The sequence below is a fragment of the Malus sylvestris genome, chromosome 15 (assembly GCF_916048215.2).
Source record: "Malus sylvestris chromosome 15, drMalSylv7.2, whole genome shotgun sequence".
In the NCBI taxonomy this organism is placed as follows: domain Eukaryota; kingdom Viridiplantae; phylum Streptophyta; class Magnoliopsida; order Rosales; family Rosaceae; genus Malus; species Malus sylvestris.
In genome coordinates, this window is record NC_062274.1 from 50836 (window position 1) to 119265 (window position 68430).

Genomic DNA, 68430 nt, shown 5'->3' on the forward strand with positions numbered 1-68430 from the left:
AGTTGCGAGGTGGGTCTGATGTAGAAGGAGCAGAGGTGGGTCCGATGTAGGAGTAGGATGTGCTTCTCGAGCAGAATGTGCTTCTCGAGCAGGATGTGCTTCTTCTTCTGGGCGGCGAGGATTGCCCACTTGATGTGGAGGCTGGTGGGGAGCGATACCGGATCTTTGGATGGAGAATGAAGGAGACGCAGTGATGGTGGCGGTTCTAAAGAGTTTGGTGGAAGATGAGCCGTTCTGCTCTTCCACTATGATCTCTGCTGATGCAACATTGTTCATGGAAGTTGCTGACGTGACAGAGGAATCGGAAATGGCGGTGAGTGTGATAGAGAAAAGACGTCACAGAGGATCGCATTCACTGCCCCTTATGGTCTAAATTCACACGTGTCATTTTGAAAGTGTCACGGTCAGTGTGACCGTTGAGGCTGTGACGTTGCAAGTACTCCACGTGAGCATTGTGGATGAGGATTTCAGCGAGGACTTGTTTTTGAACCTCGGCGGGTTTTTTTTTGTGACTTCTTCAATGAAGTGAAGGATCTTGTTGTTTTTTGTCTTTGAGGTTATAGTCCTCTGTGGGATTCAGAAATTTCTTTGGTGCTTCAGGCATGGCGTTTGTGTGTAGTTTGGAGAGAGAGAATGATGAACTTGGTGTCTCTGTGTGGGTTTTGCAGATTCATGGTGGTGTGTGGTGAGGTCTCAAGGTGGTGAGATGAAAAAATGAAAGAGAACCGACATAACTTTTCGTGTCGTTTCCCACAGACGGCGCCAAATGTTGATGCACAAAACAGAAGGTCTTGGAACAACGTAGATCCGACCATGAATCTGCATGAAATGTAAATGACACAAGATGTATCGTGGTTCATCCCAAAATTTGGGCTACGTTCACATTGATTATATTTCTGAGGGAGAGAGAGCTCTGAATGAGAGTGAGAGCTTTGAGAGGGGGTGAGGAGCCTTAGGAATTGGCCTCTCCTAATTGTGAGGGTGAGGAATCGTTTTATAGAATAAGGGCTCCTCACTTATTACATATTTGCCCCTTCCTTTATTACATAATTACATTTGAGTTCCCTGAGTATTTGTACGAGATCTAAATACGAGACCGTAAATATGGTATAAACAAATTACATAAAAAAAAGTTATAATACACATAGTTATATTTAATTGGTTCCAATTATTAAAAAAAAAATTATACTACACCCAACCAAATAACATTTCTCTGACTTGTAGGTAAATTATTTTTCATGTATTGTTAAATATGTTAGGCCATGTATTGTTAGATATGTTAAGCACATTTTATTGTTGTATATACATAGGTGTAACATAATATTTTTAAAATTATGCATTAGACTACATTTCTTCTTAATATAGGTAAATTATTTTGTCATATGTTAGGCATGTTTTGTTGTTAATACATACAATATGAATCATTGTAACAAAGAGATATTATATTACACCAATGGTAAATTGTTATAGGTAAATTAATGTGCATTAGATAATGACATACAGTGTTCTAATATATTAATAAAAAAAGGATAAAGTCAAAAGTATTCAAGAGTAAGGGAAAAAAACTGAATCGAATTCTAGTTTTATGACAATTCAAAGCCTTTGTTTTAAATTAATATGCAATGAATTTTTAATATTAATGTGTTTTTTTTACGGCAAAATCACCAACGCTCTCCGTACAGTTAATTGTGTACGTCAAATATGTAATAAGGGTATTTTAGACGTGTGAAAATTATAAAAGCTGTAAATAATATGAAATTAATGAATTCGCTTATGTAGATCTTAATCACTGAGTTTTTTTTAAGTAAAAAAACTTTATCTGAATTTTTTATAAAAGAAAATTTTAGTTCAAAGGATTAAAGTCATATTTTCTGTAAAATAAACCGCGTTGATTAATACATTATGACATGAGCAAGTTACAATATAAATCTATTGATCACAGGAGGAAGTTATGGTGCAGAACTTAGAAGCCGAGAGAATAGGCCAAGCACTAAGGCCCAATAAGCCAAATCCGTATTTTGGGTCAAGAGAATGGGCTGATAGAATGGCGAAATGTATTTCAAGTTTCTATCCACCGATGGCGATTGGCGGTACCAAAAGCATAAACAGTCTAAAGGAAGAAAACCCAGAATCTAATTCTACTAGAGGAAGAAATAAAGAGAGTTGAGATAGAATGCCGAATAGTATTTCAAGTTTCCATCCACCGATGGCAATTGGTGGTAACAAAAGCATCAACAGTCTAAAGGAAGAAAACCCATAATCTAATTCTACTAGAGGAAGAAATAAAGAGAGTAAGAAATGAGAAGAGGAAGGAGGGATGGAAGGTGAAGAGGAAGGATGGATAATGCTGAGCAAGAGATTTTCAGACAAAGGAGGCGGAGGAGGAGAGGAGTTGGGGAGGTTGATTACAAGAATAAGTCAGGCACGGCGTGGAGCCACTCATAACTGAATCATAAGCCATGGCACCTTCTCTCTTACCCCAATCAGTGTCGCAAGTGGATCGCAGAGCAGATCCAGGCGCAGCGTCAGCGTCGTACCGAGGAGGTCTCCCACGAGGCACGTACTGCACTACCCCGACCCCCACTACCAACCTTTTGATTTATGCCCAAGAGCAGGAATTCTTTCTGCAGGCCACTCTCGTCTCCAAGAAAGACAAGGAAAAGGTTCTCTTTTCTTTCCTTTATAAGAAAGAAGCTTGTATTATTTCCTTCTTAATGAATAACGAATTACAACTCAGTATATATACACTTTCCAAATAAAGCTTAAAAACTAATTAAGCCTAATTAACTCATTAAACTAGGACTAGTTACAAAACACTTATAATAACAACCTTATAGCTATACAAGCTAACTAGTAACACCTAAGTATGAGTTGTCCCTTTACTCTTCTCTTTGTGTTTTCTCTTTTAACAACCGAACAAAATTCAAATACCTTCCCAAAGCAAGGCAAAGGGAGAGTAAGTGACATTTTTTAAGCTGATGGATGTTTTGCATTGTTGTAGATTGAGATTATGAAAGCTGTTAGCTTTATGTATGTTCGGCTGCCTGGTTACAATGCCGAAAGTGCCAAAGCTGCAGAGATTGCTGATGAGAGTGCAAAAGAGCACCCACAAACACAAACACAAACTCTAACAGATGCTACTGCTACTTCCACTTCAAGGTACCATTTGCATTATATTCTGCCTTCCTCTTTGATTGCATTATGTATATTCTTTCAATTCATCTTTGTTTGGCCTAATTTTCTATTTTCTCGTTAGCCAACGCCCACCCGAGTCTATGCCTCCAAGCGCTGAACATGCCAAGAAATCACGGCCCAAAAATGTGTTTGGTTGTCCTTTACCAACCGAACAAGAATTTGAAGTTTTGAAAATTGCTCCAAGGTGTGCCTGTTGCTGCCTTTTCAGTAAGATGCAATGTTTTTTTCTTACTTTATAGTTTCTTAATTGACGTGCATTAAGATAATAACATGTTTGATAACTTGATAACGAGATCCATAGGTTGTTTCTTCAGTGCAGCAGACATTTTCATTTTTTGAGAAACTGCAGACATTTTCAGAGTTTTACACACTTTCTTTCTGGACAGTTTAAACCTATAGAGTCAATGGATTGTTATCCCGGAAATGCATATGTTGAGCAAAATTTGTACAAAGATTGTAAACAAATAATTCACTTGACACAATTTCATCCTTATTCATTTTTCGAAGAGGGTTTTATTAATTTGAGTTCATCCCATTTTAGACTAAGCGTCTATTAATTACAATCCTTTGTTAAAAAGGAAAAACTCTTTGATTCCAATATGAATAAATTGTAACTTGGGGATTTGGGTGTTTATTTGATTTTGCGACTACACATAAGTCAAGCCCTAGATTGCCTACGTACCCTGTTGAGGGATCAAGTCACTCGTACTTCCTTATGTATTTGTTGGGATTTGATGCCTTGTGTAGTTTCAGCTAGTGCAGACAAAGAACATTTGATGCCTTGTGCAATTTAGGCTCTTGCAGGCGAGGACTTTGAGCTATTGGAGCAGAACGCATCTTTGTGCCATTTGAGACTTGTCGCGACTTCGTGCCATTTGATATTTGATACGGATTCGTGCCATTTGGGATTCGATACGGCTTCGTACCATTTGAGATTTGATAGAGCTTCATGCCATTTTAATTTTGATACAGCTTCGTGTCATTGGATATTTGATACGGCTTCGTGTCATTGGATATTTGATACGGCTTCGTGCCATTTGGGATTTGATAGGGCTTCATGCCATTTGAGACTTTTCTTCGGCTAAGCGCATCCCCTCCCTTTAGTGTAGATAATATAGTTTGTTACATAAAAAAAAAAAAAACAATCATTTGAGAATTTATCTAATCACATTATTATACGCGTGTGAAATACCTTTTTTATATCACGTGGGCACCATCAACTTTGTCATTTGTTTATTATTTTCTCTTTTCCCTTTCATTTTTTTATTCTTTACACATGAGACAAAAATTTTGGTGTCACCCACTTTGACAAAAAGAATTGGACCAAACTGCCACTCAGCCAAAAAAAATCAAAACCTGCCCAAAATCATATTTCAAATTATGCAAGGGTAATTTGGTAATTTGGCCATCAAAAATCTGATCTCCACTGTGATGCACTGTTCATCGCACCTCCGGCTTTATATATAATAGATTTATACAAACAAAAAAACACATAACATTTTGGGTAAATGACAAAAAACTATCTCAACTATTGGTGTCACGATACTTTTGTTGATGCACAAAACCAGAGGTCTTAGAACAACGTAAATTCGACCGTAAATCTGCAAGAAATGTAAATAACACAAGATGTATCGTGGTTCATGATAGGAGTATATCTATGCGACTTAGTTAGCTTGTTCTTGTGCATTTGTGTTGTTATTTCTTAGTTAATTATGTATTTTAAGCTATTTTCGTCTGTTTATAGGTCATAATAACAAAGTTGGCAAGAAAGTGCATTTTGGAGCATTTTTGAGCATTTTTGAGCCAAGATTGGATAGTGCAAGCATGGAGACATGAGGATTGACGTTTTTTAAGATTTAAGGGCTAGAAATCAACATGTGTGTGTGCAAGTGTGTTGACCTACAACTCCAAACATCCATCCACTACACCCATTACATCCACTCATTACCAAACATCCACCCACTACACCCATTACATCCACTCATTACCAAACACTCATCCACTACACCTATTACATCCACTCATTACCAAACATTCATCCACTACACCCATTACATCCACTCATTACCAAACATCCACTCACTACACGCATTACATCCACTCATTACCACAACACTCACCCACTACACCCATTACATCCACTCATTACAACTCCATACACTCATCTCCCTAGCCTATAAATACATCCACCCTTCACCATAATTGAGAGGCCATCATCCAAAGACACCACATCATCTACACAATTCTCCACCCTTCACCATAACTCACCTATATCCATCCACCACCACAAGAGACCATCCATTCACCACTCACACCTTGGTGCCACATATTTGCAAGAAAGGAGGATTGCTTGGAGTTGTGCTAGTCATTCAATTTGGATTGCTGGAGCATTCTAGGTGTATTCTACTTTGGTTTTCAATGTTTAATTTCAATTGTTTCTGTTTAATTGCAAGTATGAGGAACTAAACCTCTTTTGGCTAGAGGAGAATTCGAAACCATGAATATATTTGCAATATGAATTGATTTCTTCCAATTGTGATTTGATAAGTTGTGATTGCAATTCAATTATCTATTTTATTCATAACGGATTTATGTATGTTTATTAAGGATGCATACTTAGTTTTCATGCATGAATTTGATGCTAGGATATAAATAAGTTTCACCTAATCGTTACAAGTTTATATTCATGAGTAGTGAAGGTTGCTTGTCACAATTGCGTTAATTGAATTCTTGGCAAACGTATCATGCATTCATAGTTACAATTGCCTCGTCAACGCTTATGATTTTCATGGAACGTAATGATCTTTAATTGTATCTCTATTATGCATTCATATAGGGGACTTTTAGAGAATGATTTGGGTTGTCGCATGCATTCATCCAATTCAATGAGTAAAGGAAAATCTGAGGGTTAATTTGTGCATCACGGTTAATCTGGGGTGTTGAGCATCATAGTTTATTGAAAAGCAATTGGAGATTGATTTGTATGCAAATGTGTCATATGTGGAGAAAGACCTTCTAGCTAGCCCATCATCCATCTAAAACAACCAATTTCGTGCAAATCTGTTTAGTTCTAGTTTCTGTTTTGTTTTACTTTATTTTCGTCCAAAACCCAATCCCCCTTTACTTTAGTGTGTCTAATTAGTTAGAATCTATTTTAGTTTGTGTTTTTAAGTGTTTTGAGTCTATAGAGTCTAGTTAAGTGTTTTTAAGTTTCTTTTTATAAGTCAGTTTAGTTTAGATTAGCAATCCCTCCTAATCCCCGGTCCAGAACGATCCCTAATTATACATATACTACAATTGTCAAAAGAGGGTTTAATTTGAGTGCTTAACTTTCATCGCATCAGTTCACCCCAAGGTTTTGGCTACATCCACATTGATATTGTATTTATCTGAGAGGTGAGGGAGAGAACCTCTGAATATGAGAGGGGATGTGAGAGGGGTGAGAAGGCTTAAGAAATGGCATCTCCCAATTGTGAGGGTGAGGAGTCCTTTTATAGAATAAGGGCTCCTCACTTATTACATATTTGCCCCTTCCTTTATTACATAATTACATTTAAATCCCCCGAGTATTTGTACGAGATCTAAATACGGAGGCCCTAAATATGGTATAAACAGTAGTCCCCTAAGTCTTTAGTCAAGAGAGTCTTTTGGCTGGAGACTTGGAATTCAGTCCAAGTAACTAGATGTTGTCTTGAACTGATACTCGATAGGAGGCGGTGCTCAATTTGAAATGATGATATACTAGAAGTAGCACATGCTGCGAGGCTGCTTGGCTCGTGGCTTATGTTGCCTCGGTTGGCTCGGCTTGTGGCATTGAAGGTGAGGGAGTCCCTTTTATAAAATAAGGGTTCGCTCCTCAATACATGAATGATAGGCTAGAGTTGATGCTCTTTAATGATGGTGAGGGAGTTCCTTTTATAAAATAAGGGATCGCTCCTCAGTACATGAATAATGGGTTAGGAGTGATGCTCGCGGCAATGCGGTTGCTCAGCTGGCGGCGATGCTGTCTAATGAAGGTGAAAGAGTCACTTTTATAGAATAATGGCTCGCTCCTCAATACATAAGTGATGGGTGCTTTCTAATGAAAGTGAGGGAGTCTCTTTTATAGAATAAGGGATTACTCCTCAGTACATAAATAATGGGCTAGAGTTGATGCTCTCTAATGATGGTGAGGGATTCCCTTTTATAGAATAAGGGCTCTTCACTTATTACATAAATAATAGGCTAAATCCCCCAAGTATTTTTCATGAGGCCCAGTTGAGGCCCAATATAGAGTACATAATGTAGTCCCCTAAGTCTTCGGTCAATAGAGTCTGTTGGCTGGAGACTTCAAATTGAATCCATGTATGGGCCGAAGTGGTGGTTGTTCGGAGGCGGTATTTCTATACCTTGCACTGAAGCTTTGTAGGTGAAGTTTTGCAAGTGAAGCTTTTGAAGCTAAAGCTCTGTAAATGAAGCTTTTGAAGCTAAAACTCTGTAAATGAAGCTTTCGAAGCTGGAGCTTTTGTAAATGAAGCTTTTGAAGCTAGAGCTCTGTAAATGAAGCTTTTGAAGCTAGAGCTTTTGTAAATGAAGCTTTTGAAGCTAGAGCTCTGTAAATGAAGCTTTTGAAGCTAATTGGCGTGAGTGATGCTCATGGATGTTTATGTTGATTGACATGAGTGATGCTCATGGATGTTGACATGAGTGATGCTCATGAATGTTGACATGAGTGATGCTCATGAATGTTGACATGAGTGATGCTCATGAATGTTGACATAAATGATGGTCATGAATGTTTATGTATGATTGTCATGAGTGATGCTCATGAATGTTTATGTATGAATGACATAAGTGATGCTCATGTATAATTTTGGAGTACTGGGCATATTTTTTATCACCTAGTGGGTGATAATAACGGCAGGCTGCCGAATAATTTTGGAGTACTGGACGTACTTTTGATCACATGGTTGGTGGTAATAGCAGTAGGCTGCCGAATAAATTTGGAAGTACTGGGCGTACTTTTGAGCACCTGGTTGGTGATAATAGAGGCGGGGTGCCGAATAATGTTTTGTAGTACTGGACGTACTTTTGATCACCTGGTTGGTGCTATTTTGGGCTTATGGGTCTTCGCTCTCCACACAACATTGCAGCCCATTATTTTGGGCTTTGCCTTTTTTTTTTTTTTTTTTACCTTCTGATGAGGTTATACATGGGGTTATACAGATATCTCCGAAATATAAGAAGAATAAATTACATCATTCAAAAATAAATAAAGCAGTCGTTGGTGCATTGCTTTTGCTTTTGTTTTTATTTTCTGCTTTGCTTTTGCTTTTGCTTTCTTCTTTTGCTTTCTTTTTTCCCTTTCTTTGCGCTTCTCCGAAAACTAAACCAAGGATGCTTTGTGAGCCTGTGGAATAGCAAAAGCAGATTTGCTTTTGTTTTGCTTTGCTTTTACTTTTTTTTTTCTGCTTTTGCATGTGGGTGGTCGACAGCGCGCCCTCCTCCTCATCAGTACCTCCAACACCAACTTAGCATCTTATATACTTTGGAGAACCATCAGAGTATTCAGTGGTGGTGGTGGGGTTGTTCTGTGTCTATGTGCCTCAAATCCCCTTTAACGACAGAATCTGGGTGCCCGAACCTGAAGATTTTTGTCCGCTATAATTGTTTTTGGGTGAACCGAAACAGATACGACTAGGCACCTCATCCACGAGAACAGATACCCCCACCACCTTCGTGAATGGCTTCCTCCCACATTCCTCTGGCGATAAACTCGTCGACAACGCGCTTCTTGAAAAAGTGATAGAGTTGCCATGACTGAGCACACTGGTGAGGAATTGCTGCCTAGCCCAGTTTGGCGGAACACACTGGTCATCCCAGTCAATTCTCATTCTCGATGTCCTGGTAGTTGGGGAGCTTAATGGAGGGGTAACATGGGCACTAATAGAGCCGCCATGGATGTAGAGGTTCGGTAGTTTGGAAGAGGAGGCCGAAAATGATGCAGATGAGAGATTTTTGAGCCATGGGATAAGGGACCATTTCAAACAGAAAACCCTAAATTCCCCCCCAAACCCTAACCCTAAATTTCAAATCTCCATGCCAATTTCAAACAGAAAACCTCAATTCCAGGTCCTCTTCTTGGGGCAATTTCAAATCTCCATAGTTGAGGCAATGTTGCAAACAGACTTGCAGCCATTGCAGGTCTTCTTCTTAAGGCTCTCATTGGCACCGCTAGCAGGGGATTGACCGCCTCCATTAGAATAAGCATCGGCGGCCTTGCTGTTGTCCTCCCACGCATTGAGGAAATCAAAAACCCTCTAAACGGGCCCGATGTTGCCAACTAGAGACTTGCGGGCCTCCATGAAGGTGAGCTTCCGAGAAGTTTTGACGACCCTGGATTCGGCGACGATGGTGTTACGGTAATAGTTGTAGAGGCTAAGGTTTTTCGAATGGGATCAAGAATCGAAGAACTCGGGGAGGAATTGACCTCACAGTGGTGGATGTGGTCCGGTAAGAACCAGTTAGAATAGCTGAGGAAGTGGATGACGTCGGCGTCAGAGGTGGGATGCGGTTGAGGATGGCGGGGAGCGACAGTGGTCGAAGTCTTGGGATTGGCGAGGATCGGAAGAGGAGTGGGTGGGGGTTTGGATAGGGTGTCGAAGAAGGATAGGTCTTAGGCCTTTGTTTGGGTTGAAGATCTTCGAAGGGACAAAGGTAAGAGACGGGAAAAGGTGAGGGATGAGGGTGGGTCCCACATTTTCTTAATAATTTTTTTAAATGATTTTCTATATTTATTAGTTTTTTTGTTGAAATATATTTATTAGTATTTATTTAATTTTTTTTAATTTAGTTAGGTAAGGATGTGGTTCCCACACCTGCCAGCTCATAACTTAACGATCAAACTTAACTGAAAACTGACAGAGGTGTGACATTGGCAAAAATTCATAAGATGAGTGACATTGTCAATTTTAAAAGATAAGGTATGTAAGTGTCGTGACACTAATAGTTGATGCGATTTTTTGTAATTTACTCTAACATTTTTTAATTGGGCCGAACAAAAAATTGAGTCTGAGTAGTCATACCCAATTATTATCCTCGTCAATCCCCCATTTTCTCAAAAATTACAACCTAGTAGTAGTTTGAAAAAGCAGGAGCAGCAGCGGTTTGGAACTTCAGATCGATAGAGTGAGTTTAGATGGCGGGTGGTAGCGGTGCCGCTAGGGCAAGCCGGTCACTGATGGCGGGTGGCGGTTTCTCAGAGGCGAAAGTAATAGCGGCGAAGGTGAAGACGAAAACTTCAAAGTCAGATTTGTGTAAGTTTCTCGGGATCCCAGAACGCTCTCGCTCTCCCACCGCACTCTTAATTTCTAAGTTCATTGGCCTTTACAACCACCAGGTATTCAGGTTAGGCTAGGGCTTACTAGTGATTTCATTTCGATTCCCCGTTTTTATTTATCCTATAAAATGGAATTCTCTATCGATTTATATTTTTAGGGTTCATTTGGTTTTGGTTTTTTCCCCTATTTATTTTTGTTTGTGCGATATTCCTTTATATATCTTGCAATCATAGCATTATCATAATACAATTGTTTGTTTGTTTGTCCGATTTTTAAGTGTTGTTATTTCACTTGCACCACGAGTACCAGTACCCCTAATGTATATGTTATATGGGTTTCTAAACCCTAGGCATCGATGATTTTCCTTTGTTCTTCATTTTCAACTTTGATAATCTCCACTTCAGTCATATGCTTCCGAATGGGTGATTGAATTTGATTTTGGATGTTGACGCTGAATGGTGCAGAGTCCCGGTATAAAGGACTGTAATTGGGAGGAGAACTTGAAGACGTTATTACATGGAAAATCGAGGGTTGGGGTCGCTGAAATCACTCGATTGCTCTCCCAAGAATTCACCTATTCTCGCATTAAAAGCACTGCCACATCCGCTGCCGCCCCCACGCATCTGGCTGACCAGAAACTACAAGATTCCAATAAATCCAAGAAGACCAAAGGCAAGGCCTCCAAAAACAAGTAATAACAAGATTCTACATTGCTCGTCTATTGCAGCGTATTCCAAGTACTTTTGATTCTTCAGGTTCTACCTCTGTTTATCGATTCCCTCCCTCCTTAAACAGATTTGGCACATCCACTCAACTTTTTCCTTCACTTGGAATAAATGTCACTATGTTTTCTTAAGACAAAGAGACAATCCATGTTTAGTTTTAAGACCATGCATTTTACTTGAAAGCTCGAATTTCATGACCAATTCAACTTACTTGCATCCGTCAAAGAGTTCGTTTTTCCTTTTCTATCCCTAATTCGTCTGAATGCAATATTATTTAAGTGAGATTCAATGATTAATCTTTCTTGATTGTGTCATGTATCTCTTGGATTAAGGTTTTATACTTCTATTGTCTACCTTCAGTTTTATGTAAGATGTTACGACAGTTTTTTAATTCTCTTTAGATGATGTTCATGTTTACTACAACAACAACAACAACAACAAAGCCTTTTCCCACTAAGTGGGGTCGGCTATATGAATCCTAGAACGCCATTGCGCTCGGTTTTGTGTCATGTCCTCCGTTAGATCCAAGTACTCAAGTCTTTTCTTAGGGTCTCTTCCAAAGTTTTCCTAGGTCTTCCTCTACCCCTTCGGCCCTGAACCTCTGTCCCGTAGTCACATTTTCGAACCGGAGCGTCAGTAGGCCTTCTTTGCACATGTCCGAACCACCGGAACCGATTTTCTCTCATATTTCCTTCAATTTTGGCTACTCCTACTTTACCTCGGATATCCTCATTCCCAATCTTATCCTTTCTCGTGGGCCCATACATCCCACGAAGCATCCTCATCTCCGCTACACCCATTTTGTGTACGTGTTGATGCTTCACCGCCCAACATTCTGTGCCATACAACATCGATGGCTTTATTGCCGTCCTATAAAATTTTCCCTTGAGCTTCAGTGGCCTACGACGGTCACACAAAACGCCGGATGCACTCTTACACCTCATCCATCCAGCTTGTATTCTATGGTTGAGATCTCCATCTAATTCTCCGTTCTCTTGCAAGATAGATCCTAGGTAGCGAAAACGGTCACTTTTTGTGATCTTCGCTAGATTGCTCCGGTCATTAGTGTGGATAAGTATATAAATGGAGGAAAAGTGATCCTTGCTCCGGTCATTCATGTTTACTAAACGATTGAATTATTGAAGAAAAGATCACATGAAAATGAGGAAAAGTGAAGTTTTTTTCCCCAATACAAGTACGATCCGGTTGTAGAACTTGCTGGGCACATGCAGGGAGAGAGTTTAACCAAATGCAACCTGAGGTCTTTTGATGATCCAAATTAACTAAAGGCAACCGCAGCAAAATTAGCCCTCCTCACAATATGATTAAAATAGAATACATGAAGGGAATTGGCTACATTGATAAAGAGGAGAGAAATCACCCTCCATCAAAATCTCCTGAAAACCTGCACGCTTGGCATGGGACAACCCCACTTGAGCGCGGCAGCTTCGGCTTCCAGTAAAAAGCCCATCCTGATTTCTAATGATAAAACCAGCGGCTGCTGAGCAGGTGGCGGTTCCCGACAAATCAAAATGCGCAGGGGACTGCTTACTTGAAATATTTTCAGCTCTCCTTGAGGAACGATGCTGCTGTCCATGAGACCAGAAGAAGGTCGCCGTTTTGACATTTTTTCATTCAAATAAAAAGTTTTGACATTGTTTTTTTTTTTTTTAACAAACAATATTATCTACACTAAGATCATCTCTAATCGACTTGGCCGAAGGGTCATAGGTCAAAATATAGTCCGTTTTGACACGAAAATCATATCCAACCGAGAGTTAGGCCGAAGGGCTTGTGGGTCCTTCCGGGCCATAATTCATCCACCAGGCCAATGGGCTAGCCAAAAGGAGCCAGCCAACCAACTCGTTTGCACCAGTCCAAACTCATGCTAGTTGACGTCAGGTTACTGTTTGGATTTGAATTTTTTTATTTTTTTTAGACAAATTTTTTTAAAATAAAAATTCTAATTTTTTTCCTATAAATACCTAAGTCATTTCTACACCATTTCTCATCTCATTTTCACCATTCTATACTATCTTACCTCATTTTATTTCAATTCTTCACCAATTTTTCACATCATTTTCATTGAATAAAGATAAGAAATCCAAAGGCTTATCATTTAGTGACAAGTGGCACTCAAAATATGATCGAAAATCTTATTTTAATATGGTAGTTTAATTCAATTAACCATATTAATTCAATTAAAATAATAAATTGTTAAGGAGGCTAAAAATTAGGCCCCCTTATGTTGGAGATAGGTTTTTTTGTCAAACGTGCAATATTTTGGCTTATGGTCCTTTGGCCCTCTCAGTTGGAGAGGGTATAAATATGGTATGATACTATTCATTAAAAATTAATTTCTTTTAGGGTTAAACATGGCTCTTTGGTCCCCTTTCGGTTGGAGATGAGTCATCTTCAATGAAGAGGGTTAAAGGGTCAAAGGGCCAAAATATGGTCTGATTTGGACAAAACTCATCTCCAGCCGAAGTCCAGACTAAAAATTAGGCCATCTCCAAACAAAGGCTGGCCAGAATGTTCATTTTAGCTCTTTGACCCTCCAAGAAATTAATATTTTAATGAACAGTACAGGGCCATATTTGCCTCCATCTCCAACCGAGAGCCAAAGGGCCATAGGGCTCATTTTAGCCCTGTCACAAAAAATCGCCTCCAACCAAGGGCCAAAGGGTTATAGGGCCAAACATAATTTATTATTTAAAAACTACAACTTAAATTCAAATCCAACGGCTAAGTGACGTCAGCTAGCCATTGGATTTGAATTTTTTTTTTTGCTATAAATAGGGTGGATATTGGGCTATAATTCAAACAACTTTGAATTCAATCTATTTCAATTCAATCTCTTTCAATTTAAGTTTGCAATGAATTCCAACTTTGGATCCTCTTCGGATTCCAAATGGGGGTCCTCATCCAATTCCAAATTGGAAGAAAAATGGGCGCAAATGAGACGAGAAGATGAGGAGTCTGATAAAGAAGTTCAAGTAAGGCACAACAAACAAAATAGAGTAGCAGCCATGTTGTGTCAGCTAACTGAGGAACAACCTCAATAGGGTGGCTCTGTTGCTGGTCACTCTTACAAACCACGAAACAGAGCGATGACGCATGCCAACCTGATGAACAACTACTTCAACCCCAAAATAGCATGGAGTAGGCGCTTAGGTTTTATGTTGGTTAATGTTATTTAATGTTGTTTCATATTGTTTAATGTTGTTTCATGTTACTTAATTTAATTTAATGTTGTATAATGGCTTAGGAAGTTATAGGAAAAAATATAATTTAAAAAATATAAAAAACAAATTTTGTAAAATAGAAGTTATAGGAAAAAAATAGAATTTAAAAAATATAAAAAACAAATTTTGTAAAATAGAAGTTATAGGAAAAAAAATATAATTTAGAAAAATAGAAAATAAATTTTGTAAAATATAAGTTATTAGAAAGTTATAGAAAAAAATAGAAGTTATTTGAAAAAAAATGTGTAAAAAATAAATAAATAAAACTGTAAAAAAAAAATAACGGCTAACTAACGTCAAATATATTCATGTCGGTTATATCCGACATGAATGCTAGAATTTCTAGCCCAGCCTGGGGCTGGCTGGCTGGATTGGGCCAACCAATTGGCCATTTGACCCTTTCAAATTTCGTGGAGCCCACGAGCCCTCGGTTGAAGACAGTTTTTGGTCTATTTTCGACCATCTGAACCCTTTGGTTGGAGATGGTCTTATTGGGACCCATCCGGCCAAAATATGACCAAAGGGCTACCGGGCTAGCCAATCTTAGCCTGATGCCCAGCCCGTTTGGTGAGTCCGTTTGCTCTTTAGCCTGAGAGAGAAAGAAATGGGTCTTCTTCTCTACTACAATCCTCTGCCTCTCACCGCCGCTTTTTCCTTTCTTTTACGCCATCTCCAACTTCATCACCTTCAAACTATCTCCAACCGAATGGTCTAAAGGGCCGAAAAACATCCAAAAACCATCTCTAACCAAAGACTAGGCGAGAGGGCTCGTGGACCCCACAGAATCTGAAATGGCCAAAGGGCCAAAAGGCTAGCCCAAATGAGCCAACCAGCCATGGGCTGTGCCAGAAAACTCACCAATTTTGTCGGATATAACCGACAGGAATATATTTATATCCAACAGGAATTCTAGGCCAAAATTCAAATGCAACGACTAGTTGACGTTAGCTAGCCGTTATTTTTTATTTTATTGTTTTTTTTTATGTTTTTTTTTTTTTACAAATTTTTTTCCTATAACTTCATTTTTTTAATTCTATTTTTTTCTATAATTTATATTTCACAACATTTGTTTCATATTTTTTTTTAAATTCTATTTTTTTTCCTATAACTTCCTAAGTCATTATACAACATTAAATTAAATTAAGTAACATGAAACAATATTAAACAATATGAAACAACATTAAATAACATTAACCAACATAAAAATTATACAACATAAAAAAAAATTTAACAACATTTTTAAAAACTTTTAACAACATAAAACTTAAACGCCTACTCCATGCTCCTTTTGGACCAAAGATGTGCAACAAGATCATGTTGTAGGTACTTGTTTGTGGCACTGGAACGTATCACCCTATAGTGCCTCGTGTACTCATTTATAGAGATACTACTAGTTCTTAGATTGAAAGGCAAATTAGGCCCATCATATATTTTTGCACGAGCCCTTCTTGACCTATTTGGATCCTTTTGGTAGTCATCGGACTCTCCATCAATATACCCATCTCGCTCATCCTCTACAATCATGTTGTGTAATATGATGTAAGACATCATGATGGAGTCCAAATTTTCTCGACTCCACCCTTTTGCCGGTTCTTTGATGATCTTCCACCGTGCTTATAGAACACCAATAGATTGAATTCAAAGGTGTGTCAATTATAGCCCAATATCCAACCTATTTATAGCAAAAAAAAATTCAAATCCAACGGTTAGCTAACATCAACTAGTTGTTGGATTTGAATTTGAATTTTTTTAGGCCAAAATTTGTAAAAAAATGTTAAAAAATTCTCATTTTTTTCCTACAAATTTAAGTTGTTGTAGTTTTTAAATTTAAGTTATAGTTTTTAAACATAAGTTTGTAGTTTTTAAATTTAAGTTGTTGTAGTTTTTAAATCTAAATAATAAATTATGTTTGACCCTCGGTTGGAGACAATTTTTTGTGGCAAGGCAAAAACGAGCCATATGGCCCTCGGTTGGAGATTGAGGCAAATATGGCAATGTACTGTTCATTAAAATATTAATATCTTCGAGTGCCAGATGGCTAAAACGAGTCATCTGGCCCTCGTTCGGTTGGAGATTGTCTCATCTTTCTATACAACTAGTCAGGTATCTAGAAGCCTATAACTCTCGTTCGGTTGGAGATGGTCTCATCTTTCTATACAACTAGTCAGGTGTGTGTGTGTGTATATATATATATAGGAATTGCTTAAGGGGAGGGATCCCCATTTTTTCAAAAAAATGGGGACACGCTCCCCACCGTTGGATTTGAATTAAATGAAATCCTGTGGTTGAGATTCTATGGCCTGTGTTTTAATCTCAACCACACAATTTCATTAAAGTCAATCTAACGGTGGGGAGCGTGTCCCCATTTTTTTTGAAAAAATGGGAATCCCTCCCCTTAAGCTCCCTGTATATATATATATATATATCTCTCTCTCCTCCTTCCTTTCCACATCAAACACAAACCCATAGTCGCCCATCCTCTCTCTCTCTCTCTCTCTCCTCCTTCCTTTCCACATCAAACACAAACCCATAGTCGCCCATCCACTCTTCCTACCGTGTTCGAGCTCAAATCTCATTTCCACATCAAACACAAACCCATAGTCGCCCATCCTCTCTCTCTCTCTCTCTCTCTCTCTCTCCTCCTTCCTTTCCACATCAAACACAAACCCATAGTCGCCCATCCACTCTTCCTACCGTGTTCGAGCTCAAATCTCCACCACCATCCTCCATGGCACAATCTAACTCATCATTTAGATTGGAGATGGTGTGGGTACTGGGCAGGGGGATGATGCCGATGAGGATTTGATCGGGAAGGACCCACAACTTCATGACGACGACATTTCGAGTTAGCCCCGAGGGTGTGGTACTTGCCACATGGGTAAATTATGGAAGTGAATCACTTGTTTTTATTTTTAATTAGGATTAGGATTTTTATGGATGGGGCTTTGTGAGAATGACTTGATTTCGTTGAACCCATTTGACGATGATAGCTGAATAGTTGATAAATTTACCGAGTTGGTGAATTAAGTTAGTAATGAATTTAATAATAATAAATTACTAAAGAGTTATATTTATCCTCTCATGACATATGAATATGACATAACAGGGTTATAATTCTGAATGACGTTATATTTAACCTTTTTGGTTGAAGATGATCTAAAAGGGAGGGGATTAGCCTTTGTAATTTATCTTTAATGAAAATCAAATTTAAAATATTTCACTTATATATGAAGATGAATATTACTAATACTAAGTGGCAAACTGGAATTGAACCAAAGTTTAAAGATTGAATGCTATCTCCACCTTTTTTTGTTTTTTTTTCTCGGAGTCGAAATCGAAGCAAAACACATCCACAAACGAATATGCTTTTCTCTTTGTAATTTATTTTTGCTTTAAGAAAAATCTCAATGCCATTTATATTTTTGTACAATATTTTATAATACTAGCACAAAAATTAATTTTAAATTAAAAAACGACTAAGACAAGAGTCTACGGAAAATTACGTTATGGCCTTAGCATTTGGTTTCTTTTTTTTTTTTTTTTTAACAAGCATTTGGTTTCCAACTAACGAAAGAGTTGCAACAACGAGGTAACAAGGGGAAGAAAAAAAAGGCAAAGGTGAAAGAAAAAAAATGTTAGAGTACATTGTAGCAATGGACCTTTAATTTTAATTCAACTAGAGCAATGATTTCTCAACTAAAAATTCATTACTATTGGTCCATCAACTCATCAAAACGTTCAGCTATGATTTCTCAACTAAAAATTCATTACCATTGGTCCCTCAACTTTAATCTAAATGGAGAAATAGTTCCTTAACTCTAATCTAATTGGAGCAATGGTTCCTCAACTGTAACCCAATTGTAGCAATGATCTTTCCAACATAACTCATTTTGACAAAATTCTGACAAAGTTAACGAAAATGACCATAGCTACACGTTTTAATGAGTTGAGAGATCTCAATTGTAGTAATGGTTATTTCAACATAACTTATTTTGATAAAATTCTCATGAAGTTGACGAAAATCTATAACTACACATTTTAATGAGTTGAATGATCAATAATAATGAATTTTTAGCTGATGATCATTAATTCAATTTAATTAAAGTTGAGGAACTTTACTGCAATTTACTAAAAAACTTACCCCTTTTTCTCCGTGATCCCCTTCCTTCTTTCTCCCCTCGCATCCCACCTCTAACCTTCTCCTCCATCGGACACTAGCAAATTAGCGATAGCCTAGCATCGAGGATCATCTCGAACCGCACACCTTATCTCAGCCACAACCAGCAACCAAAAAACGTTTGATAATCTGCAAGCTTTCAATCTCTCAAAGCCGATTTTTCTGCTTCCGCCAGAAATTGTCCGTTGAAATTGCCCCCTTCCCTGGTCTCCTTCCGCCGGCAACATGACTATATCAGAGGATGAGGACGAGAGTTTGGCTCATTTCCTTGAATCGGAGGTGCTCTCCGAGGTTTCAGAAGACAAGGTTTGTCTTATTCTTCTGTCTTTCTTCCGTTTCGGTTTGATCCATTTCTGTCTTTCTTCCGATTCGGTTTGATCCATTTCTGTCTTTCTTCCGATTCGGTTTGATCCATTTCTGTCTTTAAACAGTTTTATTAATATGACAAAGCTTTCCCTCATTTCAAAATTTGATCTCTGCTTGATGAGGCTTACTTTCAATTTTGCGGAATTAGGTTTTTTTTTTTTTTTTTTTTGGGAAAGGGGGTAGTTTGTTCTATAATCATATCATATAGTAAGTACACTGGCATGAACGAATAAGTGACTGATATTGTTGTTGGGCGTTTGATTGCATGGTAGGAGGAGGAGGAGGAGGAGGATGAGGTAACAGAGGCCCCCAAAGCAAAGAAAATGCGACTAGTGGAGGATACGGCTGAGAAAGACCCTCAATTTCAGAAAAGCGCATCTTCTTCCGGGTTTGTTCAGTCAAAAAGCGCCATCGGCTGCAGTAGCAATAGCGGGAACACGCCCGTGAGGATTGAAACTGGCATTTTCAGCAAAATCCCTCCTGAACTCTTCCCTCACATCCTCAAGTTCCTCTCTTCTGAAGATCTATTTGCTTGCTCTCTCGTCTGTAGATTTCTAAGTCATGTCGCATCCGATGAATCCTTATGGCGCCGCCTGTAAGTAACTCTTACAAGTCTTTGTATAACTAGTTGTGCAATTTTCAGTCTTTCTGACGCCAAAGCTTTTTTATTTTCCTATGTTATCTTCCCAAATCAATTAATTTACCGGAATGCAATAAATGTCTGATCTATTGGCAACACCTGTTCGCAATTTTAAGAGCTTTATGTAACTCCTATTTAACAAATTCCCTCCCTAGTATGGATTTGTTGATTCTTTAATGATGATAAATGCACTGTGTTTACTTCATCCTCTTGCGAGTAATGTGTTTGTGCGGCTATGTGCAGGTACTGTATGCGATGGGGTCATTTGCCCCCTAGTAGAAAGCTGCGTGAATGTCCATGGAAAAAACTTTATATTCAGGTACTTCTATCTATCTTTTTATTTACTATTATTTTAGTCAGCCATAATAATTAGGTCTCAAACTAGCCATCCCTGTGAGTGGAACATGATACCTCCCACTTACACGTCTGGAGGAATACCACCAAACCTCAGTGATAGTGGCTTTTTATTTTCGATTTTAATTTGTAGTAGTTGCTGCTGCAGTCATCATGGGCATTCACAAAAAGTACTTAATTTGTAGTTTGGACTTGAAAAACTGAATTTTTCATATTGTATGCGCTTACATGAAACCTGAAGCTGCTTTGCAGCAGCAACCTAGATAAGTGATATTAGCCTAAACAAATTCTTTCTCTTTCCCAGCGTGATGAGGAGGATACGGTAGAACTTGTTAGGAATTGCACACTTGAGTTCAAGGAATATTTTATTCAAATGCAAGCTGCGAAAAGAAGCCAAGCACCTCTTCCTTCACAGGTAACTGATGCTACCTTTGCCTTAACCTGTGTGGTGTCGTTTTGTGTGAGATTATACGAAGAGCTTGCCCTTATGCCTTGACCTGTGTGGTGCCTTGACCGCTATGCTTCTTGAAACCTTATGCATAATTGTTTTCTCTTGTGTTAACTTGAGATCCTTCATGGGAGACTTACTATATGAGACATTGGGTCTTAAAATATTCTGCGTTTTGCTTTCTCTTGGGATAACTTCAAGATCTTTCTTATTATTTTCTCAGTAGTTTTCTAGTCCTGAATATGTCACACTCAACCTTCTTTTAACCTTTACATTTAGTTGTAACATGTGGGACTCTCCCTCTCCCTCTCCCTCTCCCTCTTCCTCTACTTACATATATATATATATATATATATATGTATATAAGTATGTATGTACACACACACAATTATACCTTTATCGGTTGAACTTTCATATTTGAATGTGAAGGTGAATGATGACGGGATAATTCTTGACACAACAGTAGCTGATCAAGTGTCTATATGGAAAAGTAGTAGAGGCCTAACTGATAAGGCGGAAGCTGATCATGCTTGTTCAGGTGAAAAGTGCACTTACTACCAAATTGGAGATGTATTTGTCTGTGAGAACACTGGCCAGGTTCATGGTAGGTATCAATGAGTTTCATGTACTTTGTGTGTTAGTGCGTGAATCTTTTGCAGGACTTAAGTCTCATCCAATTATTTTTCATGTTTCCTTCTGCAGTATGTGATGATAATTGCAGAGAAGTTGTTATGGATCCGACCAATGAGCTTTGGGTCTGCACAATATCTGGGCACTGTTTCGATAGGCTCCTATCACCAGAAGAAACGGAGTCAGATGCTGTGAGTGAACATCTCCCCTGCCTTGCAATTTGTTGTCATTATACAACAATATGTCATCAAGTTGCCCCTCATTCTTCCTCATGAGATATTTTCTGGTTGATATAAATAGTCGAAATTTATTTGTGTCAGGCTTAATTATTGATAATTTGATATGCCCCTTGAAACTCACTTTTAGTCTCACTTTGCCACCTTATTCTGAAAATGTGCTACTTAACCCCTCAAACATCAACTAAGTGTCTCAATTCCGTTTTCTCATTTCTTGTAAATTTTTCAAACGCCTTATTTGATTTGGTTAGTTGTTAGCCATGTAGAGAACAATTTGTCTCAATTGTTTTGTATGGTTGCTAATGCTTGGTCATTTCCTTTAATTCAGGAGCAGCAGCAAGGAGCTGTGACAGACGAGGCAGAACCATTCATGGGATCTGGGCGCTTTGGTAATTAAGTTGCCTTTTTGTTTTTGTTTTTTGTTTTGGTTTTAGAGAAGTGTAAGTTAATTATGTGCGACCTTATTTTTCCGTTTTTGATGCAGCAAGAGCTTATATGATGGGATATAATTGTGTTGATGAGAAGGAGCTAGAGGATGCTTTGAGATTTGTCTGAACAGAATACCACAGGTTCATCTAGGTGGGAGTGAAATTCTCGGGTCAGGTACACGTCACTCATGCGGCTGGCGCACACAGAAAAAACGAGCAGGCCCCTTGCATTTGGCCCCGCCCACCCCAAGACTGGAGTCACTTGGCTGAGTGGGAAGCCAGCCGCACCTCGTAATCCTAGGTGGGTTGTCTTAATTCTCATGTATCAAAAAAAAAAAAAAAAAAAGAGCTTAATCCTCAACTTTGTGTATGCATATTACATTAGGTATACTGTTGTTGTATTATTATTTTATTATTATTAAATACAGATAGAGATACAGAGTGGTTGATGTTGCTGTCTATTAGGGAATTGCAGCTAAATTTGCTTTGCTTTGCTATGCTTTGCTTTGCTTTTCTTTTCTTTTGGGGTGTGATTCCATTCCGTACACACTGACATACACCACCAGAGCAAGAATCATTTTGATGAAATGATAATGGGAGGGAGGGAATCCAATTCCTTTGGACTTCCGTCTTATCTGATGGGCAGATATTTCCTCTTTCCTCTTTATGCAATTATCATTTTTACTAAAACATGGGCATTTTTACTAATATATTGAATCATGAAGAAATTATCATCAAATCCTTGTTGGTTAATCAGCCCTCACTTTAAGCCTAAAAAATGAATGATTAATTTGGTTCTATAATGTAGTAGACATTTCCTCATCGGCAATTCCAGATCCATGAAAATAGTCAAGAGTTTTTCGAGTTCACCCTTCTCAATCCAAACGCCATCTACTTTACATGGTAGTCAGCTGTCCATAAACTTCCCAATTAATCCCCAACTTGTAAGAAAAAATGGATAAAACCAACTAGATTGAATTGTCACAAGCAAATCAGTCATTGGATTCAATCATGTCGATTTTTTTTTAAATGCAATCCAAGTTACCCAAATTATGCAAAGATGATCAAAATTGAATTTAATCTGTTTGTATAAAGGATTGAATTTGTTGAGCACTTGATTGAAATGTACTTCATTTTCATATGTCGAATTTCAAACTTATACCAAACCACTGTACTAGTTGGTAAATTGTTGTAATAACATCTTTATCATCCTTTCCTTGCAAAAGGGTTTTGTTTTAAAAAATAAAAATAAATTTCCTAATAAAAAAACATATAGGAAGTGTCTATATCTATATAATAATCACCAACCTTTTGCTTTTAGGTTTATTTTTTACTAAGTATTTGTAACTCGATTTAATTTCATCTTATTCTCTGTAACTCAAAAGTTGTCACTTTACTTCTTGAACCTCAAAATTCGTTTCACTTGCCACCTGAGCATAATGAAAATATACAATTAAATTTATTGCATATGTGACATAATCTTATCAGATGTTGGGTCCCACATATGTTTGAGGAAGCAACCTATAAGGTCATCTCCAATGGAGATGGCTATAGTGCTATAGGTCAAAATGGAAAAGGATCTTAGGGGTTCCGTGATCGTGACCGTTCATCATACACCGTGCGGTCAAAAATGGTTAGGTACTATTTATATTTAATTTTAAATTTTAAATTTTGAAATAATTTATGACCGTACGATGTACAATGAACAGTCATGATCATGGGATCCCTAGGAACCCCAGGATAAGGATCAGGATCCTTTTCAAACCAAAATCTAGCCCGAAATGATCCAAAACCCAACTCCAATGGAGGGCTAGGCCAAAAAAAAATAGGGGACCCACCAGACCAAGTTTCAGCCCTTTGGCCATAGGGTTGGCCATTCTTAGCCAGCTAGATAGCCCGTTTGAGGGGATTTTTTATTTTTAGGCCGAAATTTAAAAAAGAAAATTAAAATTTTCTAATTGTGTCCGTATAAATACCTAAATCATTTCTATATCATTTCTCACATCTTTTCAATTTTTTTTTTTTGCTAGGCTCACATCCTTTTCATAAACACCACTCCCTCACCTCTTCCAATAATCTAAATTTAAAATTTTCAATTTTTTTTCAAATAGCCACATCTTCAACCAAATGATAAGAAATCTAAATGTTTATTCATTTAGCGACAAGTGACACTCAAAATATGTCCGAAAATCTTATTTTAATATGATAGTTTAATTCAATTAACCAATAAAATTAAAGAACAAACTTATAATAATAAACTATTGAGGGGTTTAAAAAATAGCCCTAATTCACTTGGAGATGATATATAAATATGGTCTAACACTGTTCATTAAAAAAAATAATTTCTTGCATGGCTATAATTTGGACGGGAGATAAACATAGCCTCTTCGGTTCGAGATGACCTAACTTTGGATTGTGAACCCACAAGTTGAATTGTGAGTTTCAAAGAATAAAATTATGACTTTTGAGTTACATTGAGACAAAATGAAATTAAAATAGAGTTACATGGACTTGGCTAAAATAGAAGCCTTACTTTTACTTCCAACGATTTTTTACGTAGGGTTTAGGGATTGTTGCAATAATACTACTGTAACGCGCAGCTTCTGCCCATACAACCCGAGAAATTTGGAAAAAATAACCAAATTTCAAATCCTAAATAGAATTCTAACCACCATTTTAAAGTTATAATAATTATAACTAAAAGTTGATAGGAAAATACTAATACACCTTTAAAATAAAGTTTTCTAGAAAAGAAAACTACAAACCAAAAGGCTTGGCTGTCTTTTACCGTCATCTATGTCCTTTCTATAGTATAGATTATATTTCAAAACCACAGAAACCCAACCCATCACATCTCAACCCAAGCACAGCCAACCATGGTGTGCAGCACGATCCCTCTCTCTTCCTCCTCCTCTTCCTCTTTTATACTCTCACACACAACCTTCGTTTATTTTCGAACCCCTAAAAATTTTTCGACCTCCTTCACATGAAGATGACTCTCACTCTCAGTCTCGGTCAGCTTCCTCCTCTGCTTTCCAATTTCTGATTTTCAACTACGACGATGTAATCCTTGAATTCGAGCACTTGCACCACCAAGCTTACAATGAGGCCTTCGCTCACTTCAGTGTCCGCTACTCTTCCTCAACATCTCAACCCCTCAATTGGAACCTCCACTTCTAGGATCAGCTCTAGAACCAAATCGTTGGTGAAAAGCCCAAAATGCAAGGGTCCCTATCTCCTTTTCTCTCATTTTCTCCAAAGGTTGAACTTTGGATTTTGTTTTCTTCTATGATTGAATTGGGGTTTTGGGTTGGTTAAGGAACTTCAAGGATTACGGGTGGCTTTGAACTTATTCAATTCTACTTCGAATCTTCTTATCTTAATTGAATCTTGTTTTGTTTGATTTCCATGGGTGACATTTTTTTTTTTGGTTTTTTTGAAAAAACTTTATTTGAAGGGTGTATTAGTGTTTTCATATTAATATTTGGTTATAATTATGATAAATTTAAAAAGGTAGCTAGAATTCTATTTAAGGTAAAAAATTTGGTTAGTTTTCCAAATTTTGAAAACCCTAACATTTATCACAGAGAGAGGACAAAGAGACAGCTCTCCCCTCCCCTGGTACGCCACACGCCACACCACCTCCCCGACCCTCCCTATACTTAGCAGTCAGTCTGCCTTCCGTCGCCACCGCCGTCATCTGCTTCGTTTTCTTCGTAAGTATTTAGTGTATTTTCTTCCTGTATATCTGGGTGCCGGATAACAAAGATTAAGCGAGAATTGTTTGATTATTATTTGAAAATCAATAAGCATATTATTTTTCTCTGATTGTTAGTACTAATTGAAATTTGACAAAGTAATTAGCTGGTGTGTTGGGCGATTTGGATACAGTTTTAGCTAATGACTCTTCTCTTGAAGCCTTTTAATGAAATTGACCAAGTCCTCCGCCTACATCAAATGTTTACAGATGTATATTTCAATCCAATCCTTTGTTTGATCATGCGCACAGTATGTTTAACCAAATATAGACAAAGAAGGTGGCCATATGTCTCTAACCTCTCTCTGTGTTTGTGTGCGGCATAATCTGATTTTGTTGATTTATTGTGGATAGAATAAGATTAGGAGAGGAGATGGCAGACCGGTTGACCCGTATTGCAATCGTGAGCTCCGACAGATGCAAGCCAAAGAAGTGCCGCCAGGAATGCAAGAAGAGCTGCCCTGTTGTCAAGACTGGTATATTATAGTATCCCTTCTTAATTTTATCATTTTCATTGTTTCTGTTAGTAAAGGAAATAGCATATCAGGATTGGTCGAATCACTCAAGATAATGGTTTCTTTTGTTTTCACAAAACGTGCAAATATTTTCCTGTTTCTTGAATTATGAGCTTGCTTTATGTTTCGTGAGGGTATTGGGATGCACAATTCTTGATTACTTAGATTCAGTAGCTGATTGTGTAGCACGTGAACTGTTATTTCTCATGAAACTTATTGTTTGTGTTCAATTATTTGATAATTACAAGGAAATTAAGGAAATGGATTGCCTCTTGCAAGTAGATTTACCCATAAACTTTACTAAGCTCTAAATACATGGTATATAAAAGCAAGGAAAGATTCTACTAAAAATAAAGGCATGAGCTCTCGTATATAGTGTGGAGGTTCCAAATAATTATTTAATATTTCAGTATTGGCAGAATTCCTGTAATGCATTAGGCTAGGTTTCTTCTTTGTACAAAGCTGATTTTCTTGCCTTGAACCCGATTTTATTAATATACCGTTGTCCTAGAGTGCTACAAATATACACCGCCTTTACCTAACTAATCAATCTACAGGTAAACTATGTATTGAGGTTACCCCTGCAGCCAAGATTGCTTTTATCTCGGAAGAATTGTGCATTGGGTGCGGTATCTGTGTTAAGGTCTGTAAACATTGTGGTTACTGTTCTTTTTTTGTTCCCTATCTTAGTTGGTTCTAAAGACATTCTTTGGACTCTGTTCCATCTCATGATGCAGAAATGCCCATTTGAAGCAATTCAAATCATCAACTTACCGAAGGATTTAAACAAAGATACGACCCATCGTTATGGTCCTAACACTTTCAAACTACACAGGTTAGCTCCTTACCACATTATTGGGAAGTGATCACTGATCATGCTAGCACTTATGTGGCTAACAGAAATTCAAAATTTCAGGTTACCAGTCCCAAGGCCAGGTCAAGTTCTAGGTTTGGTTGGAACTAATGGCATTGGGAAGTCGACTGCCCTCAAAGTTTTGGCTGGAAAGTTGAAACCAAATTTAGGCCGTTTCAAGGTAATACTCCTTACAAAATTCACCTTCTCTGATAAGTATAAAATATTATTCAAACTCTTTTTGCTGTATTCTTTGATTAACTTATCTTGAAGTTTTTTTTTCTTTTCAGAATCCTCCAGATTGGCAGGAAATCTTGACCTACTTCCGGGGATCTGAGCTGCAGAATTATTTTACCCGTATTCTGGAAGATAATTTGAAGGTGCCTTTTATGCTCATAACTTTTATAAGTGTATTTCCAAGGTATTTTCTTATAGTTAGGTTAGTTTTCGGACCTAGTGCTTGCTATCCAAGCAGAGCCTTCATATGCCGATTCTGGTACTAGGTGGGTGCTCTTATTGTCATAAATTGGATGGTCAAGATACCTTTTTACCGTCTTCAATGTATTCTGATGAATTCCAAGTTTAGTTTTTCTTCTGGCCCAGTCTGTGGAAACAAAATGCATGCATTTCGATTTTGTTTGTTTTTATGTAATAAATTTTTTGCTTCGTGCTGATTGCATAATTATAATTTTCTTTTCATTAACAGGCCATTATAAAGCCCCAGTATGTTGATCACATTCCAAAAGCAGTTCAAGGAAATGTTGGGGAGGTGCTCAACCAGAAAGATGAGAGGGATATGAAGGAAGAACTGTGTGCTGACCTTGAGCTGAACCAGGTTATAGAACGTAATGTAGGGGATTTATCAGGTGGGGAGCTTCAAAGATTTGCCATTGCTGTCGTCGCCATACAGAATGCAGAGATATATATGTTTGACGAACCTTCAAGTTATCTTGATGTGAAACAAAGGCTTAAAGCTGCCCAAGTTGTCCGATCTTTACTCAGGCCTAATAGGTCTTTTTTTCGTATATTTCTCTACTCTCAAATTTTCATTGCATGTATTTGTTGGATTCTTTTTCTTGATTGTCTTCTTTCATGTTTAGCTGATCGGTATGTTCCCTTGTGTTTTCAGCTATGTAATTGTTGTGGAGCATGATCTTAGTGTCTTGGATTACTTGTCAGACTTCATTTGCTGTTTATATGGGAAACCTGGTGCATATGGAGTTGTGACTCTTCCATTCTCAGTTAGAGAAGGAATCAACATCTTCCTGGCCGGATTTGTTCCTACAGAAAATCTTAGGTTCCGAGATGAATCTCTGACATTTAAGGCAAGATTATAAATTTTGTCCATGAATTGGTCTTCTGACTTATCAGTACTTTTTGATTTACTTTGTTGCCTGTATTAGGTTGCTGAGACACCACAGGAAAGTGCTGAGGAAATTGAGACATATGCACGATATAGATACCCATCAATGAGTAAAACTCAGGGAAATTTCAGGCTTCGTGTGGTTGAGGGTGAATTTACAGATTCTCAAATTATTGTGATGCTGGGTGAGAACGGAACAGGGAAGACTACATTTATTCGTATGCTGGTATTTTTAGTTTCTTTTTCCATTTTCTTTTTCTTCATTAACTATAGCTTATCTGTTTCAGATGTTGAGTTAACATATATTCATCCGATTTTCAGGCGGGTCTATTGAAACCTGATATTGTAGAAAATTCAGATGTGGAGATACCTGAATTCAATGTTTCTTACAAGCCTCAGAAAATCAGTCCAAAGTTTCAATCCACTGTCAGACACTTGTTACATTCAAAAATCCGTGATTCATATACTCATCCACAATTTAATTCGGATGTGATGAAGCCTCTTCTAATTGAACAATTAATGGATCAAGAAGTTGTGAATCTCTCTGGCGGTGAGTTGCAGAGGGTTGCATTATGCCTATGCCTCGGGAAGGTAAATTTATTTTTTACTTTGTGTAGGACACTTTGAATCTCGGGATGAATTCATTTGAACACTTTGTTGCAGTCTTTCTACTTGGCTGCGTCTGAGTGGGTGGAAGTTGGGGAGTTATAAGTTTTTCTTTAGCCACTATTTAAGATATAAGTTTTTCTTCTGAGATAGGAAACATGCTAGGTGTGAATCCAAATAATTGAGGAATAAGAATGTGTCAGTTCTCAGTATACAATTCATATATCTACCAATATGTAAAGTTGGTTTCTCGTGGCAATCTTGCTGTGCTCTGCCTGTAAAGTAAACAATGTAAATATAGTGATTACATTCACTTTTGTTCTTTTTTTATTGTTTGATTCCGGTAAGGTTCTGCCTTACAGTTGCATTATTCTAACTAGTTGAAGTGCATGCAGATCAGTTTTGATGAGTACATTCTAATGTCCGCCTCTATTTACTCAATGCAGCCAGCAGATATTTATCTGATAGATGAACCAAGTGCTTATCTTGATTCTGAGCAGCGTATTGTTGCTTCTAAGGTCATAAAGAGGTTTATCCTTCATGCTAAGAAAACTGCTTTCGTGGTTGAACATGATTTTATTATGGCTACCTACTTGGCTGATAGAGTTATAGTCTATGAGGGGAAGCCGTCAATTGATTGTACTGCAAATTGTCCCCAGTCATTGTTGACTGGGATGAATCTGTTCTTATCGGTAAATGTTGCAATGAATCTCATTGGAATTGCTCTCGCTCTCTCTCCCTCGCTGTGCACAAGCAACTTCCATTTATTTTGTTTCTTTGTTTTTTTAAATCATGCAGCATCTTGATATCACATTTAGACGTGACCCCACTAACTATCGCCCAAGAATCAACAAATTGGAGTCAACTAAGGATAGGGAACAAAAAGCTGCTGGGTCCTACTATTACCTGGATGATTGATAAGGCCTTGATGGTATGTTTCATTCTTATTCCGTTTATTTCATGTTTTTGTTGCCATTTTGATATTACAAGGTGTTCCAATTTGCGTTTTGGCCAGATTTGGAGGGCGTTCATATGACCTTAATAATGGAATCACAGCTGAAGTCATGACATTCTGACAAATGATCGGAGGTCCTTTGTTTACCAGAGAGAATGAGTTTTCCAGGCCCTCCCATGTTGTTAGGTACTTGAGTAAGTCATGCCCTTGCCCTATAGATAGTGTGCTTGCACTCATGCAGTTTTGGTAAATTAGTCTCATTGGGCGAAGCAATCTAGATGTACAATTAATGGTCACTCATAGTATCAGCGATTGCAGTTTGAGGAAAGGATGTTTAACTGTTGTGCTTTCTGGGTTTATGTAACAGTGATTTCATCTCTCGTGGTAAATTTTGTTTTTTACATTACAAATTTGTTCTGTAGATGCCTGGGCTTATTCTTGTAAAAGTGTGGAAAGGTTTTAATGCTCAGGGAAAAGAATTCTAATGGGCGTTTGATATGCTGAAGACAGAATTCTACAGTTCTTTGTTTAGTGTCGACTGTTGAGAAAACTGACGCTGTCACAAACTCAACCAATTATTTACCAAATGATTCTTTGTTTACCGCACTTTTAGCTTGGGGTGTAAGCGAATGGAAAGGCGAAATGAAGCTGGAGTGGTAGTTGAGTCTTCTTTGTAATGGAATGGAATGGAATGGAATGTGACAGTCTCTAACGAAAGGAGATAGCCAATAAGCCAAAAATATGGGAAAAGAAAAAGCAAGTGATTGAAATTTGCACGAGAACCTATGATATGTAGGGGTGGGTTCGGTACGGTTACCGTACCAAAATCCTCGTACCAATTACCGTACCAAATTTTTGGTTTGGTAAAATCTATTACCATTACCATACCAAACTTTCGGTATACCGAAGTTCGGTATTGCCAAATGTTCGGTTGGCATGGTATGGCAATGGTAATTGCCACTTTATTTTGAGACAAAATTTGTTTTTGCTTTGTTCAACATTTCATATTTTGTGCCTCTGTAATAAGACAGATATATAAACCAAATGCATAGACGGAAGAAAATTCTCATAACAAATGCCCAAATGGATTTTGGATTTCCACATTCAAATGGATTTACAGCCGCATGAAATGTTGATGAATTACTTGAAAATTATAAGCCTAAAACAAAGAATGGAAACATAAAGCAGTAATTTAAATTGTAGCCTAAATTCATCTATTATTCATCATTCATAATTCACACACACAATAATTCAAATTATGCATCAAAATGAAAATTAAGCTTACAATCCAAATAGAAGTTACAAACCAAAACAAATAGAAGTTAACAATCCAAATAGAAGTTAAAGTTTCAAACCAAAGGAAAATTGAAACTAAACTTCAAAAGGTAAAATTCATTGATCAATTCTTCAAGTTTAAGATGTCGAAACTTTTGGAGGAGGCATTGAACTTGTAGAAGATTGAGTTTGTGTCAAGCCTATATTACAAACGAAGAAAACATATTAGTAGTAAGAAGAATTAAAGTTGAAAACCATTTAACAAACAAAGAAAATATATTATAATTTATAAATATGTGTTATATTATAATTATATATTATATAATTTATATAAATTATATATTATATTATATTTTCGGTACAGTATGGTAATACCGTGGTAATGATATCCATTACCAATACCGTACCACGAACTTTCGGTACGGTACAATACCGTACCATTACCATTGGCACAAAAAATTTGGCACAAAATCGGTATGACACGGTTGGCAATTCGGTTGGTATGGCAATTTGGCAAAAAAATCCACCCCTAATGATATGGAGAGGTTCTTGCGTGAGTCTTGGGTGTGGTCTGAGAATGGGGAGGGAAACAAATGAGACCGGGTGATGTGTGTGGGCCGGACAAGCTAACTGGTCCGGGTTTCGTATGTTAATATTTTTCTAGGTTAAATTATACTAATACCCTTTGAGGTTCATGTTTTCACAAAAACTCTGCACCTTTGAAACATTATTCTAACACCTCTTGAGGATTAATTCACTCACATAACTCTTCCTTCCATAACTAAGGGTAATGCTAGAGAGAGAAAGATGGCCATGGGTGGTTTTGTGAGGCAAAGGTGGTTTAAGGTCTAGGATTTGGGGGTAGAGCGAGGGAGGGGTTTGGTTAGGGATTGGTCTTGAGCGAGAGTAGATCTTGAGCAGGTGTTTCTTTGCTAGACCGCTCTCGATTGTTATAAGCCAAAATAGGATAAAAGGAAGTAACTGAAAGTTGTATATTGAGTCGTAGCATTTTTGTGGACGTTGTTATATATACATACACATGTGATTTCATTCACCCTAGAAGGATAGAATCAAATCAAATCAAATAAAAGCAACAAAATTGAGAAAATATTAATATTATTCTACACACAGATTAATTATTACTCGTTCAAGGAATTTGTTCACTCTTGCTTATGAGTTGCAGAAGTGCATTTGCCTTCCTTTGAGCTCTGTTGGTTCCACTCCTTGTGATCTCTACCAAATGCTCGTACACTCCAAACTGCAGTGCGGCAAGTAAGAAAGAGGAATTGCTTGACCCCAACTCGAGAAGAACTGACGTTGCACATTCCTTGTTCTTGGGTGTTCCTTCCCGGATAAATTCCACCAGAATTTCAATGAATGAGAGCTGTCCAATCTCTTGTCGTCCATCTGGATGTGATGCAAGAAGTAAGAAGATGGAGAGCGCTTCGTCGACCATGCCCAAGTTTCTGTCCTTGAGTAGCTGGAGTAGTGGTGGTACAATGCCAGCACTAATGGCCCTCCCCTTGTTTGCTTGGTTCAGAGATAAGTTAAACAGTGCCGTGGCAGCGTCTTTTCTACCTCTAATAGTCCCGTCCTGCAACAAGTCTACTAATGGCGGAATGCCATTTGATTCTCCCACAATTACTTTGTTCTCATCAATCATCGACAAGCTAAATAAAGCTGCTGCAGAGTTCTCTCTAGCTTCTGTGCTTCCATTCTGCAAAACTTCTATAATAGCTGGAATGGCTTCTTCTCTGGTTATCAATTTCTTGTTTGTTTCATCAATCGATAAGTTCAAAAGAGCCGTTACTGCATGCTGTTGAACTTTAGAATCTGGGTAGGAAAGAAGTTGCACCAGTGGCGGGATTCCTCCACCTTTGGCAACCAAAATTCTGTTCTCTGGGTTCTCTTTAGAGATCAAACGAATCTTCATGACCGCATTCCTTTGCACTTCTAAGTGACTTGAGGACAGTTGGTCAACCAATGATGAGATCTCCTCTTTGTGTTCGGTGGAGGAGCTTTCCTGGCCCGTGGAAGTTTCTTTTTTCGGGAGCTGGAATTTGTTCTTCTCACACCACTGCATGATTAGATTTTTTAGAGCATAATTCGGTGCAAGTGACAGGTGAGCCAGAGTCTGCCTGGTCTTGGGACATGTCCTATGATTGGTGTCGAGCCACTTTTGTATGCTTTCTCTGTTATACGTCTTTAATGAAATATCCAAACCCGAGGAAAAAAAAAAGATGAATCAGTTCCCGTTCTGTTAATATAACAATTGTAAACGTAAACTGAGCGCAAAGTTTACTTTTACTCTACAAGAGTTATGCTCCAATACACACAACATGAGTAGAAGGAAGAAAAATATAAACTAGGGAAACCTAGCCAGTGCATGTTTCATGTAAGCAACTCACCTGTCCACTTGCAACAATAACAGGATCCGTCATTATTTCTAGTGTGATTGGACAGAGGAACTCATGAGGGATCATCAAAGACGGGCACTTCTCGAGCATTTTAGGCATGACAGGGCCGTCAAGTACATCGGTCGCTTCCATTCCTGCGATTTGTCTGAATTTGTTAAGAAGATCGATGATTTGCTGCGTAGTCTCTGCACTTGGCCCTCCTCTCTCTTTATCCTTAACCAGATTCCTCACAGCTATTGTTTCTATCTTAAGGTCCTCGGATTTTTGCAGGTCTAGCTTTTGGGCGAGCCTCTCTATAATGGCACTATCAGCATTTCTATCTTCTTTTTTGGACAAAACCACCATAATATCCATTGCGAGCTCTATGTCCTGTGTATCTGTTCGCTTCCTCGCTCGTCTAAGTTGCATGATCATCAGTTCAACCTGAAACAAAGCGAAAAAAGTTATATCAGAAACAAAACCAGACTGGATTGGAGTGCTAATTAATTCGTCTAAGAAATTACCAATCTCCTGATTAACGCCACCCCCCACCCCGGGACAATCAGGAACAAGTTTTTGATACACAAACTTATATCAAACGTGTGCAGCAAAGCGAGAATAGTTTGAATTGATAAAAGATCTGTATGTGTGAAAAAAATTGAAATAACACATGGGAAGCATTAGCTTGAAAACGGGAAAAGGGACAAATATGTATATACCTGTTCCTCAACTTCATCTGATAGGCAAAGTTCATCAGGCAAACCTTCTAAAGCCTGACCGAGTCTTTCATGAACCGCATGAAATCTAACCATGACTGCCTCGCTTTCAAGTGCCTAAATTACCGCAACAACAAATAAATTAATAATTCATGGTTCCGAATTTGAACATCTATTAATTTTCAAAGGGAAAAAGCCTAACCAGATAAATTTTGCTCCCCTCATTACAAGTTTTCAACAATTTCTTTGCCATGAGAAGCACCTTCTTCAAATTTGCCAACCAAGCAGCACCCCTCTCCGGAATTGGCCCATCGAGCTCCCGCGTCTCCTGAAAAAGCGGCAGCAAGAGCTTCATACGCCGCACCAGGTTGTAGCATTCTTTCCTCTGCGTCCTTCGGTAATCTCCGAATTGAGCAACATATTCAATCACACCCTCCGCAGTTTCATCTCTGATCTCTCCTCCTCCTCCGCTGCCTCCGCCACCTCCACCTTCACCTTCGTCTCTGATCTCTCCATCGATCACCATGGGCCTCCACCTTTATACATATATGTATTCTAGATGAATCAAAAAACAAAAGCCTAGTTTCTTAGAGTAATTCTGACTTCAAATCACGAGTAAACGAACTAGCAATAGCATTGCCCTAGGGTTCATGAATGCATAATTCGCCGCTGGAATCCGGGTTGAAGATAACGAAACCCTAACCTTAATTTCCATGGATTCCATTTGCAGGTGCTCTGTGTGTTCGTTCTTGGTGCCTGTCAGAAGCTTTTCGCGGGCTTTCCGGGTCCGTGGCTTTTTAAATTGGAAAATACATGGAGCCTAAAATAGAACGCTAATTGAAAGTTTGGTTAGTTTCTAACCAACCTACTTTTGGGTTCCCTTTGCGGTAAATTGCCAATTGCCACGATCCACTAGTATTACTATGACTACTCAGTACTCACATAGCATTAGCATTAGTATTAACCTCTCTCTTTCTCTCTGTCTCCCTGTCTCTAACACACACGCGCACACACACACAAGTTACAATTAGGAAACAAAAAAATGTTACTTTTATCACATCTGTACCACCTCTTTAATGGAGATGGAATTCATTTATGTTGGTGGACTTCCTGTTTGACAGATCAGATAGAGGATCGGATAGGACTAGTTATACGGACGCGGGTGTTTAGCGCTCAATCGTACTAAATAAGCGCCAGATTAATTTAACCGGTCTGCTTATCTAAGAGGGTATATGTCGGATTAATAAACCCAACCAAAAGGCTCGGATTATTAGTCGGTCCTCTCGCGAACTCGGCCCTCTCTCTCTCGCATTCTCTCGGCATCGTCGTCGTCCTCCCCGTCGCCTTCCTCGTCGTCCTCTTCTTGTGGCCTTCCTCGTCACCTTCCCCGTCGCCTTCCTCGTCGCCTTCCCCGCCGCCTTCCTCGTCGCCTTCCTCATCGTCGTTCTCTCGGCGTCGTCGTCTTCCTCTCGCCTTCCCCGTCGCCTCCCTCGTCGTCGTTCTCTCGGCGTCGTCGTCCTCTCGGCATCGTCATCGTCCTTTCATCCACTCGCCGTCCTCCCCTGCAACTGGGTCTTGCAAAGAAACATGGTGCGGTGGAAAGATAATTTCAATTTGGGATTCTTCTGCAGTCGAGGAAGAATAAGGGAGAGAGAGGGAGGGAATTTGGGGTGTGCGGCGGAGAGATCTGGGAAAAAAGTGATGGTTTCAGTTTTTTTTTTTTTATATTTATTTTAAGTTTTGATTATGCAGTTTTGATTATGCAGTCGGGAAAAAAGGTCAACTTTTTTGTGACATTCTAAAGCATTACTCACAAAGAGGGCGATATCTGCTCGCAGAGACTGGAAAAATTATTTGGGATTATGCAGTCGGGGAAGAAGAAGAAGGGAGGGAGAGGGAGGGTGTTTGGGGGTGCGGAGACATCTGGGAACAAAAAGCTGATTTCAGTTTTTTTTTTTTTTTTTTTTAAGTTTAATTTTATTTTAAGTTTGATTCCTCCTATCCGGTATAACCAAACACAGTATAAATAATACGATCATTAGTCCGATACTGCACCAAACGTCCGATTAATTTAGTCAGTACTATCTGGTGGCTATTTATCCTATCCGACAGAAATAGTCAGTACAGTCTGAGCTGCCAAACGAGGCCTATTAAAGAAATAGTACAAGTGTTGTATGAAAAATATGATAAGTATAACATTACTTTTAAGACTATCTCCAACTCTTGGAATAAAGCTTAAAATATAAGTTTTAACCCCCCCCTCCTTCAAGTGGTTTCATTGATTCCATCATGCACACTTATTCAGGAAACTTGCTAGACGTACTTTTCGATACACTTTGACTACTGTACAACCGCAAGCATTGACTTTGTTTTGTTAGATGAGACAACCTTTAGCAATATCATTCAGGTAGGATCTTACTGTTCAAGTCACTAGTATCAGTATTAACGGATAAATTAAGGCTCCGGATTAATACATGAGGTCATGTATACAAAAGGACTAACGTAAGAGACCAGTGAGGTTGAAGTTGGAAAGGCGTCCTGTGGGAGGGAGTAAGCTTACCACCTTAGTGAGACCAGTGAGTTTTACCTTGTGGCAAGGGTGTGGCTGCAATTTTAACTTCGAAGGGGACAAAATATAAAGCAGAATTATATTTAATACAAGAAAATGTTAATTGTACTTGTAATGAGAATTATTGATTCAAATACAACTTGACAACTTATAATATCTCTGGCTTGCAGCATCCAGATTTGACTGACTTCTGAAGAAAAGGTTCTCAATGCAATCTTTTGGGGGTGTTTACGAGTATCGTGGGACACCGAGGAAAGAGAATGAAGTAATCCTGTTGTTGAATATGTTACTGTTCTCATATGGATCTCTGGATGGGAAGACGTGGACAAATCTGAGAGCGCACGAGAATGACCAAACTATATGCAAGCCTGGGCAATTTGCGTCATGGCCCGTAACTGGACAGAACGCTCTTCTACCGTTCCGATTCTTTAGGGTGGTTCTGACAGGTTCTAGTTCTACAACAGATGCTTCCAACCCTTGGAATTTCTGCATTTGCTTTCTAGAACTTCCACTAATTTGTTTACATTATGTGTTGGCTTTTCCTCAATTTCTATAAACTTCTTCGTCGAAATTTAATTTGTTTCATGTATATCCATTATCCATATGTGTGTTAGTTGAACTGTTGAAATATAAATGGTAAGGGTGTTGTGTTTGGCTCATACATTTGTGAGTAATTATGAGTCATGTGTTAACAACAATGAAGTGACCTGTGTTTGCTTTCGGTGGAAATATCACATGGTGTGTGTTGCATGAAAATTGCAGACAAAGTAAAAGCAAAAGTTTGGTGGACATCATCATGAGTAAAACCATAATGATGATGCTTGCTTTTACTTTAATGATGATGTTTGTGGAAAAATGGAAAGTTGATTCCTTTTTCTTTTGCTATTTATTTTGCTAAGAACCGAAGGGAGAGAATGAGAGATTTGGCTCTCTCCTAAGAAAACATCAGAGAGCATCCAAAGGGTGAGAGCATTCGGCTCTCCCATGGGAAAGCATGGGCACGGGTGAGAGAAAATCAAGAGAGCTAGAGTGAAAAGTATTCTAGTGAAAGAACTCTTGGGGTAGAGTGAGGCTCTTGGGAAAATTCTATGAGTGGGTGTGCAAGGGATTTGGGATTGGGTTATGTTGATTTAACTCATGTGTACTTGTACTGTTATTCTCATAGTGAAGAGCAATATCTCTCCGGGGACGTAGGCAGGTTTTTGCCGAACCTCGTAAATTTCTCGGTGTCTTTATTTCTTGTATTTTATTCTGTTCAACTGAGTGTGATTTTGGTGAGGTTGTAATCTGAATCTCGTTTCCACACTGACAAACGGGCCAAGGCACAACAAAGGGAGGAAAAGCCCTTAATTCTTTCAGTTGATTGTGGTTCACCATGATGAGGGTACTTATCAGACCATCTCCAATGGTTGGGCTAAGAGCCAAATATTTTAGCTCGAAAAATTTAGCTTTTAACCCAAAAACAGCTTTTCTACTTCAATCGTTCTAGCTTAAAATTTTAGCCCGGGATTATTAAATAATAAACTTAGGCTATTTTTTTTTGTTAAATTAAATTTTAAAAAAAAATATGTAGACTATCGTAAATTAATTTTATAAACATTTTAATATAAAAAAATTTTAAATTCCGATAAATATTGAAAAATTTAAATTCCAATTTCTAGGCTAAATTTTGAAGGGAATTTAGCCTTGATTTAGCATTTAGCATTTAGCCCAAATTTTCCCCTTGGATTGGGTTTGGGAGAAAATTTTGGAGGGTAATTTGACTTTTAACCCACCATTGGAGTTGGTCTCATGTTCATCAGGTTTTGAGCCTGTCATTCTAGCAGCGACGACTATTACCACAGGCTCACGGGAAGGTTGGATGATGAAAAAACATGCCACAGGGTTTTCCTTCTCTCCTTTATAACTTATGAGAAAATAAACAGAACGAAGGCTACTAAGTCTGCAGATTTAGATTGAAACGAAGCTATTACATCAACAATATCAACTACAAGAAAATCGAGTACATGTAAGGTCAAAAGATGCAGCATCCAAAACATAACATGCATACAAAACGAGAACAGCCTGTCAAGATACGCAATTTCTGATTTCTCCTCATCTCCCAAACAAAGTCTATTCTTTTACAACGAGGATGCTGAAGGGTCGCACAAAGGGCTGATTACGTCCGACTGATTACCTCCGAACAGGTGGTACAACACCCCTACCAGCTGTCCCACGGCCAGCCGCTTGAGCCTGCACAGGAAAATATATTTATTCAAAGCTGAATCCATTTCTCCTTTTCTCTTTCTATAAAAGAGGTGTTCAAGCCATATTTTCAGAGTTTTGTATCCCTATGCCTAAGCTAAGGTGCTAGAAGAGAAGACTAAATCAAGGAACCCTCTATTTCTCACAATGCAGTCTTCTGTGCTGTCTCCACATTTTTCTCACACATGAATGTTCAAATGGAAGGCATCAAGCTTTCAATTATTAAGATTCAGTACAAATTAGAAGAGCTTACCTTAGCCCGCATTGAAACAGCTCTACCTCTGCCAACTCCTAGTGAAGCACCCTTGCCCTTCCAGATTCAGAAATCAAAATGTCAGTAAAAAACAAAATTCATCACTATCGATAACTCAACGATCATTTAGACATGGAATGATACCTTGATTCTAGCATCCAGGCGCTTGAACATTGGAGCATTCTTCAGCATGTCAGGTATGACCATAAACCTATTAAAATTTCAAATCAATATCAGTGGAACAATCATTGGGAGTAGCAAAGAAACACAACTTGACCAAATTATATGTATGGGCGCTGTCATACAAAAAGGATCCGTCATTATATACCTTACTTTGCTCCCTCGGATGAATACGTGCTCAAGCTGTGAAACTTTTCCGTCCTGTAGATGAGTGTACCAATGTCAGAAACTAAATGAAACAAAGATAAAGTAATTGTTCAAGCTTTGAAAATAAGAGCGACTAAGTAACATCCAACATCGGATATTTCTAAATTAATTTCCGTTTCTCTTCTTTTCAAAATTGACCATCAGGTTCAGGACGTATAAGATTAAGTTGGCAATTTTTTAGCAAGGAAAAAAGAAACGCAATAATTGCCTAAGACTCTTCACCCTCTCCCTCTCCCCCTTTTCCGATCCTAAAATATGGAAATAATCACTCAGCTCCATCTAGGGAAATATGCCTAATAGAGTGCAGAATTCCAATTCCTTTACCTTTCAATCCAACTTTTTCATCGGCTTTTAAGCCTACTCTACTTCTAAAAGCTCAGGGTTTTTTTTTTTTGGGAACATTGTCTTGTAATTGGTTCATCAGATTCAGTAAGAGAGAGGTGCAGTGTCAGTGCAAGCGCATGAAATCTAGGGTTTTAATTCAAAAGATGGCAGCGGAGATCGCAGGCGTTCAAAGAAAGCAAAAATAACAGCACATTGAAGAAACTATATACGAAGAAGAAACGATAGATGAGAGAGGCTGGAGTACCTTGGCGGTGTAGGTGATGTTCTCGAGCTGACAGTTCCAGTTGTCCTCGCACTCGACCATGCTTCCTCTGTAAAGCTCACCGCTCTTGAGCTCCACCGTCACCACGTGCCCTGACGCCTCGTGAAGAAGCTTCACCGGAATTCCCAAACTTCTGCTCATGATTCACTTACTGACTGTTGGTCTTCTTCTTTTCGCTCTGTTCTGCTCCGCAAAACCCTAAAACGAACCGTCTCCCCTCCCTCTCTTCCCCTAATTTATAGTTGCGCACTCGCACACACTGCGTCGGTTGCACACGACATGTCGTTAGTGTAAAACTTATAATAAAGGACTACGGGGAGCTTGTGTTCACTTTTATTTGTTTTTGGGCCTGACTGCTGAGGATGTTATTGGGCCATAGGCCCATTACTCTTTTTTCAGAAGAAAAGAAAATGATTTAAGTACCTAAACCCCCTTAACCTTTTAGTGTCATTCCAAATTGGTATGAATCTTTTTAAACATTCCAAATAAGTACCTAACATATTGAAAATGTCACATCTATTAAGCCTCAGTTAAAAATCTATTAAATTAACTACGCTTATCAACATAAGTCATAAAAGCATACCATCCACCAACTAACGATTACCACCAACCCCATTCATGCTATCACCTCCAAACCCTACGCAAAACCACCAATTTCACCCTGCAACTCAAGTGGCCAACATCAAGAAGAAGGTCATGGAGGTTATTGACAATGGTATGAACTGCCATGATACGATCACCATCATCTTCACCACCCACAAAAAATAACTGGACGCGTTACGAGTCAAGTATCAACAAATAAGGAATCACATGAACATAAACAAACTCCTTGAAGCCCTATCTGAATTTTTAACCCTTTTTTTTTTGTTAAGAGATTGCCCTCCTGATGTAATTTCAATTTAGGTCCATTTTTTATTCAATTCAATACATGTTTGATTACTGGGTTTCATATTATACAAGTTTAATCTATGTTTGAAAAATTAATTGGGCTTAATGGATATGACATTTTTAATAAGTTTGATACTTATTTAGAATGTTTAGAAATGTTGAGATTAATTTGGAATGACACTAAAATGTTGGGGAAATTTAGAAAAATAGCCAAAATTTTGACTATGAATTGAATTTTAACCAACCATTATTATTTTTTTTATAATTCTAACTAAAATTTGACATGAAAGTACTACAATACCCTTTTAAACTAAATTAATTGCAAAAATATATCATCTCCATCCATTCACGGTCCAAATTTTGACTATGTATCAAAATTCCCTTCTTTTTTTTTCACAGGATTTATGAGGAGGAATATGTCAAAGCCATCATGGAGGAAATTAACAAGGTTGTTAAACTTGAGGAAGAGCTCGACATTGATGTCCTAATTATATTACATGTCGATTAAAAATTATGTTCTCCTTTTAAGCTGAGGGAGTCTCTTATGCATAAAGAATGCATTTTCCATTTAATAGGGTCGACCATCTCCATTAAAGGGGCATATTAATTGTCAAGAAGTCCATCTTCACTGCACAGATGCTCTGAGTTGGATTTGCCGAAATATAAATGGATTTTTGGAAATAATATGCCTACCTTAATCAGCTTATGCTGAGATTAGAAAGAGAATAATTATCCAGTCCGTTATGACTACATGTGTTAATTCTATCAGACGGACGATATGGTTGAGTACTTTGGAGAGCAATTGTTTGGCTTTTCCTTTACCGCCAATGGGTAGGTGCATTCGTATGGATCTCGATGAATAAAATCTTCAATCGTCTACGATGATGTGAGCCGCCTTAAGCCTATAACTGTGTTTTGGTCATCTACTATTTTGGACTAAAGCCATGAATAGATTGAAAAGATATAGGTTTGCAAATATTTTAGTTAAGAAAGGGTATTGTAGTATTTTCATATTAAATTTTGGTTAGATTTATAATAGTTTGTGATAGTTGGCTAGAATTCTATTTCTGATCTAAATTTTGGCTATTTTTTCAAATTTCCCCAATCTAACCGCCCGTCTATAACTGATCTGAACTAAAGCCATGAATAGATAGAAAAGATATAGGTTTGAAAATATTTTAGTTAATAAATAATATTGTAGTATTTTCATATCAAGTTTTGGTTAGAACTATAACAATTTGTAATAGTTGGCTAAAATTCTATTTCTGATTTAAATTTAGGCTATTTTTCCAAATGTTTCAACAGGTTGAGGGTTTTAGGGTTTCACCGATCGAATTAGGAGGCATTAACAGAAGCATTACAAATGAATATGGGCTGCCTGCTGCTGGCTTCTGCCTTCGGCATGTAATACTTTGTTACTATGCTCTGCCTTGCTTCATCTTGCTTGAATACTAGTTTCACGTTCCAACAAGGGGAACTGGGGAAGGGGATGTTAACCGTGATTTCACATTTTTCTTCATTTCATTCTATTTCCCCACTACTATCGACTTTCACTAATAAACTAGTTAAAATCCGCTCTTTCTTTCTCAGGCGGAGCATACTTTTAATAACAACAGACACCGAGGAGACATGGAAAGCGTTGGAATCTGTTTTCCCTTAACACCTGTTTGCTTCATCTCTAGGTTATTTGAAATTTGGATTTAACAGAGAAGAAGGTGGACATTGTATACCGTGAATGAGCTTTAATGGATGGGATCTCCAGTTCAGCCATTCCTCACAATGCAAGCATGGAGATGGAGTTTGGGTTGATCGCATCCCTGCTTGGATTCAATATGCCTGCCACCGTGGACCCAGCAAGGTTCGCAGCACCATATGAATTATGATGGTGTCTACTAGGATCCACTATCATCAGAATTCAGAAAGGTACCATTTATTCAGCACCATATGATGTTATTGTTTTATGGTTTTGATGAACACTTTATTATAGTGTTTGATTTCTGATTTCTGTGCAAATAGACACTTGATTCTAAACGTTGTGTGGTGACTTGGTTTTGTCAAATCCTGTTTAAATTAAAACTTGAGTAATGGAATATGGCTTAATTGTTTCTTTGCAAAATTATAAGGTTTATCATCGAGGAGATGACGGTGAGGAGGCAGACATGAACATTAGAGCAAGTTGTGGTTGGGCAGGAGAACTTTGAAGAACGAACTGGGTTCCGTGAATCATGAGTGACAATGCTGTTGGTCAAGAGCACAAGAGAGTGTGACCAAGGGTCGTCGGAAGACTGACATTTTTTGCTCTCTGTACATATAATATGTGGCCTGTGTCTGTGCCTGTGCCTGTGAATAAATATTAATAATCGCATTTCTTTGTATCAGTGTTAAACGCTCCGTAGAAGTTTGTACGACTTGCAGATGCAGATGAAGTTGCAGACTAGAATGCGTATATACATGAAAATAAACAAATTTCCATATATTGCGGTACTCATCACATATGTATTCGAGATTAATTGGATACACATGATTCGCACAACTATGCAAATTTCACTCGAACTCGATTCTCAGTTCTTCACAGAGATGGCACTTATCAATAAAATGACCCAAAATAAACTCCAACTGTAGTCGGAGACCTTTGTAAGTTTTAGCCTCGTCAGAGAGCAAAAATGACATTTGATCAAATGAGCAGTGCTTAAAGCGAAACTTTTGAATATCCCGTTTGAAGTTGCATTGAGCTAGCTAACCCTGAAGCTTAAAGCGATCCAGTACTTGTTCGGTTTTTCCCAGCGTTTTACCAAAGTTGAGAAAGAAGTCTTTGTATGGGAAGCCTTTGTAAAGTTGGGGATTGCTTGCATTGATAAGAGTTGCAGCAGGTTCTATAAGGCAATCATGGGAAGGCATCACGAAAAACCCAGCTGAAATCCGAGCAGCACTTGAATTCGTCACTACCCGGTGTTCAGCACTTTTCAACTTGCCATTGCTGATAACCTACAATATCCCCGCAACAATTTTGCAACCGTGTATAATTTGTCAATGGTCACGCATGGCAAACCAAAAGAAGGCGATCGGTGAGGAAGATAATGGTAGAGAGGGAAGCTGTACCTGTAATTGATAACCGACATTAACCACAAGCGCATGTGGAAAAGGAACAACAGAAATCCATTCCCCATCCTTGAGAACTTGCAGACCACTGACATGATCATCCCCTTGGAGTAAAATGGTTATAAGGTTTGGATCACCGTGTTTAGGTAATCCTAGTGTTAAACTTGGTTCCGGGCAAGGTGGGTAATAATTTGCTGACAGTAACATTTCTTGGCTTACTTCACCCCTGAAATACCCAGGTCCCAGCCCAAGTCCTTGACTCATTAGCTCCAAGATCTTCCAAGCCAGTTCCCTCACTTGTGTCGAACATTCCCCGACAACATCTCTGAATTCAAATCTCATCAATAAACCCTTTTGACTAAATACTAGCTGTCTGTCTGAAAATACATCATATGTACATTATCTAAGCTTGGACTTACCGATATCTGGTTGGTTTTTCAGGCCAAAGTTGGTTGCATTCCTGTGAAAGAGGATGACAAGGGTGTTTGAGGCTGTCACGCCAAAAATGAACAGGTTCCGCATCAAAATTTCCACCGCTGGTGCTGGTGAAGAGCCTGCAGCTTTTGTTGGGGTCGTCGGAGTAGAGGCTTGCAATGTCCTCATCAGGCAACTCTTGGAACAACTCTTTCAACAATCCCACTGTCTCCTTCAACAAATTTTCTGATATCCCATGTTTAATTACCTGCTCTTCTTCATATACAAAATGAAAAATTATTCATTTAGAATTTGATATACACTAGTACTAATAACTTACAAGCTACATACAGAATTACAGATGGAAGAATTTGAATGACCTGAAAAAATCCAAATTCTTGGCTGGCCTCAAGTATTTGGTCAACTATATCACAAGCTTGTGCTGCTCCTCCACCATCCAAACCCAAATCAATGACTGGAATGGTGTTGTTGCATAGAGGAACGACAGCAAGCTTTCCGGGTCTTACATCGGGTGGGAATATGTAACCCTCAGGCATAGGTCTTTCTTTGTACCTTCTTGATATAAGCTTCTCCATTCTTCCCTTTCAACCTGAATCTGATCTCAAAATACAGTCACTGACTCACTGCTCTGTATCTCTATCTTTTGTTTATTATTCTATTTTTATTCCGAGGATCAATTAGTTGTATAAAGATAAGGTCTTCATTTACAGTCTTGCCCCATAGCCTAAGCTTAATTGTGTCAATTGCCCCCGCAACAAAACTCGGGTCTCACTTTGCCCTCTAAAATTGAAAAATCGTCACTTGACCAATGGGCTCCAATCCAAGGATAGATATCTAGAGAAATGTTAGCAATTTTGTGCTAACCTTTACATTTGGACGATCTCACTTTGTCATGTGTTACTTTTTTTGCACAAAATACAAGACATTGAATGCCTTTGAAATTATTTTTTTGCTTTCCATCTTTAATCTCTAGCCAAAAGCATTAAAAAGTATTTTTTTTAGTACAAAATGACATGGAATTTGATAAGTGAGAATGTCCAAATACATTAATAGAATAGGCACCAACCAACCAACATGCACATTAGAGCAAGTCCACCGGCAAAAGCAAGGGCTGCTTAATTGCCCAAAACACAAAAAAGGTGCCCCAACAGGCTTTTTTTTTTTTTTTCTGGAAGGCTATTTGTGGGCACCATGTCACACTCTGATCCCGACATACGTCCAGGATCGATGTGCGACGGTCAACTGTAGGGGGTGCCAGGGAATACAAGCTGAAATACTGAACTGACATTAACAATTCTCACAAGAGCATTCAAAAACATTTTAGAATTTAAAAATATTGGATTGCAAAGAGACTTGTAGTTTAGGAAGTTCACTTATGCATTGCTTAAAAATTATCGATGGCGCTTTATTGTAAAGGCAAAAAGCAATCATGTTTATGTATCCTGGTGCATTCAATTCCCACCGATTCCTCTCCCCATCCACCCCATTAAGGCTATCGCTCTACTAGAAAAAAAATATTACTGGGTTTGCCAAAATGAGCATTCATTTTGGACGGGCTTTAGGTTTCATTTAGGGCATTGTATGCTCCGAGACCAGCTTTGAGGGTAGCCGCCGTTATCCGTTTTGGCCGAGAAGTCTTTTAAGATATCTCATAAGCAACTGAACTACCCTACGAGCAGCCAAAACAAAAGAAAGACTGCTAACAGCCTCTCGCCGGGAACTTATGTGAAAGAGAAGAGCAAATAAGAAAATCCGAGCTAGGTGGTCATAACGAAGTACATTGGGAAACGGATTGCCATAATAGACAGTTGGTACATAATCATTGAAATGAGGAGACACGTAAACTGCTCGAAGTGCGGGAACTTGGCTTGCCATTGGATTTTGCTAAGTGGCACTACAATCCACTCAAAACTCACCACGTAGCAAGTCTTAGATATAATATTTTACCATTCTTTTATATTTAACATTCTCATAATTATTTTTCTACTAATTAATATAAATAGATCAATCTAATAGTGCATTTTTTTTCTTCCCAAATTTTCCTTTATATTTTGCCGTAGAACTCTCTTCACTTTCTTCTCCTTCCCACTTCTGTTTCTTGCTTTTATTCGAAAAAAAAAATTAAAATTATGCACCCCAAAAAAATACCTTATCCAACTCTTATCATGGGAAGCAACAAAAAATTCTAAGGTCTTTTTTTTTTAATTCTTTATCAATATTTTATTTGATCGCATATTAGAGTTAATTCTTTCTTTCTTTCTTATAATTGGGGGTTTATGGGTTCAAGTGAGGGTATTTGGTTTCTTTATATTTCATAATAAAAATTAGGGTATCCTGACACATTTATTGTTAGATCCCACATCGTCCAGGAGAGTGGATCCTCTATGCCTTATATGTACATGCTCACCTCCATATAGCACGATGTCTTTTAGGAGCTCACTAGTTTCAGATTTCTTAGGAACTCCAAAGTTAAGTGAGATGGCAACGAGAGCAATCCAGGATGGGTGACCCACTGAGAAGTTATCGTCTGAGTTCCCAGAAACAAAACCGTGAGGGCGTGGTCAGGACCCAAAGCGGACAATATAGTGCTACGGCAGAGTCGAGCTTGGGATGTGGTGGACCCTGGATCGGGATGTGACATCTACCTTCTTTATTATGAGTATTTTATTAATATATTAGTCTAACCTTTGATTTTGTTTCAAATGATAGGTTTATGCTGAGTGGTTTTCTAAGCTTATTATATGGCGTAATAAGCTAAATAACCTTAAGTGATGTCCTGCTTTTAGTTTAGATAGGTTCTTTGTAAAAATATGAAATCCACTCAAACTGTGAGGGCGTGGTCAGGACCCAAAGCGGACAATATAGTGCTACGGCAGAGTCGAGTTTGAGATGTGGTGGACCCTGGATCGGGATGTGACATCTACCTTCTTTATTATGAGTATTTTATTAATATATTAGTCTAACCTTTGATTTTGTTTCAAATGATAGGTTTATGCTGAGTGGTTTTCTAAGCTTATTATATGGCGTAATAAGCTAAATAACCTTAAGTGATGTCCTGCTTTTAGTTTAGATAGGTTCTTTGTAAAAATATGAAATCCACTCAAAGAGTTAAGTGTACAAATAGATTGTGAAAAAATCAACTTGATAATAGTCTGCACGTTTGTATTTAGAGAGAGGAGAGGGAAGAAGGTGGCAGAGAACTTGTGGGAAGAAGACGGCAGAGAAAAAATGGGAAGAAAAATGAGAGAGAGAGAAAAAGAAGAAAAAAAATGAACCATTAGATTTGATCTCATGGTGTATAATGAATTAGTAAAAAAATATAATTATTAGAATGCTAAATATAAGAGAATGAAAAAAATTATATTTAAGATTTGCGACGTGGCGAGTTTTGAGAGGATTGTAGTACCACTCAGCAAAATCTAGTAATAAGCTAAGCTCCACACAAGTTTTTGTCCCTCCTGAGAGGGTCCCCAAAATTTCTTTTATCTTATGTGTTAGGTTTGTAATAACAAAAAAATTAAGCATTTTGTTAAAATTGGATTGTTACCGTATTTGTGAATTAGAAACTCCGTTGTTTGTTGGGCATGAGTTCGATCTCACCAAACACATTTTTTTTTCTTTTCAATTTTTTTGTTTTCAGTCCGTTTAGTCGATCCAAGGCCTAGGGTTTTGTATTTCTTTGAGCATTTCCCTAGAACTCCATCTCCATATCACTATTTCAATAGATTTGCAAATTAACTATCTCATACAGTTTAGAAGATTGATTTGAGGTAATTAATCTTCATACTACGATTTTTTTTTTAATTTGAAGTTGATCGAGTAGTGTACTGTCTTCGATAGAGATTGAGTAACTTAGTTATGTTATCTATTGAAAAGGGCAAGAAGGAAACTTGATTGTGTGATGTTTTGAGGTAATGATAGGTTTCTGTGCTTATTATATGTTTTGTTTGGTGTTTTTGATTTTTTGTTATGGCTAACCTGTGCTCATCCAAGTCCAACCGTTTAATTTAACTCAGGACTCCTATTGTACTAGATATCCTAGACGTTTTTTCACTTTTATTTATATAAATATGTGACACATCGGATGACTTAGAATCTCAAGAGCCTCTCTTAGAGGCTCGCCTAAACGCCTAAAGCCCCCAAGATCTCAGGGTTGACTTCCTTATGGTGCAATTAGGAAGAGAAATCAGAATATTGAATTTTGTTGCGTTTTGTGTAACTGATGTTGCGACTGTTGTTGCATTAACATCCACCACATTTTGTATAGTTCTTCGTAATTAGCAAAGTGAATATTTTTTGTTTGTTAGGAGAGCAACGTTGTTGAAGGTTAGGAGTAGTTATTTGGGGGCTAGGACAAACAATAAGCTGCAATATTGCAAGCCGGCTGTTTAAACTTATTCAGGGTTTAGGACAAACAAGAATCCAATAAGCTCCGCTAACAGATGCGGTATTCGAACTCAAAATAAAAAATAAAAAATAGATGCGTTATTCCATATACACAATTACACACATCACACAGTACTATTGGCGGAGCTTATTAAGCTTTATTGGATTCTTTAATTCTTCAATTCTTTATTGTGCGAGCTATGCGATTGAGGAGAGGACGACCCTACCTACTACTGTAGCCATACACATGAAACAATAATAGGCATGCATGATGCGAAAGTTTCTATATCATGATTCAAGAGCTATAATATTTATACAGCAAAAATATAATGAAATTAACCAACTAGGTTAGAGTGAGTACACGTACCTAGCTAAAATATAATGATTTTAGTAAGTAATATCACTATCATTATCATATATAATACGTGTTGTACACAACATCACAGTCCTAAGTAATAACTAATTAGCAGCTGGCTAGATTAGCTAGATTCTTAACTGAAAAGGTTTGTCTCATGCTTCCTTGATTATGTCAACCCTTAGCTTCAATGTATAATTTTCCATATATATTTACAGGATTAGGAAGGGAGGAATATATTTTGTAAGGCTCACTTCTTAATGTATTTTAACGATCTAATCGTCTATTTTTTAGGTTTTTCCTCAAAGATTATGTCTACCAAAAATCACCCAAAAAAGAAATCATATGACCATTCAGTTAATTAAATGATAGTCATTACAAAACAGTACTCGTTCATTTTCTTCACCACAAATATATGTATTAATGATTTTGGATTTGTATAACTTTTTGAAAAGATTATCTATATATAAATGATGAACTGAAATATAGATGGTTTGGTTCCTTGAAAAAAAGTTACATAATAAGCGTTACAAAATATGTAGTAGAAAATGAGTGTATCCCAATATAAGGTTAGGATCAATAAACAAACATTTTGACAAATACTTTTACACTCCTCTTTGGCCATTAGATTACTTAAATTCTAACGATTCCAATAGGCTTCCATGAACAATCACACCCGCATATATGCCTTCCTTCCTCCTCCCCATTTTCATGTAAAATTTACGTAATCAAAGTTTTCTACAACCTAATTTATCACCCAAAGATACCAAGAGTGAAGATTTAGGATTTCGTTTTGTTTACGGTACCTAACAAAGGATTTAAGAGATCGAGTGATAGCTTAATATGTCATACGTGCTTCGAAATTGTGTGTAAGTCGAATCAAAACAGAATATATTGAAGTCGTTGAATGGAGTCGACATGTTTCGAACTCATGCCGCGATACAAGGGCAACACTCATCCTCACCACTGTGGTAGAGGGTCACTTGCCAACATTATTTTTTTTAATTAGTAGTTATAATCCATGTCATCTAATGTTTAAAAACATGCACATTACATTTTTTTAACCATTAAATGTTATAAAATCTAATGATTAAAAAAAAGTGTAAAAATATTTGTCAAAATGTTTGTCTGTATATAGAGAGAGCTATTGTTATTTGTTAGTAAAGTGATGGTCATTATCAATAATATGTATGAATGTATGCACGCTTCAGTCTGATAAACATCACAAAGAGTAAATTAAAAGTAGAGTGGGCAACCGGATGCCTAGCGAGAAAATGACCGATGCATGTATAGGTATCCCTAATATGACAAAAAAAGCTGGAGTCGGACCTCATGCAGGAAGATGCCTTTTGCTGCCGATCGAGACATAAAATCGGTGCGAGATTTTTCGAATCCATAAGTTGGAGGACCTTCTAAAAATCATATAATAACTGTGGGATGCAGATTGTGCACGAAAATTATGAATAAAAATGGGACTTGACATTGTTTGAAGATTTTCAATGCGTTTCGACATGCCTACTGTGCAATTTGGCATGTCAAAGTCATGTCAGAATGGGCACTAGCCTCGCTAGTTGTTGACAGGAAGATATATATATATATATATGGGATAGGTTCAAGGGACAAACTCTTTTTAAGCTTTTTGATTACATGACATCCAATTATTCTTATTTATTTATTAAATGACATAGATGCTTATATGAATTTTAACTAATATTAAAGATAATATAAAACTGAAAAAAAAAACATAAAATCTGTAAAATTAAAACTAAAATTAAAGAAGGAAGAAAGCCTAGTTGTACGCAGTTTGAATCCAAGTCTGAATCCAAATCTGAAAAAAAAAAAAAAACATCAGTTAATGATTTTTTTATTAGGGTTCAAAGTCTGAATCCAAGTCTTGATTGAAATGGAAATGGGAGAACCAATATATATATAAACTAGCTAGTTAACGAAACCAACCTGAGTTGGGACTAAGAAATTGTCAAACAAAACATACACCACATACTTTCATGATGAAAATGGAAGTAAAAATTGTTTCCAAAGATAGAATTATACCATCCTCCCCAACGCCCTCTCACCTCCGAATTTTTAAGCTTTCCCTTTTGGATCAGCTCATACCTGCTCCCTTTGCTCCTATTATCCTGTATTATGACAATTCTGATCCTAGTTATAATACTCCTAACCTCATAAAACCCTGCACTACTACCACTCACCTTGATGATGATGATGACGACGACAACGAAGACAAGGCCACAATCATGAAAAGGCTACATGTGCTGAAGACATCTTTGTCAGAGACCTTGACTGGGTTCTACCCACTTGCTGGGCAGATCAAAGATGACCTGTCCATCGACTGCAACGACCAAGGAGCTCATTACGTGGAAGCCCGAGTGAAGCACTCTACTCTGCGTGAATTTCTCAACCGACCTGATGACTTAATTTTGCTACTGCATCGATTCCTCCCTTGTGATCTTACAAATAGTAATACAGGTGCAAGTGTAACTAATATTCAAGTAAATGTGTTTAAATGTGGCGGCATGGCCATCGGCCTATGCATCTCCCACAAGATCCTTGATGGTGCTGGTTTGTGCACCTTTATCAAGGCCTGGACTGCCACTGCTCGTTTGCGCAGCAGCCTCCCCCGCTCTGCATTGTATTCAAGATCATCTTCATTATCATCCTCATCGTCCTCGTTGACATCCTCGGATTCAGTTACATTGTCATCATCATCAGATTCAGATGATAATCAAACACCAAGAGCAGCTTCGAGAATAATTCACCCCACCAAACCCAATTTATCAGCTGCAACCTGTCTGTTCCCCACAAGCGATGAATTATGGCTCAGAGATTCATCACTTCGGATGTGGGGTTCCTTGTTCATAAACGACGGCAAGTCCTCGTGCGTCACAAGAAGACTTGTGTTTGAGGGGTCAGCTATAGCGGCCCTCAAGGGCATGGTGGCAGCAGTGAATAATAATTATAAGGTGAAGCGGCCGACGCGTGTTGAGGTTGTTTCGGCTTTCATATGGCAATGTGCCATGGCTGCCTCCAAACAAATACATGGTTTCGGAAGGCCTTCACTCCTCACCCACGCAGTCAACCTCCGCTCAAGGATCACATCTCTGTTGGATTTAGATTTGGAGTACTCAATTGGAAACCTCCTTTGGATTGCGGCTGCTCGATGCCAGACACCAATATTTACGCTAGATGATAATGATGCGGCAGCTGATGGATTGCAATTGCATGGGCTGGTGGAGGAGTTGAGGAATGCAGTGTCAAAGATTGATGGTGATTTTGTTAACAAAATGCGATCTGCAGGTGAGGAGGAGGAGGGGAAGTATCACATGCTGGAGTCTCTGGAGGAATTAAGATCGTCGCCGTCATCAGAATCAGATTATTATGGGTTTAGCAGTTGGTGTAATTTTGGGTTCTACGAAGGTGGTGATTTCGGGTGGGGAAAACCTGTTTGGGTCAGCAGCGTTGGTTCGACTGGGAATTCCGTCTTCTTGAATTTTATAATTTTGGTTGACACCAAGTTGGGAGATGGAATAGAAGCATGGGTCACTCTGGACCAACATCACATGGCTATACTCCAATGCAATCCCCAACTCCGAAAATTCGTTTCGTTGGACCCCACTCCTTTACTACTCCTTTGATACTTGTTGTGTTCCCGTGGATATGCTCATCATTGTTAATGGGATGTGATATCCACATATTTCATTTTATTTCTTACATATTTTTTTAATTTTCGGTCGTCAGATCAGATGAATTGAAGAATATCAAAGGATAAAAATTAACAAAGGATGTGTGTGAAGTAATTTGGGGTATGTAGATAGCACACCCCTTGTTAATTAACTATAATTATTGTGTTTTTAATTTGGCCAATTTAGTCTGTGAGTATGGATATTTTGGCCAATGCGGTATGTGTTTATGTGGCATATGTGCTTCTAATCATGGAGGAATTACGTGTGGTCGAACTAGGTGCACGTAAATCTTGTCGCTAATCTTGCCGATGTTTGAAAGAGTGATTAGTTCTTGAATCCCAATGAATTTAAAATAGTATATTTGGTTTACACTCTACACTATGATCCATGTAAGAAAGACATGTTATATATTCGGACCACCTCTATTGCTCACTTTTTAATCACCTTTTAGATATAGACTAGCAAGAGTGTCCGCGCGGTGCTGCGGGTTTTGAAATTGTATAAAACATGTAGAAAGTTGTAAATATAAATTATAAGTCATAGTGCTTATATAAATCTATTTACAACCCTATCTAGAATAAGAAACAATGAATAGTGTTGAACTTATTTAATCTAATGGGTTTGTTTCTTCACTTTGTTCCTCCTTTCTTCTGGTAGTACGTGTTTTCATTTATCTGTTAGAAATTGGAAAAATAGAAGTTAATATGAACAAATGACAGTTGGATTTGTTAAAATAGTTGGATTTGTTAAAGGATCCTCTTGCTAAAGATCAGAACAATAAAAGGACTTACCGAAAGTTAAATAAAATGACTTACGCAGTTAAAACTGTTGGCAGACCAGGTCCTGCATAGACGAAAACATTAGGCATTATTACCTAAACATGTAAAGTTTATGTCAAATTTTATATTATGTGTGTTTTGAACTATGTATGATAATGATGAGATAACAAAACATATGTGTGGTTTGAGCTATGGCCTTAAAAGTTTTACAAATTATTCGTATTCAAACCAATCAATTGAATTATGCTTAAACAAATTTGGTCTAAAGTGTTTAAAAAGTGAAAAAAAAAAATTTAAACTGTTTAAAAAGTGAAATATAAACCCTCATTTTGCAGAATTGTTAACTTTGAAAAACGAATGCATAAATGGTCAGATGGTGTTCTAGAGAAAAGTTTCTCTATCTTGATATTCAACACACAAAATGTCAAATCTAAAGTATTTAGCATACTTAAAATGGCTTCTGGAATTGATTTGTTCAATGAGATAATGAGCGAAAGACATAAAAATAAGATCGTACTAAACTTTTTTGTGCATTCATTGGTTCATTGTTAAAAAGATTTGTAGAGATGAGAGATTTTTACCTATTTTTTTAGAAATGATGGTGGAGCAATAGCTGTTGCAGTCTTAGTTATAATTTGACGGTAGGAACTCTTCTATGACGGTCCACATGCGGAACAAAGACTTAATAAGCATTTGACCAAAGAGTGATCCAATTCAAGTTCACGGGGTTAAATCTGCAACCAAAAACAATAACAAAGCAATCCATAAAGTTATGAAACTAATCCTATGTATTTGAAACTATATAACAAAGCAACCCATAAAGTTAAGAAAAAGATAATCTAGTCGACAAATTTCATTTCAATTTTTATATTTCAATATATTTGTTTGTCAAACTCAGTGATCAAACTTTACACTCATGCTTTCCAAAAAGAAAAAAAAAAACGAAGAAGAATTGAAAGTACTGACCATTCCAAGCAAAAGAGAGCGAAAACTCATTTCTTAGGGGTGGTTTGGGAGTGAGGTGCTTAAAAGAAAAGTACCCATGAAAAAAAGCTGTGAGGGTTTTAGGTGTTTGGTAAACTGAAAAAAAAGGTCTTATTTTGGAAGCTGTTGTGAGAATAAGCTGAAATCAAAGGAAAAAGCTGCAGCTTTGGAAAACTGACTTTTTTTTCAAATCACACGGAGCTACAGTGCTCATTTAATGAAAAGACCCACCATCAGACTGCTTTTTTTTCCAAAAGCACTTTTACAAAAAAGTTTACCAAACACTCTACTGATTTATTTCACAGCCGCTTATTTTCACAGCACAACCGTTTATTCTCACAACAGTTTTTTTTCAAAGCACAACAATACCAAACCAACCCTTAGTCTCCTCATTTGGGTAGTCGACTCTACACTTCCTTCCAAGCCTTGTATCTGTATACAAAATAGCAAACATCAATAAGCAAACATCAAAACTTCATGAAAACTAACGAATATAAAAAAAACGAATAAACAACAAAAAGCAGAGAAAAGTAGTCACTTTCTTCATCCCAAGTAATTTCTTTTCTGGTACAAAGGAATTCCAAGTAATTCTAACGACATGGGTTCCAATATAATTAGAACACCAAGTTGCTGCATTACCTCTCTCTTTTTTGAATAAAAATTTAGAATGAACATACCAGTTGGCGAAATATAGGCGAATCATCAAACTTTGCAAAATGCATGTGTAGAAGGATACAGATATCGACTTCACCTTCGTCTTGAATTTTAGTGAAACATAGTGCCTAACAATTGTGGCATAAATTAATTTTAAATTTTCCATCACTTGGAAATTGTAATTAAATAAAGTGAACGCACAGTAATCATATCCCAATCATAGAATTAAGGATTTTCAAATGTCATAATATTTAACAACTACTATGCATAGTTCTTAAAAAAAAGTATAAAACTAACCTGTAATTACAGCAGTTATGAGTATAAAATAATGAACATTTCCTTTAAAGACATAGTGCGGTATAAATTATGTCACATAACATCACTTGGAAATGGGATTTAGTTTAGAGGCTAACTTTCCCATATCAAATCCATTCATATTGATCACCTGATGTTAAGAAATTTTGACATTAAGAGTACATAATTCAATCAATTGAAGAAAGTTGGAATTCAGTCATGTTAAATTCATAATTTTTTAACATGCATTTCCATCATAATAACTACCAAATCATCATATTTTCACAACCATTAAATCTGTTTATACCATACTTAGGGCTTCCATATTTAGATCTCGTACAAATACTCGGGGGACTTAAATGTAATTATGTAATAAAGGAAGGGGCAAATATGTAATAAGTGAGGAGCCATTATTCTATAAAAGGACTCATCACCCTCACAATTAGGGGAGGCCATTTCTTAAGCCTTCTCAGAACCTCACTCTCATTACAAAGGTTCTCACACTCTCTCCCTCACAATCCTCTCAGAAATACAATAATCAGTGTGGACGTAGCCCAAACATTGGGGTGAACCACGATACATCTTGTGTTATTTACTTTCTTGCAGATTCACAGTCGGATTTACGTTGTTCCAAGACCTCCGATTTTGTGCATCAACATTTGGCGCCGTCTGTGGGAATCAACACAAAAAATTATGTCGGTTCTTTTTCATTTTTTCACCTCTACCGCAAAATCTGCAAAATCTGCAAAAACACAAAACCAAAAGCTCAAAAAAAAAAGAGAATCAATCATCAGATCCACCGTCCACAGCCCTGATTCAATCTCCTGGAGATCTCTGATCCCTTTCGCCCCAAAACAAAAGCTTTCAGATGCTTTGCATGCATCGCAATTCGTTCGATTTTTGTATGATTGGAAATCCGAATTGATGGGTTTCTTGTCGGATCAGATGGTCAACGATTCTGCAAAAGTTGAGCAAACCAATTACTGGATATGGGAATATATCTCAGCGCTCTAAAAACTGATAAGGTCTTAAAAGATGGTGAGAATGATAGACTTCGATATGGGTCATCCTCCATGCAAGGGTGACGTTCAACCATGGAAGATGCTTTGCAAATCTACAACTTTTAGTAGAACCCAAGACTTTCTGGGCCGACATTGAAACTCTCAAGGAGTTCAAGAACTCACTCAACCCTGACTCAGTGAGTCCCGGCTGGTGCGTCAGCTCCTAGGACTTCACCCTCGACCCCTGCGACAACCTCTTCAACGGTTTTGTTCACTTGTGGCTTCCGCTGTGACCCGGTCGACAACTCATCGTCCACCAGCCGGCTCACCGAGCTCACCCTTGACCAAGCTGACTTCTTCGGATCGACCCCGGACTCGCTCTCCAACTTAACACTGCTGAGTCGACTCAGTCTCTCCGGCAACTCGTTCTCCGGCGCTATTCCCGACTCAATTGGATCCCTTTCGAACCTCGATGAGCTTTTCCTCGATAACAATCGCCTCGACGGTGTAACCCCACAGAGCTTGCACATCCAAGTAACGGGTGAAGGTTCAGTAGATTGCATTCGGTGCATTCAATGCTTAACAGGATGAACAAGCTTACCAACAAGGCTGACAGTTTTGCCCATGGAGTCAAAGAACATGAGAAGTTGAGTCACATAATAAATTATTATTTGATTCAATTGTGCAGTGAAACTAGGGCCCAAGATCATAGAGACAGTGAAGGGGAAGCTGAGGTTAGGGGCTAAGATTGTAAAAGCAGGAGGGACGTTGGAGGTGTTCAAGCACGCATTCAGCGCTAACGCAGGAGAGAAGCTGCTCAAGGCATCCCAGTGTTATCTGTCGACCACGGTCGGTCCTATGGCAGACCTCATCTTCATCTCGACCGACGAGATTGCGTTTTGTAGTAAGAGATCGATCAAACTTCCATCGTCAGATTCAGACAACAGTTGGTCAGCAGAGTCCACTACAAGGTGGTGATCCCAGTGAAGAAGATCAAGACGATCAACCAGAGAGAGAACAGGAAGAAGCCATCGTAAAAGTTTACTATGGATGATTTTGACTTCTGGTTTATGGGGATCTTGAATTACTAGAAACATGCATTGAATCTCTATCGCCATGGTCAGATCCGCCACCACATATTCACTGCTCTTCATAGATCGAGCTTAGTCGTGCAAGTCTTCAGTCTCCATATTTGAACAGGGGAATGATAATCATGTGTTATGGGTCCTTTTGGGAAAAAGAAAGAAAAGCAAAAGTAAGAAAAAGAAAAATGAGAAGGATATATCTTGACCATGCTGCACATGCTCCCACTTTTTTTGAAGAAGCCACTGGAAAGCAAGATAATTCTAATACTTTGAAATCTTAACTTGACCAACGGAAAGCTGTTGTTGATAATCTTGTGTCTAATACACGGCTTTTAGAAATCAAGATACAGGAGGCAAGATACCCTTAAAGCACATGCTTAGTCCGCGAAGACTGCAACTAAAGTGAGTGAGATGGTGGGAAACGTCAATACAAGTAGTGCTCTTTCAGCTTTTGATAAAATGGAAGAGAAATGAATTACCTTTATTTCGTCAAAAAGAAGAAAAAGTAGGGCCGAAGTGACAACAATAAAGGAAGACAATGACAGCTGTGATGCTCATCAGAGAAGCAGAGATAATTGCGGTGGTGAAGGCATGCAGAAAAGAGAATTATGTGCGTGACCATTGAGCAGAGAGTCAGATTTATTTTTTAATGATGTAATTTATTTTTCTTATCTTTCGGAGACATCTGTATAAACTCCATCAGAGGGTAATAATTAAAAAAAAAACGTCAAACCTAAAATAATGGGCTGTAATGTTATGTGGAGAGCGAAGGCCCATATGCCTAAAAGAGCCAAGCCCTATGGCTCCAAAATTATTCGGCAGCCTGCCGCTATTACCATCAACCAGGTGATCAAAAGTACGCCCAGAACTCCAAAATTATTCGGCAACCTGCTGCTATTATCACCCACTAGGTGATCAAAAGTACGCCCAGTACTTCAAATTATACATGAGCATTACTCATGTCAATCATACATAAACATTCATGAGCATTACTCATGTCAATCGTACATAAACATTCATGAGCATCACATATGTAAACATTCATGAGCATCACTCATGTCAACATCCATGAGCATCACTCATGTTAATCAACATAAACATTCATGAGCATTACTCATGTCAATCAGCTTCAAAAGCTTCATTTACAGAGCTCTAGCTTCAAAAACTTCATTTACAAAAGCTCTAGCTTCAAAAGCTTCATTTACAGAGCTCTAACTTCAAAAGCTTCATTTACAGAGCTCTAGCTTCAAAAGCTTCATTTACAAAAGCTCTAGCTTTAAAAGCTTCATTTATAGAGCTCTAGCTTCAAAAGCTTCATTTACAAAAACTCCAGCTTCAAAACTTCACTTACAAAGCTTCACCTACAAAGCTTCAGTGCAGGGTATACAAATATAGCCTCCAAACAACCGCCACTTCGGCCCATACATGGATTCAATCTGAAGTCTCCAGCCAACAGACTTTATTAACCGAAAACTTGGGGGACTACATTATGTACCATATATTGGGCCTCAACTGGGCCTTATGAAAAATATAAAATACTTGGGGGACCTAGCCCATCACTTATGTATTGAGGAGCGAGCCCTTATTTTTATAAAAGTGACTCCATCACTTTCATTAGATAGCATTCATGAAAAATATTTGGGGGACTCTAGCCCATCATTTATGTATTGAGAAGCGAACCCATATTTTATAAAAAGAACTACCTCACCATCATTAAAGAGCATCAACTCGAACCCATCATTCATGTATTGAGGAGTGAGCCCTTATTCTATAAAAGGGACTCCCTCACCTTCAACGCCACAAGCCGAGCCAACCAAGGCAACATAAGCCACAAGCCTAGCAGCCTCGCAGCATGTGCTACTTCTAGTTGAGCATCATTTCAGATTGAGCACCGCCTCATATCGAGCATTAGTTCAAGACAACACCTAGTTACTTCGACCCACACATGGATTGAATTTCAAGTCTCCAGCCAAAAGACTCTCTTGACTGAAGACTTAGGGGACTACTGTTTATACCATTCTTAGGGTCTCCGTAGTTAGATCTTGTACAAATACTCAGGGGACTTAAATGTAATTATGTAATAAAGGAATGGGCAAATATGTAATAAGTGAGGAACCCTTATTCTATAAAAGGATTCCTCACCCTGACAATTAGGGGATGCCATTTCTTAAGCCTTCTCACCTCTCTCAGAACCTCACTCTCATTACAGAGGTTCTCACACTCTCTCCCTCACAATCCTCTCAGAAATACAATAATCAGTGTGGACGTAGCCCAAACATTAGGGTGAACCACGATACATCTTGTGTTATTTACTTTCTTGCAGATTTATAGTTGGATTTACGTTGTTCCAAGACCTCCGGTTTTGTGCATCAACAAAATCAAAAGAGATATTATACATTAATTACTCAATTCACCTTAACCATCAAATCCAACAAAAAATATTGATGTAACAAAGATAAAATAAAACAGGAAAATTAAAATTTCTAAAGCATATATGTCTCACAGGTCATAATGAAGAACCAATAGGAATCAACATATTATGTGTATCCACAAAATTATTCCAACTTCAAATCTCATTGGCCTATATTAAGATGATAATCCTACAAACTCCCTTTGCCATGCTTTTTTGAAAAGTGATGAATTTGGTTTTGCAATGATATGTGGATTCTTGGGATATTTGAAATTAATTGGATCAAGCCTTTTCAGTTATGTTGGTTCGTTTTTGGTTTTCAAAACTTCTCTATATGTATGTATGTACGCATAGTAAAACGCAAACAGCCTAACTATAGTTATTTAAAACTAACTCAATTTTTTGATATGATTACTAAAATTTGAAGGTTGGAAAAGAGAACCAACCTAACTCCAGAGGCATCAAATGTTTCCTTGGGAAATTGACCTACCTAACAGGAAAGTTCTAAGTTAAGGAGGTTTGGAAGGAGTAGATAGGTTACATTTAGAGATGTATAAGACTAACCTTTACAGAACACCTATTAATCACTTCCAAAATTACAGAGCACATATTAATCACTTCCAAAATGAGATACACAAAATCTGAAACAGCACCTAAATCATATTGGAGTTGAGAATCTTTAATTTATTAGAATTAGGGATCCATTAATACAACTATGTCACACTCTAGTACTAATTTTTTTATTTGGCTCATCAACCGCAGACGCACTCATGGTATAGAAATATGTCTAAGACATAAATGAAAGGATCATAAACATGTTTGACAATGCTGATAAGCAAAGGGATCTTGCTATCAAAATATAAAAGGTAGTTTAGACTTTTGCCAGATTGGAATCTTTACGGAATTAATCTGAACCTCAGCATTCGAGAGGTGCAAAAGATGCGTCAACTTCAACTAATAAATAATATTGAATTTAAGAGAGAGAAAGAGAGGAGAGAGAAGGGCAACAAATGGGTCTACTGAATTTGAAGAAATCTGAACTCAAAGTCTCCAACTTGAATACATTCATCTCTAAATTTCTTCAAAGAAATTAGGACATATGCAAATCAAAATCGAATATAAATTAAAGTTCGAAATCGAACTCAATTGGAATCAGATCGAAAGAAAATCTAATAAACAATAGCGATTTGAGAAATCTAAATTCGAGAAACATCAGAGCACACACCTGAAGAACTTATACCCTGTATGAAAGTTCTTTGTGCAAATAGAAACTTGAAACTGCAAAGCAAAGAAAACAACGGCTTAAGAATGAAACATCACTCAAAATTTATATTAAAAAAACTTAAACATACAAAAAGTTAAAAACTACCTGTGGAGAAGAGTGCTAGCCCAATCCCCAATCCCTAAAACAATAAGTAGATGAAAACCAAAGAAAAAATAACTGCAAACTAAGCAATAAACACAGGAAGCATCAAAACAAAGAAATTCTTATTCTTTCATTAAAAAGAAAGCAAAACTCTTGACAAATTAAACCTACAAAGAATTGTATTTGGATCCTCAAAACCCTAACTGATAATCAACAATTAGATAGCTAACTGAACAAAGCTGTTACACACATAGCAATTAAAAGAAGAATCTCTACACACATATTATACTTGATCCCCATCTATAATCATTAAACCCAGATCGTAAAATAATCAAAATTCGCTAGAAAAACCATAACCATTATCATATATGCGAAAAAGCAATAAAATTGAAATCCCAAATTAAAAAAATCAAAAAACCCTAGATCGCAAATTCAAATTTTCATCTGGATAACATGCAATTCAAATAAAAATTAAAACTCTCCATCTGGGTTCCTTTGAATTCTACCCAACAATACTGAAATGCGAAATTAGGCATACCTATTAGCTGCTGAACCGCTTAGATTATGGCTGCCAGTGTTGTCGGAAGGTTAAAGCTTTTTTGGGTTCAGAGGAGAGAAGACCTTTGAGACCAAGGAGATTCATATGAGATTTAAGTTTAAACCGAAAATAAGTTGGGAGATTGGGAGATGAGGCTAGGAGGGAGATGGGTCGATAGTCTGAAACGGTGGGAAGCATCCAAAGAAAAGGAGAGTCGAGAGACTGAAACGGTGTGGGAAGGAAGAATCCAGAAATGAAGTAAAATACCAAAGACTAAAGCAGGGCTAAAGACGGAATCACACTGTATAATAAACAGTGATCACAGAAACAAAGAAGGGGAAAAAACGGAAGAACACCGGCGAATGAACAATAAAAAGGACACAAAGGGAATTAACCACAAAGTTAGGCGTTTAGTATATACTAGCAAGACTGCCCGCGCGATGCAGTGCTACGTCTTGCTCCTGTATAACCTTATCTACAATAAGGAACAATGAGCAGCATTGAATTTAATTCCATCATCAATGCCTTGAACTTGTAGGATCTAAATTTAAAAAATAAAATAAAATATTAACATAGACCCTAAAATTTCTATCATGGAGAAAAATATTAACATTGGGAAAAGGCAAAGAGAGGAATTCTGAAAAGAAAACTGAGAGTATGGATCACATGGAATGGAAATCACAAACAGCAACCACATCAAAAATGAAGAATAACAACTGAAGGAAAATAATAATCGAACCATAACTGAAAAAGTCATCTGGTTTTGAATATTACAATTATGAAGCAACTCTTATAGGATGAGTGAGTCGAACTTACAACGCAGTTAGGGGTGTTCCATCTCACTATCAATTTGCTAAACCAAGATCATCTATTCCAAATGACAACATTTTAATCCTTCAAACTGCTCCTGAAAAAAAAAAGTGAATTAAATGCGGGGATCTATACCTTAAGACAACGAAAAAAATAGATTAAAGCTGGAAAGTATCAAACTTTACAACTTTCTCCAAAAGCATATATCACTACAAAAGTACCAATTTTTCACATTAATAAAAAACTATGCAATATTATTTCATATTTTCCAATGAATTTGAAACCCTAAAATTGTCATATTTAGATGTTCTTTACTCGAAATTTATTCAAGAAGCATTTGTCAAATGTTCGACAAAATTTGGGAATTCAAACAAAATCCACACAGTGCAGTGATCACAATCGTCGAGACCAACATTGAAAAATGTAAATAAATTCACCGATAAGGCGTATCATAAAAACCCATTGAGATTGAGATTACACTAAATTGAAAACATTCTTATTAAAATAGCGTAAGTCCCAAAATGCACAATCAAAACAACAACATAGATTACTTTAAACTTGCAGAGACTCCAAAGGAATATCGAACTCATTCGGCTACATAATTAAAAAAAAAAAGAATAATGGTAAAAAAAAGGATCCATCAGGACAAAAAAATTCTCACATGAAATTTAATCAACAGATGAAATTCTTAAGTTACCCAATTAGACCAAGCAAGAAGAACCAGTCGTTGATCGAGAATTCACCAAATAAAACAATGCAAGAATTGACCAAATAAACGATGAAAAATTGATTGCAAGAATTGGAACAAAGTAACAAACAGAGGGTAGGATTTGCGGCCCCATTGCAACAGATCTAGCATTTATGCAAAGGAAATTCGATTACGAATTAAAAAAATAAAAGTGAGAGAGAGACAGAGACAAACCTTCTTGCGGAGGCCAGAGGTTCCAGGATTGAGAAACAGATAGAGAGACCTGTACTTGAGTTCTCTACTGTGCTTAAGCCAGTAGAGAACTCCAGCTACATTGTTAATTCCAGGGTACCTACAAAGTTAGCATCTTAATTAAAATTTAATTAGTATTTTATGCATTAATAAAAGCAAAGTCCTTGCATATAAATTGAACCCATCAAATTAAATGTACAATTAAATCCAATCCCGACTTGAAAATCCAAACTTTATATCAAATTGAGAATTTTATTTTTTATTTTTTTTGAGCTCACCAATCGGCAGTTTTTGGGTGCCTGGAACCTCAAAAGTGGAAGCTAAATCCATCCCTTTGTACTTCTTTTTGTCTCCTCATCTTCCTATTTGTAAAGACCAAAAAGCTGAAATCAGAATTGCTTCAAATAATTTGCCAGATTTTACAATTCAAAGGGACACGTTTTCAAACTAACATACCAAGATATCAGTAGTGGACACAAATGATTAAAATTAGTAGTAAAAAACTGAAATCAAAGCAAGAAAAATAAAAATTGAAGATTGATAGCAAACGGTAGCTTGTTTGGAGACTTAAATTGAGGAAAAGTAAACAGAGAGTGAGCAATAACAGAGTAAAAGAAAATTAAAACCTTTATTTCTGCTCTGAGATGGTATGAAGTTATGTCTACCAATTTTATGATAAATGGGTGAAATCGTAGTGATGAAATTTTAATGTTTAGGTTTCAATTTGTTGATAGAAGCAGGCGAAGCAATGGAGAATGTTTATTCTTGTTATTGGCTGCAACAAAGATGAGAAGAGTTAAAATCTCAATCCTCTAGCGAATAAGAGCTAATATATCAATGACTTGGTGAATGGAATGTAATACTTGTAACTCCTAGCTTTTAGCACTAAATCTTCAACAAAATAAGAGTTAATAGATCAATGACTTGTTCATTGGAATGAAATACTTTTATAAACGCTTAAAACCAAAATGCTATCAAACTAATTCCAAGTTCAAGAAGGCAGTGGAAAAGGTAATTATCAAAATGAGAAAAGTTAAACGAAATTAGGCATTGTTCTCAACACTATTAGCACACCTATGACTGGTAGGAAAAAGCAGTAGTGCTAACCTGAAGACAAAAAGTTTATCCTCAGTGTGTTGTGGCTCTCCGTGTTTTTCTTTTTCCAATAGATATGCAACCAAACCTATGCTATGAACTATCTATCCAACTCACTACACAAAAACCCAATTAAAAACCAAGAAGCATAATTCAAGCATTATCAAAATAGGTAAAATCATAGACATTGGTCATATGTAGAGTAATGCACAATTTGTTCCACCAACTTCTCCAACACAAAAATACAGAGATTTGAGCTTTTACCTCATGGAAATGGAAAGGGGAACAATCTGTAGTAGAATGAATTATGCTCCCAACTATTTCAAAAGGCCACAAAGTTTGAACATCACACCGCAGTTTGGCATTCACTTCAAAGGAAATCTGATCAAAAGAAAATTATGCACTTGATAATCACAAATGAGCTCATAAGGTAAAAAATTTCACCCCTCAAATTTCAGTAAGTAAAACTAAGCAATGATGCAGGAAATCATTTAGAAGCTTGAGATAAACAAAAAATTAAATTAATTGACTAACAAAATCGGAGCCATTCCGCTAATTTTAACCAACATCCAAATATCCAAATTTGCACAGAAAATTCATTTCCACATACAAATTTACAGTTCTAGAAATCAGAATATATTACTAAAAATAACAATGAACTTGTGAAGTAGAGCATGAGTGAGATTTACCAAGATGCTGATGCTGAGGGTTTGGAGGGGCCTTCCTGGTGGTGGCCCATGCGACTTTATGAGGGTTATGGATGGTATGTTGCTTGCTAGTTTGGAGTTGGGTTGTTGACCCGTTATTCAGAGGTGCAAGAGTACTATGTTACCATGTGTATTATCTTCACCTGCAGAATCAAAGAACTACATGTCTGTTTTCTAAAAACTGAATTGAAATCCAATATGCAATACCTAAATATTTGTCAGGGGAGTAAGAGGCATCGTTTACCGATAGTAGCGAGGTCTAGTTCTCTGGTCATCGGCCAGAATCGCCTTGTCAGAAAATCAGGCATCTGAACACATAAACAAAACAACCAAAATTTGAAAAAAAATAGAAAAAAAAAAAAAACCAAAATTTAAACAGAAGTTGAATCTGCAGACCAAAGGCCACCCAAAAAAAAAAAAATTCTTAAACAAAAGACTCAAAAAGGAAAAACAAAAATTGTATACACTCAGCACAAAGGGCTACCAACGCTGCACACAAAAGCTCTAAAATTTTATGACCAGTGTTTCTTGAAAGAAAAAATCGAATCAAATTAGACAACCACACGCAAGATCAAAGCACACAGAGATAACCCCGAAATCACAGAAAAAAAATCCAAACACAACCTCCACCTGCAAATCGAAAACCACAAAAAAGAAATTAAATTAGGCACACTGAAAAAGACCTAAAACTCACCCGAAAACGCTAGATCACGCGAGGAAAAGAATGAATTTCGATGGAATCGAAACGGCAAAAACTTGTAGCCACCTAAGGCTTTTGAACCAAAGAAATTCGCAGGAGCAGAAGACCATTCCAGCAACAAAAACGGCGGTGGATGATCGCGCCGAGACAAAGACGGAAACATTAGACAGCAACAAAAGGGGCAGTGCGAGAGAGGAAGAAAGCCAGGTTCGAAACGAAGCAAAATGCTATGGGAGAGAGAAAGAAACACGGAAGAAATCGAAGCAGAGCCTTCAACGATGATCGACGCGTGCAGCCTTAAAAGGGAAACGGTGAGCAACACGTGTATAAGAGGATAGAACCAAAAAGATATGGAACCAAATGTTGATGCGTTCTTTCGAGAGTGTGTGTAGAGTTCTGGTGGTCATGTCAGCTCGGTTGTTTACAACACTACCTCCTTTCCTCTATCTGCCTTTAATGATGGTGTTGTTCGTGGTAACCCCACGAGGTTCTATCAATTTCTGATCAAGATCGGTTCGGCGTTGGTCTTGTAAATTACTTTTGCTTCTTCGGAATGGATTTACCAAAAAAAAAAAAAAAAAAAAAAAGGCAATATCACCCACCCAACCGTCGAACGTTTAGGAAAAACAGGACAAACAGACCAAAAGACAAGACAACCCTTGTCTTTCCCTTGTTTCTTTCCTTCTTTTGCCATTTTCTTCCCATTTTGCCACACCACGCGCACACAGACACAGCTCGAAATAAAAGAAAGAAAAGAAAGAAATAATAATGAAAACCCAAACCATAGAAAAGAAAACAAGAAAAAGAGAAAAAAGAGATCGTCAACTACCAATGCCATGGCTCATCTCCTTCCTCTCTCCTCTCCCTTATCCATCACTCTCTGCTTCTTTGCGTGGTTACAAGCTTTCTTGGTCGTCCATGGCAATAGTAATCTCACCCACCCTTCTACTCTCACCCCCATCAACAGCGATCTCTATCACTCCAGGTAACCTCTACTTTTTTTATCAAACATTTATTTCTTTACTGTTTTCCAATCGTTTTGCACTAACCTTGTATTTTGCCTGATTAATCTCATCAGGCTTCTACGGACTTCTGCTGAATTGATAGTTACTGATTCATTTATTTTTGTTTAAATCTTGTGATGGGCTTTCTGTTTCTTTCTGTAATTTCTTGTTTCCCGACTCTATGGTTGGTTAGGTTGGTCAGAAATTGTAGCGAATCTTGGCTATTCCCTCCCTCACCTTTCAATTATTTGCCTTACTCGATGATGTGAACTTGTTATGAATTCCTCAGGCAATTTAATTTTAACCGCGAAAACATCATCTACAATTAATGTATAACATCAAAGTTTTCCTTTTTATTGGTCTGCAGTGAGGATTTGATGGAAGAAATTAAAGCTCTCGTCTTTCGGCACCCAGACGAGCTCACTGTAGGTTTCCTTTGCCTTCTATCATTTTTTTCCCCTTGAAATTCATTTCATGTTCTAATACTTTGATGCGAATGACAGTTGGATACAATTAAATCTCAAAACAAGGGCTACTCTGCTGAGATCGCAATAGTTACCTATAGTCAGAGAAGGCAAGAGACTGATGACCAGCCAAAATTTCGAATCCTTCTTGTAAGGTTTTTTTCATGTATTTTTATAAGCTTGATTTGTTCTGACTATATTTTGCATAGCGGGCTGGCTGTTTATAGTCATAGATAATCTCAGATTGGTAATGGCTGGTGTTTTTGACAGATGATTCCTTGTCTTCCAGAGTTTTGGGCAGCATGGAAGGGAGCTTATTACATCCGAGCTTGCATTGCGAATCCTATCAATCTTGAGTAAAGAACAGTTTCTACCCAACCTTGACCCAGCCTCCTTAGACAGTACCCTTGACAAGCTCTTGATAAAGGTGACATCTTTGTAATGTGCTGCAATTCTTAGCTATTTCTTTGGAGATA

The 68430-nt window shown here is 37.6% G+C and overlaps 9 protein-coding genes and 2 long non-coding RNA genes across 21 annotated transcripts in view; 7 read left to right on the forward strand and 4 right to left on the reverse strand.

The window, feature by feature from the left end:
* The first annotated feature begins 2146 nt into the window (after window positions 1–2146).
* Window positions 2147–4240, forward strand: LOC126602100 (uncharacterized zinc finger CCHC domain-containing protein At4g19190-like). Of its 6 annotated transcripts, none has more exons than XM_050268916.1 (4): window positions 2147–2663; window positions 3002–3159; window positions 3257–3402; window positions 3943–4240. In XM_050268916.1, the coding sequence occupies exons 1-4, from the start codon at window positions 2460–2462 to the stop codon at window positions 3987–3989; spliced, it is 555 nt and encodes a 184-aa protein (XP_050124873.1). In that variant the 5' UTR covers window positions 2147–2459; the 3' UTR covers window positions 3990–4240. The 6 variants fall into 6 exon arrangements, with proteins under 6 accessions (XP_050124873.1, XP_050124874.1, XP_050124876.1 ...); XM_050268917.1 differs by having other exon boundaries at window positions 3949–4240; XM_050268919.1 differs by having other exon boundaries at window positions 3990–4240.
* Window positions 4241–10288: 6048 nt separating this feature from the next.
* Window positions 10289–11553, forward strand: LOC126605744 (uncharacterized). The gene is made up of 2 exons (XM_050273180.1): window positions 10289–10573; window positions 10979–11553. Exons 1-2 carry the CDS (start codon window positions 10373–10375, stop codon window positions 11207–11209), a joined length of 432 nt encoding a protein of 143 aa, XP_050129137.1. The 5' UTR covers window positions 10289–10372; the 3' UTR covers window positions 11210–11553.
* A 7065-nt stretch (window positions 11554–18618) lies between these two features.
* On the forward strand, window positions 18619–22224 carry LOC126605431 (F-box protein SKIP31). 2 transcript variants are annotated; one of them, XM_050272836.1, is made up of 8 exons: window positions 18619–18967; window positions 19303–19622; window positions 19911–19986; window positions 20326–20436; window positions 20899–21073; window positions 21172–21290; window positions 21664–21724; window positions 21820–22224. In XM_050272836.1, the coding sequence occupies exons 1-8, from the start codon at window positions 18887–18889 to the stop codon at window positions 21888–21890; spliced, it is 1014 nt and encodes a 337-aa protein (XP_050128793.1). In that variant the 5' UTR covers window positions 18619–18886; the 3' UTR covers window positions 21891–22224. The 2 variants fall into 2 exon arrangements, with proteins under 2 accessions (XP_050128793.1, XP_050128792.1); XM_050272835.1 differs by having other exon boundaries at window positions 18620–18967; window positions 19300–19622.
* A 3089-nt stretch (window positions 22225–25313) lies between these two features.
* LOC126604665 (ABC transporter E family member 2-like) lies at window positions 25314–30222 on the forward strand. 3 transcript variants are annotated; one of them, XM_050271951.1, is made up of 13 exons: window positions 25314–25479; window positions 25875–25996; window positions 26593–26678; window positions 26773–26870; window positions 26952–27069; window positions 27179–27268; window positions 27595–27899; window positions 28018–28213; window positions 28292–28477; window positions 28573–28842; window positions 29253–29549; window positions 29656–29788; window positions 29873–30222. In XM_050271951.1, the coding sequence occupies exons 2-12, from the start codon at window positions 25894–25896 to the stop codon at window positions 29773–29775; spliced, it is 1869 nt and encodes a 622-aa protein (XP_050127908.1). In that variant the 5' UTR covers window positions 25314–25479; window positions 25875–25893; the 3' UTR covers window positions 29776–29788; window positions 29873–30222. The 3 variants fall into 3 exon arrangements, with proteins under 3 accessions (XP_050127908.1, XP_050127906.1, XP_050127907.1); XM_050271949.1 differs by lacking the exon at window positions 25314–25479 and adding an exon at window positions 25782–25800; XM_050271950.1 differs by lacking the exon at window positions 25314–25479 and adding an exon at window positions 25782–25800 and having other exon boundaries at window positions 29304–29549.
* Window positions 30223–32055: 1833 nt separating this feature from the next.
* LOC126601873 (U-box domain-containing protein 15-like) lies at window positions 32056–35042 on the reverse strand. 2 transcript variants are annotated; one of them, XM_050268642.1, is made up of 5 exons: window positions 34903–35042; window positions 34402–34754; window positions 34203–34316; window positions 33496–33927; window positions 32056–33290 (listed from the first exon to the last, which is right to left on the reverse strand). In XM_050268642.1, the coding sequence occupies exons 2-5, from the start codon at window positions 34723–34725 to the stop codon at window positions 32235–32237; spliced, it is 1926 nt and encodes a 641-aa protein (XP_050124599.1). In that variant the 5' UTR covers window positions 34726–34754; window positions 34903–35042; the 3' UTR covers window positions 32056–32234. The 2 variants fall into 2 exon arrangements, with proteins under 2 accessions (XP_050124599.1, XP_050124598.1); XM_050268641.1 differs by having other exon boundaries at window positions 34402–35042.
* Window positions 35043–38699: 3657 nt separating this feature from the next.
* LOC126605993 (small nuclear ribonucleoprotein SmD3b) lies at window positions 38700–40481 on the reverse strand. The gene is made up of 5 exons (XM_050273456.1): window positions 40242–40481; window positions 39594–39646; window positions 39410–39476; window positions 39266–39322; window positions 38700–39000 (listed from the first exon to the last, which is right to left on the reverse strand). Exons 1-5 carry the CDS (start codon window positions 40398–40400, stop codon window positions 38941–38943), a joined length of 396 nt encoding a protein of 131 aa, XP_050129413.1. The 5' UTR covers window positions 40401–40481; the 3' UTR covers window positions 38700–38940.
* Window positions 40482–42288: 1807 nt separating this feature from the next.
* Window positions 42289–43525, forward strand: LOC126605991 (uncharacterized). 2 transcript variants are annotated; one of them, XR_007617085.1, is made up of 3 exons: window positions 42289–42551; window positions 42738–43070; window positions 43271–43525. It is a non-coding gene; the product is annotated as an uncharacterized LOC126605991 (long non-coding RNA). The 2 variants fall into 2 exon arrangements; XR_007617084.1 differs by having other exon boundaries at window positions 42289–43070.
* Window positions 43526–43595: 70 nt separating this feature from the next.
* Window positions 43596–45341, reverse strand: LOC126605990 (flavanone 3-dioxygenase 2-like). The gene is made up of 4 exons (XM_050273455.1): window positions 45041–45341; window positions 44666–44928; window positions 44247–44571; window positions 43596–44132 (listed from the first exon to the last, which is right to left on the reverse strand). The coding sequence occupies exons 1-4, from the start codon at window positions 45254–45256 to the stop codon at window positions 43884–43886; spliced, it is 1053 nt and encodes a 350-aa protein (XP_050129412.1). The 5' UTR covers window positions 45257–45341; the 3' UTR covers window positions 43596–43883.
* Window positions 45342–51428: 6087 nt separating this feature from the next.
* Window positions 51429–53075, forward strand: LOC126602242 ((13S,14R)-1,13-dihydroxy-N-methylcanadine 13-O-acetyltransferase AT1-like). Its single transcript, XM_050269070.1, has one exon. The coding sequence runs from the start codon at window positions 51429–51431 to the stop codon at window positions 53073–53075; it is 1647 nt and encodes a 548-aa protein (XP_050125027.1).
* A 526-nt stretch (window positions 53076–53601) lies between these two features.
* Window positions 53602–67063, reverse strand: LOC126602371 (uncharacterized). The gene is made up of 15 exons (XR_007616090.1): window positions 66481–67063; window positions 66031–66094; window positions 65769–65929; window positions 65344–65460; window positions 65092–65195; window positions 64263–64346; window positions 63967–64084; window positions 63051–63141; window positions 61700–62775; window positions 61556–61608; window positions 55564–55668; window positions 54869–55318; window positions 54484–54636; window positions 53939–53966; window positions 53602–53797 (listed from the first exon to the last, which is right to left on the reverse strand). It is a non-coding gene; the product is annotated as an uncharacterized LOC126602371 (long non-coding RNA).
* A 173-nt stretch (window positions 67064–67236) lies between these two features.
* LOC126602370 (metallocarboxypeptidase A-like protein MCYG_01475) overlaps window positions 67237–68430 on the forward strand; it is a 5507-nt gene continuing 4313 nt past the window's right edge. The window contains exons 1-4 of the mRNA XM_050269217.1: window positions 67237–67471; window positions 67858–67915; window positions 67994–68104; window positions 68244–68381. Of these exons, the coding sequence (XP_050125174.1) occupies window positions 67323–67471; window positions 67858–67915; window positions 67994–68104; window positions 68244–68381 (456 nt within the window). The 5' untranslated portion in view covers window positions 67237–67322. The remainder of the gene's footprint in view (window positions 67472–67857; window positions 67916–67993; window positions 68105–68243; window positions 68382–68430) is intronic.

Coding starts and splice junctions, on each gene's coding strand:
- LOC126602242 (XM_050269070.1), top strand. CDS start 51,429: ATGATGAAAATGGAAGTAAAAATTGTTTCCAAAGATAGAATTATACCA.
- LOC126605990 (XM_050273455.1), bottom strand. CDS start 45,256: ATGGAGAAGCTTATATCAAGAAGGTACAAAGAAAGACCTATGCCTGAG. Junction 44,929..45,040: donor AAGAATTTGGATTTTTTCAG/GTCATTCAAATT, acceptor GAAGAAGAGCAG/GTAATTAAACATGGGATATC. Junction 44,572..44,665: donor GAAAAACCAACCAGATATCG/GTAAGTCCAAGC, acceptor ATTTGAATTCAG/AGATGTTGTCGGGGAATGTT.
- LOC126605744 (XM_050273180.1), top strand. CDS start 10,373: ATGGCGGGTGGTAGCGGTGCCGCTAGGGCAAGCCGGTCACTGATGGCG. Junction 10,574..10,978: donor TTGGCCTTTACAACCACCAG/GTATTCAGGTTA, acceptor TGAATGGTGCAG/AGTCCCGGTATAAAGGACTG.
- LOC126601873 (XM_050268642.1), bottom strand. CDS start 34,725: ATGGTGATCGATGGAGAGATCAGAGACGAAGGTGAAGGTGGAGGTGGC. Junction 34,317..34,401: donor AGGGGAGCAAAATTTATCTG/GTTAGGCTTTTT, acceptor GCGGTAATTTAG/GCACTTGAAAGCGAGGCAGT. Junction 33,928..34,202: donor CAGATGAAGTTGAGGAACAG/GTATATACATAT, acceptor GCTTTGTTTCAG/GTTGAACTGATGATCATGCA.
- LOC126602100 (XM_050268916.1), top strand. CDS start 2,460: ATGGCACCTTCTCTCTTACCCCAATCAGTGTCGCAAGTGGATCGCAGA. Junction 3,160..3,256: donor ACTGCTACTTCCACTTCAAG/GTACCATTTGCA, acceptor TTTTCTCGTTAG/CCAACGCCCACCCGAGTCTA. Junction 3,403..3,942: donor TGCCTGTTGCTGCCTTTTCA/GTAAGATGCAAT, acceptor TGCCTTGTGTAG/TTTCAGCTAGTGCAGACAAA.
- LOC126605993 (XM_050273456.1), bottom strand. CDS start 40,400: ATGAGCAGAAGTTTGGGAATTCCGGTGAAGCTTCTTCACGAGGCGTCA. Junction 39,323..39,409: donor GCCTGGATGCTAGAATCAAG/GTATCATTCCAT, acceptor TGAATCTGGAAG/GGCAAGGGTGCTTCACTAGG. Junction 39,001..39,265: donor CTGTTTCAATGCGGGCTAAG/GTAAGCTCTTCT, acceptor TTTCCTGTGCAG/GCTCAAGCGGCTGGCCGTGG.
- LOC126604665 (XM_050271951.1), top strand. CDS start 25,894: ATGGCAGACCGGTTGACCCGTATTGCAATCGTGAGCTCCGACAGATGC. Junction 27,269..27,594: donor TTCTGGAAGATAATTTGAAG/GTGCCTTTTATG, acceptor TTTCATTAACAG/GCCATTATAAAGCCCCAGTA. Junction 28,843..29,252: donor TATGCCTATGCCTCGGGAAG/GTAAATTTATTT, acceptor AAGTGCATGCAG/ATCAGTTTTGATGAGTACAT.
- LOC126605431 (XM_050272835.1), top strand. CDS start 18,887: ATGACTATATCAGAGGATGAGGACGAGAGTTTGGCTCATTTCCTTGAA. Junction 21,074..21,171: donor GAACACTGGCCAGGTTCATG/GTAGGTATCAAT, acceptor TTCCTTCTGCAG/TATGTGATGATAATTGCAGA. Junction 21,291..21,663: donor AAGAAACGGAGTCAGATGCT/GTGAGTGAACAT, acceptor CCTTTAATTCAG/GAGCAGCAGCAAGGAGCTGT.